Here is a 72,089-nt window from a genome sequence, read left to right as displayed (position 1 = left end):
TTGACGTGATTCTTGCACTGTTGGAAAGCTTTCTGTATGTAGAATATGTAGAAATTCTCACTGTAGATTAAATTGATTATGAAATGTACTAAATCAAAATACTTAATCTACTTCTACTATCAAACTTGCCGAAGCTTAATTGATTTTGAGCAAGATCAAACAAAACACATATAACAGAGAAGAAGATTCATCACACATGAAACACGGAAAAATACTCTGGGGAAAGCCTCAACTAAAAAACTCGCTATCTATATTATCATACAAGTGGAAATATCTTAGGATTACACAAAGCTTTAGCTCTCAAGCTATCCATCTCTCAGTACAATCCCTCACTTCTGCTCATAGACAGAATAGACAACACATATGCGTTCCTTCAGTCCTCCAAGCCTCATGTTTCCTTGCGTAGTTTCTCCTGGGTCCTCCAGCTGCCACCTGTGTGATTCTCACCTCACACATTGCACTGACCTTTGTAGTAGCTGCGCAATCCTCAAGGAATGAATTCCTTTTGCATGAAAGAGATATTCTCATAGGAATATTCTAGCAATTGATAGTACACTATCCCTGCCTTTAATCTGAACTGGGTCTTTGTCTGAACTGACATGCATGAGTTATTTATGAGAGAATATTCAGTTATCTCGAGAACACTAGTTGCATGCATGCATGCATTAACTGACTGAACTCACAATTAGTTCCACAAACTGTTTGGAACTAATTTAACTAGGCTTAACTCAGTTAACTGAGCTAACTAATTACAACTCAAATACAACTCATCCTTGTCTCCTTAATTAAGGGATAACTTCCTCAATCAAAGGGATAATTGTTGCATGTCTTCACAAAGACTTCATGTTTGAATTTCACCAACTAATTAACTCAAGATGAATTAATTATTTATTTTTCAAACAGCTGGTGAGACTAAATTCGAATTTTAATTCTCAATTTTAATTCAAGGACAAATTAAATTGGAATATATCTTGAAACTCTATTTTTAGCATTTCTTGTTGCTATTTTCAACACTCCTTCTCAACAAGAAAGGGATTATATGTCACCCTGATCCTGTCTCTATGGAACTCGAATTTACACTTTGACAATGCCTTAGTCAAAATGTCAACATCTTGCTCCTTGGTCGAAATATACTGCAACAACATGATCCTCCTCGCCACACAGTCTCTGAGATGATGATACTGAATTTCGATATGCTTGGACCTGTCATGAAATACTAGATTCTTAGAGAGTTTGATACAACTCTGATTATCACAATAGATCACAGTTGGATCCATCCTCTGATCAAACAAACCAACTATAATTTTCCGCATCTAAATGGCCTCACATGCTGCCTGACTTGCAGCCATGTATTTAGCCTCTATTGAGCTAAGTGCAATTGACCTCTGTTTCCTACTGTACCAAGAAACTATAGCTGAAACAAGGTTGAAAATTCCTCCTGATGTGCTCTTCCGATCTGATGGACTCCCTACCCAATTTACATCTGTGAAGCCCTATAGCTTCACTCCCTTTGACCATTTTTACCACAATCCATATTGAGATGTGCCTCTGAGGTATCTCAAAACATGCTTCACTACCTTCCAAAACAGCTTGGTAGGCTAAACCATAGCTTGACTCAGTTGGTTCACCGCAAAGCACAAATCTGGTCTTGTGTTCACTAAATACATCAATGAACCCACAAGTTTCCGATACACAATAGCTTTTACTACTTCTCCTGAAGTAGCATCCTCCTTCCTCCAGTTACCTGCTAGAGGTGTCTGCATGGGATTTCACTTCTCCATGTGGAATCTCCTGAGTATCTCATTGGCATACTTGCCTTGAGACACAAACACTTCCCCATCCTTCTGCCACACTTCCATGCCTAGAATGTAGTGCATGAGACCCATGTCTTTCATCTCGAACTCTCTTGCAAGGTCCTCCTTGCAAGACATGATCAACTGATCATCACCTGTCAATATTAGATCATCAACATAAAGAACAATGATCAACTGCTTACCTTACACCATGATGTGGTATAAGTTCACATCCGTTTCACTCTTTGTGGAGCCCAACCCGGTGAAGTAGTTGTCGATCCTGGTGTACCAAGCATGAGGTGCTTGCTTTAGCCCTTACAAAGCTCTCTTATGTCGGCACACATGTGACTCACGATCGAAGGTCTCAAATCCTTCCAGCTGCTCTATGTACACCTCTTCCTCAATCTTGCCATTGAGGAATGCAGTCTTCACATCCATTTGATGGACCTTCCAACCCATCTGTGCTGATAGTGCCAACATCGATATGATAGATGAGTACTTTGCTACAGGAGCAAAAGTCTCATCATAGTCGATCCCCTCGACCTGTGAGAAACCACGGGCAACAAACCTTGCCTTATGTTTCTCCACACTACCATCAGCAACATGCTTTACCTTGTAAAGCCAACGAGAACTCACAACTGACTTGTTCTCCGCTCTTGGAACCACATCCCAAACACTGTTCCAAACTATGGAGTCATACTCCTCCACCATAACATCAACCCAAACTGGCTGCTACACTGCTTCCTCAAAGGAAGATGGTTCGGTCTCTACACATTCCCCAACAAAGGCCATGTATCCAGTGTACCTATCAGGTGACCTCCTCCGTCTGTGCTGAGAAGATGGTTCTCCCACATTCTCTCTTGCATCCATCAACAATTTGTCAGCCTCCCTTGTGCGTTTTCGCCCATCTCTGGAAGACTCTGCATGAGTGGATGTCTCCACTCCTAGAACCTCTACATTTAGCTGCTCCTCATCAGTCTGAGGCTCCTCCTCCTTAGGAACCAAAAGTTCCTCCTTTGCCTGCAACTTGAGCTCCCTCTCAAGGGAAACTCGCATGGCCTTCAGCTCATCGAACTTAAGATCTCTACGAACCACTGCCCTTTGACTGGTAAGCAAATACACCCGATAGTTGTGGGGAGTATCAGTGTACCCCACAAGTATCCCAACTCCGTTGTCGACTCTAGCTTCTTCCGAGCATCCTTGGTCACATGGCAATAAACCGATGAGCCAAAGATCCTGAAGTGACCCACATCTGGTTTCTTCCCGGAGAAGGCTTCCTTTGGTGTCTTCATCCCAAGTATGCAATGCGAGCTTCTATTCTACAAGTAAATCGTTGTGTTGCATGCCTCATCCCACAAATGAAGTGGTAGGCCTTGGTCATGCAACATCGCCCGAGCTACTCCCACAATCGTTTTGTTCTTCCTCTCAGCCACCCCATTCTGCTGTGGGTTATGAGGTGTCATCAACTCTCGTTTAATTCCTTCTGCTGCACATAAGTCCTTAAACTCTTGAGAGACATACTCTCCACCATTCTCGCTTTGCAAGGTCCTGATCTTCTTTCTTGATTCTTTCTCAACCAAGGATTTGAACTCACAAAACCTTGAGAAGGTTTGATCCTTCTTCTACATGAAATAGATCCAGCATCTTCGAGAAAAATCATCAATGAAAATCACATAATACCTTTGTTTAGCGGTGGAGGCTATCGAGAATGATCGACACACATCTGTATGAACTCGCTCCAAGATTGCTTCAGCTCGACTCTCTCGATCCTGAAAGGAAGATTTTGCATACTTACCCAAGGTACAACCTTTGCATGTGTCCACTTACTCAAGTTTACCTTTGGGAAGTCCGGTAGAAACCTGTTGCATTATCTTCAAGGCCCCATGATGTAAGTGGCCCAACCTTCTATGCCATAACTCGCCAGTATCTTGGCTTTGCACCAATTCTGCTTTGGAACTCAATGCAGCACCATCATCTACCTCCAGCTTGTAGAGATTATTCACTCGAATCCCAATCCTCTTGGTCTGACCCATGGCTATGTGTCTCAGGAACGCCTTTCCTTTACTGAAGACTACATCATAGCCTTTGTCTTCCAACATTGCGATCGATACCAAGTTTTTCTTCAGTCCAGGCACATACTTTACATCAGCCAGGGTGAGAGGAGCTCCATGCTCCCTCTGAAACACAACCGTACCTTCCCCTGAAACATGGTACTTTCCATCATCGCCCATCTCTATGCGCATCTAGAGGTCTTTCTCCTTAAAGGTACTAAATAAACTCTTATCATCAGTCATGTGGAATGAGGCTCCACTGTCTAGGTACCAAACACAACCCACCATCGATGAAACCATGCATGCGATGAGGGTAAAATCCAATTCAAACTGTGAGGCCAGTGCCTCACCATCTGATCCTTTCGAGGATCCCTTCTTGGATTTCTTCAATGGATAATTAGTTGCATAATGGCCCACCTCATGACAATTAAAGCATCTCACTTTAGATTTTTCAATCTTCTTCCCACCATGGGAAGAACTCGATTTGGAATGGGAAGCCTTCCCTTTCCCTTTCTGCGCCTTACTTGCTAAGGCTAGATTTTCTTCATCATCATGCTTAGATGAAGAACCATCTCTGGTGCTTCTTCTGATCTCCTCCTGCATCAGATTTGACCACAGTCGTTCCCAATCTAGAAGTTTCTCTCTTCCATTCATTGAGTCCTGGTAACTATGCCAGCTCTTAGGAAGACCGAGGAGATCAAGAATCACCATATCATCATCAACGATCGTGATTCCTACACTTCCAAGCTCATCTCTGTAGGTGGTGAGCTTGTTCATATATGTAGAGATCGTGTCACCCTTTTCACACTTGATTTTTCGAAGCTTGTCCTTCAGCGCCAGCTTCCTCTGGTCGTTGTTGTTCTGATATAGATCCTTCAATGTCTTCCACATTGAAAACGGAGTCTCCTTCCCATGGAGACTCGAGACAATATGGTCTCGAACTCCCTTTAGAAGAATCCTCCTCGCTCTCGTCACACATTTCTTTCATTCCGCCAATTCTTGGGCGTTGTTGCTGGATTGGGGACTTCTTGATCAATGAAGTCCTTCAAACCATTGTCCTCTAACACCGCTTCCATACAATCCTTCCATGCTATGTAATTCGAGCTGCCATCTAGGGCATACTTGAGTCTCAAGCCATTGATCGCCATTGGTGAACTTTGAGATGTAATAAGAAATCGATTTTGTACCTACAATCAAGAACTTCAAACTTCGAACTTTTCCCTTCTCAATATGTTGTTCACAACTCTGATCACCTTTGCTCTAATACCATGTAGAAATTCTCACTGTAGATTAAACTGATTATGCAATGTACTAAAGCAAAATACTTAATCTACTTCTACTATTAAACTTGCTGAAGCTTAATCAATTTTGATCAAGATCAAACAGAACACATATAACAGAGAAGAAGATTCAATCACACATGAAACACAGAAGAATACTCTGGGGAAAGACTCAGCTAAAAATCTCGCTATGTATTATCATACAAGTGGAAATGTCTCAGGATTACATAAAGCTTTAGCTCTCAAGATATCCAGCTCTCAGTACAATCCCTCACTGTTGCTCATAGACAGAATAGACAACACATATTCCTTTCTTTAGTCCTCCAAACCTCCTATTTCCTTGCGCAGTTTCTCCTTGGTCCTCCCGCTGCCACCTGTGTGATTCTCACCTCACACACTGCACTGACCTCTATAGTAACTGCGCAATCCTCAAGGAATGAATTCCTTCTGCATGCAAGAGATATTCTCATAGGAATATTCTAGAAACTAATAATACACTGTCCCTGCCTTTAATCTCAACTAGGTCTTTGTCTGAACTGACATGCATGAGTTATTTATGAGAGAATATTCAGTTATCTCAAGAACACTAGTTGCATGCATGCATGCATTAACTGACTGAACTCACAATTAGTTCCAAAAACTGTTTGGAACTAATTTAACTGGACTTAACTCAGTTAACTGAGCTAACTAATTACAACTCAAATACAACTCATCCTTATCTCCTTAATTAAGGGATAACTCCCTCAATCAAAGGGATAACTGTTGCATGTCTTCACAAAGACTTCATGTTTGAATTTCACCAACTAATTAACTCAAGATGAATTAATTAATTATTTTTCAAATAGCTGGTGAGACTAAATTCGAATTTTAATTCAAGGACAAATTAAAATTGGAATATATCCTGAAATGCTATTTATAGCAATGTTATTTTTAACATTTCTTATTGCTATTTTTAACATAATAACATGAAAAGGTGTTGCACTTAAGCAACAAAGTTGTACCCCAAAAAAACATCGTTTGATGCCTCAAAATGCTCTCGGAAGGTTTCAAACCCCGTTTCGCCAAACTGGGTCCCGCCGGTAAAAACAGTCCCTTGAGTTGATTCCTCCACTTTTTCCACTCCAAATGCATCGAGATGGATGACAAACAATATAATGATCCAATTCGGATCACACACACGCACATGCATAAAAAGTGTATCATCTTTGTTTTGCAACCTTTGAAATCATTACAAAGGTCCCCAATGAATTTCCATTCCCTTTTAGTATCTCTTGATCCTAAAATTTATGATGTAATGAATACAATATCAACTAGACTAGTGTTGTCATGAAATACTCTTTGTCTAGATAAAACCTTTCTATCAAGAAACACATATATCACCCCACAAAGTTGAAAAAGTGTGGTTCATTCTAAAAAGCCCTCTTCCTCTCATCTAGGTTGTTGAAGATTGTTGTGGAGAAACTTTTAGACCCTAACTTTAGTACTATGTCACCCTTTGGCTAACAATGCTTTTGTATCCACTATATTAGGGCTTGTTTAGTTGACCAGAGGCCCATAAATTTGTTGAATAATTCATGATCTTGCACATGTTGTATATTCTTTGCTATACTTGTAGAGGTGATTTCATATTAAGGGACTTTTTTCGACTTGGAGATACAAGATACTATCTTCTTTTGTTGTTCCATATCTTTCCTTGGGGATGTAGTGCAGTTGCTTCTACTGATGAAGATGGGTCAAGTTTTCTCTGTAGCAATGGATCACTTGTTTATGCTTTACCATTTTGGATCACGTTGGTGGCTAGACCTGAAACCACTCTAGTAGACTGAAGAGGGGGAGGAAACAACTATCTACATAAGCAGAGAAACTAGGGAGGAAAAAATAAGAAGTAAGAATGTCCTCCTTGCAAAAAGGAAGAAGCAAATAAAAGGAATAGATCCCTGTCAAAGAGAATGCCATAAATGAGCAAGGTCTCATAATAGTGCAAGATTTGACAAGATCATGGCAACATGGATGCATGTGGGAGAAACCACTGAAATTAATAATATCTATAGATCGAGCCTACTAATGAGGGATGGCATGGCACATCCTCACCATTCATTGCTTTATGTAGTGGCAGCTTCACTTCCCTCCCACAAATCACTTCCTTAACCACCTTGTTTGGCGGTTTCCTTTGCATTTATTACTCAATCCTTAGATCCTCAATACCAAATAAATTTTTGAATGCATATATAAATCTAGAACCTTAAAAACCTTGAAACACTTTATATGTATAGATTTAATAACTCAAGTTCACCATTCCAACAATATTTTACTAAAATTCAAATAAAACTCATCAAAATATATACTAAAAAAACAAAAAATTAATAAAAAATCATTTTAAAAAACATACATCCATAAAACAAAACAAAAATTACATCTTAAAATTAATCTTTAGTTTTCATTACATATTTATAAATTAATTTACAATAAAAATAAATATATATATAATGTTTTTTTTCCCTAATCAATATTTTAATCAATATTTTACTCTATATTAATATTTTGAAAATTTCATATCACAATTATATATAATTTTAATTTAAAAACTAAAAACTTTAAATTAAATATAAACTTTTAACATTAATCTGAACCATTTTATACAAAACATACCCCACTTACCCTTCTTTAATTATACTTTAATCCCCACAATATCTAAAGATTTAAAAGAAAAATCTTTAACCAAATCTCAAACTTTACCACTTTAAGTGAAAACACCCTAATTGAAAAATAAAATCATTAACCGAATCTCAAACTTTAGCACTTTAACCGAAAGCATCCTGATTGAAATATATAATCTTTAACAAAAATCTCAAACTTTTGAAAGTGAAAGGAAACCTCCTTGAAAAGTGAAAATCTTTAATCAAACCTAAATTTCAAATAATGCGAGTTAGGTGTTGGGTTGCTTGTTTCACGTTGAAAGTAACGAATATTCTTTTCCATTCTACTAGTCAAAGCTACCATTCTCTTGAGTAACGAATATTCTTTTCCATATTCAATAACTATGGACTTGTCTCATATTTTATACTTCGTTAAAATAAACATAGCGTTTTCCTTAAATTTAAGTTTTATTTATTTTAATAAAAATATCCTTTTGATAATTAATATTTATTAATTTTAAGGTAAATGTCCTTTTCATCATTAAGTTATCAATTGTTTGGTAATTTTTTATTTTTATTTTTTATAATTAAGTTACGAGATATTTGGTTACCTTCAAAAACTATCTCTTAATATTCAGTTGCTTTTGCAAATCTATTTCACTTTTAAAATCATCAATATTAATAGTTGCTTTTGCAAATCTATTTCACTTTTAAAATCATCAATATTATTTTCTTTAATAGGAATTTTTATTTTTATTATTTTTAATGGTTTTTTCAGGCATTTATTAATTTTAATATTATAAAAATTGGATATATGTTTAATGAGAATGTGATTCAATTATTTCGAGATGTGTTTTAATGACAATGGTTTAATCTCTATTAAGTTTTAAGTACAAATTTTATGGGGAAAAGTTAAGGACAAGAGTTACTTTTAAGAAAATTAAATTATCTTAAAAGACATTCAAGCTCGTCTAAACTTTATAGAATCCTAGTAATAACATCCTATTGTGAATAAATCATTCTTCCATTAATAAATGAGCTTATTGGATGATAAAAATCAACCATTGTTTAATTTTTTTTACTTAAACTATTCAATGTTTTAGTTAGGAAACTTATTATTTTAATATTTAAAAAAAAAATTAAGCTTATTTTGGTGAGTGTTAGGATTTTAGTGTTGTATCTCTACTATAAGCATTAGATCTCTGGATCTAGCTCTCCATTTGTGTCTCGATGATGAACCTCAGTAGGGGTTCAAAACTTCTCGAATATAAGCATTGGATCTTTGGATCTAGCTTTCCATTTGTGTCTTGATGATGAACCTCAGTAGGGGTTCAAAACTTGTAGGCTCAAAATTTTCGATGTGATTTATCTAAAAGAGTATCACTTAAATTATGAATCACAAAAGCCTCCAATCTAACATTCATTTTGTTAGGACTACTTTTTTGATACATTGTAAATATATTTCTTCATTTTTTATTTTTATTTTATTTAATGTTATTGATTGTAAATTAATAAACATCCCACTCTTTATCATTTTTTGATAATGACATTGATAAAGATGAATGTATATAATTTAAGATAATTAATTAATTATCTTTTTTAGAATAGAAATTAAATTTAAATTTAGAAATTTTGACAAATTTTATTAATATTTAATATGCAATTTGTAAAATATTCAAAAATGTTTTTGTAAAAATATTCAAAATTTTAATAATTTTTTTTAAATAAAATAATTTCATAAAAATAAAAATTAATAAATTAAAAAAATATAGAAAATTAACCCATATGAAAATATTAACCTTAAAAAATTTCTATATCTTCCTTGTCTATCATAATTACTTGAAATTCAAACTACAAACACTATATTTATTTTTTTATTAATCAAAATTATAACTCCATATTATTATTATTTACACATACTAATATATTAGAATTATTTAATGAAATTATTATTACCAATAAATAACTAAATAATTATAAACAAATTACTCAAACCCTATATAACATATTCATCCTAAACAAGCTTAAAAACGAAATCCTCACTTTCTTCTTCTCATTTTAAAAGGCTAGTTTGGAAATACCTTGCAAATTCAAAACAAAAACCCACCCTACATCATTCTAGAAATTAATATGTAATAATAATTAAAATTAAATCACCTATCTCATTCTTTTTATTATAAAAAATATTCATATATTATTTTGGAGAGACAAATTAAAGATGATGAAACATACATTATTACGATGGAAAATATTATATGGTATATTTAATCTAAATCAATATTATTACTATTATTGTTGTTTTTTAATGTAAGATTAAAGTCACACATTATACATTATTTTATTGAGGTAAATGGACATTATTTTATTGAGGTAAATGGTGAAACATTATATTAGGTACATTTAATTCCATTTAATTTAATTTTTATTATTATATAATTTGGGTTTAGAGTTTTTTTTGTTTTTTTTTTTTTTTTTTTCATTAAAACTAATCTATTATATACCAGAGGCCTGTTGTGGCACTTTGGAACAACTGAGACCAAAAATGAACAACCCTCGCAGGGGCACCAGACCATAGATAAACAACTCTCACAGGGGCGCCAGACCAAAAATAAGCAGCCCTCGCAGGGGCGCCAGACCAAAATTAAATAGCCCTCGTAGGGGCACCAGACCAAAGCATTACATCCCCCGCAGGGGCGCCAACAGAACTTCAGCATAATCCCGTGCGGGGAAGACAGACCCATCCCTGAACCAACATACCATAAATAGACTATGTGCCAACATAACATGAACAATAAGACCAAAACAAAACCTGAGCAGCGAGGGAGGCCGAGAGTCCAAACAGATGAGTAGCATTCGTCCGGCTCCTCCTCGACCACCCGACACCATCCATAATTCTTCACCTCCGCTGCAGTGGGAACAGTGTCCATGTTGACATCGTCCCCTTTGCCGGTCGTCGCCTCCTGAGCCAGAGGGCGATTAGAGACATTCTCTGGAACATTCGCAGGCTTCTTCATGACATTCTCTGAGCCGCCAGCAAGATGCTTCCCCCTACTGTCTTGAGAGTCACCACCATCCGGAGAGTCTTCGAGGAAGAGAACCGACACATGGGCACTGATTCGGGGTCTATTCAGAGAACTGCTAAAATTGAAAATGGCGGAACCGAATGCAGGCGTGGAAGCCGAATCAGAATCAGGAGCGCTTGAGTCCAGAAATTGGCTAGACTGAAGGGGGTTGGCTTCAGAGGTTCGATGGCAATAGCAGTGGCAACAATGGGGATAAGGAGCATCTACTGGAGGGCGCGAAGACCCGCCACGGGAGGAACCTCGATGGCTGAGCATTCGCTGTCGAGGCCTAACCATATTTGCAGGGTCACCAAGAATATAGTGCAGTTCAAAATTGAGTAACCGACCAGGCTTAGGACTACCCAAAACAGTCAGCGAATTGGCCCTGACGGTAAGAACCATAGACTGAAGAACCATAGATTGAGGATGAACCGGCACACTGAGAACCATAGACTGAGCATGAACCAGTGCACAAAGAACCATGGACTTAGCATGAACCGGCGCACAGAGAGCCAACCCACCGCGGCTTTTAACATCCCTGCCGCCACCTCGAAACCCGTCCGCCATTACTGCACTCTCCATTCGAACCAAAGAGCCGGACAGAGCATTGAATTGCCTCTGGAAACCATTAATCCATTTATTCCTTAGCGGCCGAAGACAGGTCTTCTCGCATGCAGAACCCTTGTGACAGCGCATGGCCGGCATGTGGCCTCCATTAAACGCGCGTCCCATCCACATTATCACCCGCATCCGGGGTAATTTGGGTTTAGAGTTATTATAGGACATTAAAAATAAAATTTGTTATTTAAATTAAATGGTTAAGAAATATCTATAAGCATTAAAATATTTATTCTATAATATATCTTATATGGTTAATATTTAAAAATTTCATAAATATGAATTTAATTTTTAAATTATAAAAATAATAAATATATATACATTTAAAAAATATGGAATAAGATTTTTAATCAGACATTTATCTCTATTTTATTATAAAAATTCTTAAATTATAAATAGACTTTGTTATAATACCATTGCTTAATATTACTTTATATTTAAAAAATCAAAACTCATATTCATAAAAGGCAAGATATAACTATTTTTGAGATAAATCTCAATTTTTGAGTTGTAATTACTATTAAGAATATTTTAGAATATTTTGTGAAAGTTAAATCTCTACCATCCTCTTAATAATCATTGAAAATTAAATTAAAATTCTGAAAGCTCTATTTGAAATTAGATATGCTATTGGCATAAAATCCCTACCATCCACCTAGTAATATTGAGAATTAAATTAAAATTATATAAGTCCTATTTCAAAATAGACAAAGTAGCCCATTTATATAAATGAATTGATGTGATCATAAATCTTGTTGGAGACATTGAACTCACTAATAAAATTCTTAATATAATAAGGTGGTTTTTTTATTTTTTATTTTTTGCTAAAATTTAACAATACAATTTTTGATGAGATCATAAAGTTTCATTATTTAAATTGCATTCTTGAATGCAAAAAACATTTTTTTTGTTTAAGGCTTGACTTTATATTATTGATTGAAAGCATTACATGGGATTTGTCTCTATGTTACTAGCCGCCCTATTGGGAAATTGGCCCAATAACATAGATTGAGTTTCTTCAAATTACAAGTGTTTCTTTTGATGAACATATCTGATCGAATAAAAGGGTGGCCAAAGCCCATGCTACTATAGAGCTATTAAAAGGCTAGCTCTGTTCTACAAACCCATTTAGACAATAGCAAAAATGAGAGATATTATCCATGTTTAATTGAGACATTACAAAGAACCATAATATGACATGGGACTAGTGGGAAACCATAGGTCCTAAGCCACGAATCGACGAGGGGCCACGAACCACAAATCCGCGAGGAGCCATGAACCATTGTCTAGTGGGGAGTCACAAACCACAGACTAGCAAGGAGCTACTAACCACCAACCAACTAGGAGCCACAAGTCACAGTCTAGGGAGAAACCAAGAACCGCAGACCATCCAAGAGTTACAAACCACCAACCAATGAGGAGACGCAAACCACAATTTAGATAGGTTCCATGAACCTTAGACCAATAAGATACCCTAAAGATCCACTTAGAAGCAAGGTTGTGAGCCCCCAACCATGAATTGCGCGTGAAAAGAGGTCATGAGCCACCCTTTGCACTTGATCGCCAACTTGTCACCATCGAGAAGCAAGTTGAATTATACCAGAGCCACATGCGTTAAGTTGTGAACCATAACGACCCGTGAGCCTAAGGTTGCTTGAGGTAGGAGCCAAAATCTGTAAACCAGAATCTGCTGACTGTATGAGGGTGGCCACCCTTACAGGATGGAGAATGAGTGTAGCTAGATGCCATGTTGACGACCAACACCATAAATTCACACCATGAATCATAATTGCTGAACATTATGAGTTGAGTGACATTGTGATCCCAAGTCCATCGCCCCTGAGCTTAAGCCTGAGCATGCCGCTAGGAGTTTCACGACTGGCTAAGAATGGAGGAAACTGTGATTTTCTTTAGGAACTCCATGAGTCGCTATCAACAAGAAGAAGAGGTTACTTAACTAGAGAGAGCCCAACCATGTAGCGGATTGAGCTTGCGAATTGTAATGTATCAGATGATCCTCTGAGAGGGCTGCATGATAATGGTGAAGCTGGGGGGGCCATTAGAGATTCCAGAGCCATCTTGCAACCAAGGGAGGTTGAGGGTGGCCAAATGCAAAACCAATGGTAAGGCAGACATTCCAGTGCTGAAAGTGCCAAAATAGGCCAAAAAGCGATCCAATTAAGGATCGCGATGAAAGGATAAGCATCACAAGCATGACTACCCTGCAATAATGAGACACATTTCATCTTTTCCCCTAACGAATGCCTCTTAGGACAAAACATCGGTAACAAAAATAGGCCAGAGGGAGGAAGTTGGCTCACCATGACGCCACTCTTGTCCAACATTACCAGGAGCCACTACAAATCATGATGAATTGCCATACTTTTACTACGAGCCAAACCATATTTGTTGTACGATGACTAATGCCAGACTGGTGTGGGCATAATTTTAAGATTAATACTTGCGTGCTGGTGAATCAAATGTTCGACCAAGTGACTACCTTTCTCATTTAGCCTTTATCACCTACCAACAATCAATTGTGTAAACTCAACAACTTAAAATTGCAATTTTCTCAATTTTAAATCAATACTTAGATTATACAAACTCAACAATTTTCCCAATTTCTAATCACATTTTAAACCAAATCAACTAAAAAATAACTTCAATAAACCAATACCTAATAAACACAAATAATAATAATAATAAAATAATAATTCAAATTAACTCAAACTCTAAATAAATAAATAAAAAATTCCCACAATTCAAAAAAAAGAAGAAGTAGTTAAATTCCCCCAAATATTTATTTATTTTTTTAATCTTTTCAATTAAAAAAAAAAAAACTACTCTTTATCTCATTTTACAAATCCACCCTAACTGTCAACATTAAAGCACTCTTCACGTCATTTTACAAGTCCATTTTTTAAGTTCAACCTCCCACCCGTCCCTTTTAAAACAAAGTCATTACACTAAATTATCTCACCGAAATCGATGCTTGACGCAAAAGCCAACCCATGGCTTTCGCCCAAAATCGAGAACTCCAACGCAAAACTAATTTTTTTCGACACGCACATTCTGACATCATACGTGTCAAGTACAAAGAGAAACAACTAACCAAACCATGGTTAAAGTAATCAAGTGAAGTCACTGCAGTTATGGTTGTTGCAATCTGTTGAAAACTCGGCATTGCTCTCGTGTCTTTGCGTATGCGTGGATTTTGGAGGTAAGATGGACGTTTCCTTGAATTTATTTCCCTTAGCTGCTGCATTTCTTTTCTTGATTTCCGTTTCGAATTAAGTCTCGGCGGAGTCTGAAAATTTTGATCAAGAAATGGCCGTATTTTGTTAAATTCGAACTGTTCTGTCATTCTTCCGGTTTAAAGGCTCCGTCAAGGAATTTGAGGTTTGAGGATGATTTTGATGAAATATTTGCAACAATTTGTTTAAATTTGAGGTTTGAGGATGATTTTAATGAAATATTTGCAACAATTTGTTTTAAACGAGCAATTATTGTGAAGATTAAGCAAATTTTGTTTAAATTTATAAGATATAAGATGGAATGGTAAAAATGTGTGTTAAATGTTAATCCTGCTGTTTAAATGATGATTGATGAATTTTATTTTCGTTCATCTGATGAAGATTTAGGTTTATATTGAGCAAAATAGGTTTTGATGCTTTAAATATGTTTTATTTAGAGCTCAAATAATTATCAATGAGCGTTATTATGGTTCTTTTGATGAAGATCCAGTGTCATTTTGAGCAAAATAAGCTTGGACCCTTTTAATAGAGTTCAAATGATGATTAATGAACCTTTTTTTGGTTAATTTGATGAAGATTTAGTTTCAATCTTTCTGAGGTTTTTTAACATATTCTTTTTAGATTTCTTTCCTTGAATTGCTGTAAAATTCCTTGTTCTGGTGGAGTTTCGTGAATATTTTCGTGGTTCTTGCTTAAACATGCAATTTGAAAGTTCAGCTGGATTTCGTTAATTAGTTTGCTGGGAATTGAAATTTTAGGGCTGGCCAGGGTTTAATAATATTTATGCTGTTGAAATGCTCTGAACAAAGGCTTTCTTTAGCGACTTCTGTAGGAGCATGGGTTGGATTAGAGCTAGGTTTGCCAAATCTTACGTTAATGGCCAAGTTTCTTGTTCGGATGTGTGAATAGCATTTGGCCGATAATTATGTTTTTTGAGAGATTTCATTCGAGCCATACGTTGTAAAATATATATGAGATCTCTGCTCTCTGACCGCAGGAAACTTTGCAACCTGGATCAAATGGCTTTTATCGTTTATATTGGCCTTGCTTTTCTCGTCTTAACATCGGTTTGTGCGGCTAATGACGGCTTAGCAAGAATTGAATTGAAGAAAAAGGGATTGGATCAAAAAACTTTACAGGCTGCAAGGATTGTTGCAAGGGAAGGGGGGCTTTCTAATGAAGCTAATAGAAGGTATGGTCTGAGAGGGGATTTGAGCTACTCCGAATCTGCAAAAGGAGAATATGTTCCTCTGAAGAATTACTTGGATGCTCAGTATTATGGAGAAATTGGTCTTGGTACTCCTCCTCAGAAGTTCACTGTAATTTTCGACACAGGAAGCTCTAATCTTTGGGTGCCTTCATCGAAATGTTACTTGTCGGTATGACTCTTATTTTTTAAGATTTTATTTATTTGAAATCATGACTCTTCTTTTTTAAGATTTTATTTATATGAAATCACCGTTATCTATTGACGTTTCAATAGCGTTTAGTCTGTGCATCAGTAATCAATAACATCACTATGACCCCTGTGAGATTGAGATTAAGAAATGCTATCTCCTAATTTAGGGTGGATTATTAATGTGGAATGAAATCCCACCACTATGGTAAGTAGTAAGATAGCTTTCAAGATCAGATAAGCAACAACTACAAGTCCATAATGGTCCAGAATTCCTGGTAGTCTCTTAGACAGAGTGTCATAAATATCCTTCCATTTATTTACTTGAATTCAATTTGCATGTCTTGTAAGCAAACGGAGATTTCAATCTCTTGTGTGCCTTCAAAATATAACAAACGATATGTCTGTACTCCTGAATTCAGTGTATGTATGGATGTGACTGTTCGAGATACATCTTAATTACTCTCGGATTAGGTGAACTGGTTATCCTTCTTTCCTGATTTGTTAGTTTGCAAAGAAATGGGATTTCCTTTCCTCACTTCTTCTTTTATATGTTTGCCGAGGATTTAATGGTGAGTGGGTTGCATGTTTGGGTTGTGTGCTTCTGCTATTACAGGGCTGATATGTTGGTTAACGATAACATGATTGTATAGAACAATTTTTGATTTTAAGGGATTGATGGAAAGCTTTCAATTGTTCTTGCTTATTTTGTGCAGATTGCTTGCTATTTTCATTCAAAGTACAAGGCAAGCCAATCAAGCTCCTATAGTGTCAATGGTAACATGCTTATTTACCTTTTATATTTGCTAATGGCTTGCCTATCGTTCTTTTAATAAGGGGGATTGTTTGTTTTTATCAACAAATAGATTAGCTTATTTTCATTGTATATCAAAGGTTGTTTGCATGTCTACAATGAATAATTGGTGAAGAGGGTACGTACCATGTAATTGAGTTTTGAAACCAAAAAGATATCATCTTCAGATATTTGATGAGTAAAAGTACAGGAAAATTCAAAATTAACAATATATACAGAAAAAAGGGAAATAAAAGAGAGTTTGATGGCCAACATTCAATTTATAAATTCAAAATTAATCAATTCAATATCAATAATGGTCATGGATATAAGTTGGTTATGTTTGGTTTGCATCGTAGTGAGTCATAGGGAAGAGGCTGCCATGAATCTCCTGGAGCAGAGTGGAGACGTTGTCTGTTGCAACAGTTTGGTTTGAAGGAATACTGTCTAACCCCTGCTTTGTCTCTCAAATCTGCATATATAGAAGGTCACTCAAAGAGAACCAATTTGCTCTTACCTTTAGTGGATGAAAGCACAGAAAATATGCTAAATTCTATCATCCTTTGCATGCTTTCAACTCAGTTTGTCGCTGTTTTAGTAGGATCACTTTTGTGGTTTCAATCCCCTTTTCAGTGTTTATTTTTTCTTTCCATGCAAACATAATTGGTAAAAGCCTTCTATTTAAATTCTCTTAGCTTTTGTGGAGTTTCCCTTTATTCCCATGCTAAATAATTGGATAAAGATGAGCTTTAATCTTTTCTTGACAAAACATGGTAACTTTGGCATGTTTGCCAATAAAAAATGACAAGTGCGAGTTAGGGATTAAAAGTTTAAAACACTTTATTTAACTCTTAAATCAAGGTTGGATAAAATTAGCACATGCTGAATATATCCAAGAGTTCAAGCTAGGTTGTGGAGTGGTCAAATTAAAAATTGACAGGTGCAAGTTAGGGAGTAAAACATTTTTTAAGTCAGAGTTAAATTTAGGCTAGATAAAATTAGCACATACCAAATATATCCAAGAGGTCAAACTAGTTTGTGGAGCAGTCAAATTTAGCATATCGAAAGGTTTGGGAAGTCAAACTTTGGTAAGAATGAGCTTAAATATAGCCTCTCAGTTAGGGTTTTGAGTCTTGACATGAGTCAAACATAGTCTCCTTATTCAAAATGGACATCCTCCACCATGTTGCCACATGTCACAACCCACTTGCACAACATTGATCTTGACATATCACTCTTCACCCACCAAAAATCCTTGAAACTCTCCACAGTTGCATGCTCAGAATGAAGACATTCAACTTGCTACTTGCCATATGTAGCAATTTCTAATTATAGATGGTGGCCAAAAGTAATTTTCCTCTAAAAAAAATTCAAGGCAAAAAGTGAGAAATATTGATGTTGAAAAAGATGGAGTATTAGTCTATCTTCTGAAAAAGAAAAAAGCAGGCAAAATTGATTATCTTGTGTGCATTTAAAAAGTTAAAACGCAGTGTCATTGGATTGGGTTTTTGCAAAGATCAATAATATATAACTATCTTTGAGATGTGGGCCCATGAACTCTGGGTATTGGGAAAAAGTAAATTGCTAAAAATTATAGTTTTTCGAAATTTTGATGAAATTGACTCTAGAAGGAGCCTTGATCCACATTAATGTTTGGATGCATTTAAAATGAGACCAAAGTTGTGGAGTTTTGTTGGATATTAACCCTCTAGTTGCACAAGTACTACTGGCAGTAACATGTTGCAAATATTATTGACAATTACATGTTTCATTGTAGACATTTATACTGTGTAACAAATTTGATGAATTCCATGCATCTTGTTTTGGGACTTTGTTGATAGGGTTATATGCTTACACCTCTTGGAAAATCAGTATGCTTAGTAATACATGCTAGGACTTATGGGAATCATGGGTTGAGGTGGTTTGACGAGATGGTTGGGATGTTGTTCTTGCACTCTCCCCACCCAAGAACAAATTTTCAATGAGACTCGAGTTTATTATGATAAGGCTAGAAGAGTAGGTGCGAGTGGGACTCCCTTGTAGGTGTTTTTTTAGATGTCTCGACCCTTGTTAGGTCACAAGTTGCTAGACGTTGGAAGTGGGCACTAACCTAGGGTTTATAGTAGCAGTCAACTAGATTTGAACTTTGGCCTTGCTTTAGGTAATCCTAACTAGTTATTGATTCTTCTAGATTAAAATAATACATTCTAGGACTTGTAAGGCATGCTCCTTAGAGAATTGAGATACAATTTTTATGAAATTTACTTACTTCGAAATGGTATATAAAGCAAGCTTTGTACCTTTTCAATTGTCTCATTATCATGTTGTATCACCAAAGAGGAATAAAGTCATGTCAATGTTACATTTTATAGCATCTAGAAAGATCGAGAAATTTATTTTTAAATTTTGTATTATACTTGTTAGAACTGTTAAGAGTACAACACAAAGATATATGCGAGTTTTATATGTCACTTGATATGTTAGTGACATGTGATCAATGTTTAAATATTAAGGTTAGTGGATAGGTGGTAAAATGTCATGACCAACTTAGGGTGTTATATAATGATTTACTAAGAGATGATAGACTTGATAGGTGGCATGTTAAAGTTGGGAGGTTACCTTGGGTGTATTTGCTCCAACATTCATATTTTGGATATTTATTAGTTTCTTTGTATTATGTCTCAATTGTGTTTTCCATTCACTTTACAAAGTCCTACATGGTATCAAAGCTTTACAAGTCCTATGATTGAAGATGAAGACCTTAAGAAGCGTGATGGAGGAGTGATAATTTGGTCTCACAAAAGTGAGAGAAAAGGCAGAGCGAAGAAAGATTTTAAAAAGACAAGTGGATTTTCGAACATTAGAAAGTTCTTATTGTGGTGGCTTAAACTTTGAACTTTAGAGATATTAAAAGAATAAAAAATAAAGTTGGAAATATAAAAAATCTAGATGGAGAATAAACGTTTTAGGTTTTTTGAATGTAGAGAGCCTCAATTACATTCTAGTAGACGATATTATTGGTTTCATAAGGATGTGGAAGCTATCATATACCAAGAAATTATAGGTGCTTATTGGATTTGTATGGGTCTCGTTACCACAAAATCTAGTAGGCCTTGGAGAAGGAAACCCTACAAGACAAAAGCTATACAAAGTGCTAACAATGGGGTAAAGGCCCAATGTCACCTCAGCCAAAACCCCCTGCTGTTTATAGATTTACACCAATGGGAGGAGTCTTGGCAAGAGAGAGAGATCAATTCTAAGATAGATAGGTTGTAGATAAGGTATAAGATGATCTCACTAGGGCTCATTTAAGAGAGACACAATATAAGTTTAAAGGATTCTTTAAGGAAGCAATTTGCTCTCAATGAAAATACATAGAAAAGGTAGGTGCAAGACCTAGGGTTTGATGTATTTGACAATAATGGGAGTTCCAAAGGTCAAGACTAAAGAGAAAAGGTTCCTTGTGATGGATTCCAACAATTACAAGGCTCATGAAACCTTCAATAAAGTCTTGGAGGGAGGAGAAACTAGGGTTTCCCTCTTAGGGAAACACCTAGGGCAAGAGATTTTATGCATGAAATTTTAGTGGACGACCACCAAGATGATAAGTCAAGTAGTCAAGATTTGCCTCTTGATATTTAGGCTCTCAAACCACCAAAACGCTTCCTCCCAAAAATTTCACTCCAAGCCCTAGATTCTCCTTCTTAGCCTTAAAAGGACTGAGTTTGAGAAGAGAATTTTATAGAGAAAATTTAAGGTTGATCACCAAGCGATTCGATCAATGCCCTATCCTATGGGTATCTGGAATCTAGAATGCTTAAGATAAGCCAAATTGGTTCCCAAGGAGGCAGAAATTTGATGCCCTAGCTATCAAAATTCTAGCATTTACCCACTCAATGATAAAATGGAGTTTCATGTGAGAGCTGCAAAGAGATTACCACCAGGAACATTCATTACATGTTATGATAAAAATGCATACAACATTCATCTAGATATTCTTCAGTAAATTAGGGAACAATATTTAACCTAGAACTAATAGTTCCATGCATTAGACATTTAGGAAATAGATATTCATTAATAAGATCCACTTACAAGATAACATACAATATATCCATCCATTAGACCAAGAATAGCTCCAAAGAATATCCAAAAATCAACTTCCAAATGTCAAAATGCATCCAAGTATCTTCAATCCACCCACAAGAAGCAAGTGTGAAATTTCTAAGAGGTTCAAAATTCACAAGTTTGATGATGAGAGAGATCAAATGAGGTCTCTCTAATATATATGTGTCCAATGATGTCTAATTTTAGCCTATTAGCCCCTCAACTAATAAAATAATGGGCAAATACTAGGTAAGGTCACAAGCCGACCTTATAGCCAATGTGAAAACATAATAATTAACCTAAGTAGCAGGAAACGCAGGGGAGGGGGCCGTTTCCGTACGGAAATGAAACGGAAACGAGTTTCCCCGTACCGTACGGCGTGGAAACGAGTTTCCGTTCGTACGGGCGCGTTTCCCGAAATGGAAACGCGCCCGTACGGACGGAAACTCGTTTCCACGCCGTACGGGCCCCGTTTCCTGCAAAATAATACTTGTTTTTAAAAAAAAAAAATTCCTAATTAGTTTTTAATTAATTTTAGGGTTTCTAATCACTTCTAGAAAGCATTTCTAAAGTTATAAAAGAGCAGTGCCTCTCATTCTCTCATCACACTATTCAGCAAGGAGTTTCTCTTGGAGATTGGCAGTTGTTTCAGTAGCTGGTGTTTTGAGCATTGAGCAAAGTAGATTTCAGCAGCAAGAGAAGGAGATTTCAGCAAGAGAAGGAGATTTCAGCAGCAAGAGAAGGAGATTTCAGCAAGAGATTTCTGTAGCAGCAGATTTGGCTCAGCTACAGCCATATTTCTCTTCTCTTTTCTGGCATTTCCGGGTAGTTTCAACCACAGAAAATTAATTTGGGTAAGCCACATTCATTTTGTTAGTTTTTTCTTACTATTTCTTCAATTTTGCTAGGGTTTATGCAGCTAAATTGCTGAAAAACGTTTTTTATTTATAGATTTGTTTTTTAAATTTATTTTTGCAGCAGATTTGGCTTAGCTACAGCCATATTTCTCCTCTTTTCTGGCATTTTAGGGTAGATTCAGCCACAGATAATTAATTTGGTTAAGCCACATTTATTTCTTAGTTTTTTTCTTACTATTTCTTTAATTTTTCTAGGGTTTATACAGCCAAAAATATGAAAAACGTTTTTATAAATTTATTATTTACAGATTTGTTTTTTTAATTTATTTTTGCAGCAATGGCTTCCAGCCAAAGTGCAGCTGCAACTTCAAACCCTAGGGCCAACCCAAGGGCTGAATATTATCCTCTTTGGAGGCATGTGATGAAGCTTCAAAAATGTGGAGGTGGTGGCTCATGGGAATGGCGATGCACTCTTTGCAATATTACGTACAAGGGCTCCTACCCAAGAGTGAAGGCGCATCTGTTGCATGGAGGAGGACAGGGGATTCTGGGTTGCACAAAAACAACAGATCCGTTGGTAAGGAGGGCATATCAAAGAGAGCAAGATGAGGCGGATGGTACAAAGAGGAGGCATGATGAGCATACTCAGGCTACATCTAACATTGAGCCAAGGATTGTAGTTGAAGCAAGAAAGAGGAGAGGTGGTCACAGTCAAGAACATGAACAAGCAGCACCCAAACATACCAGAGGCTCAGGGGCATCCCAATCAGTTCAGGATAGCAGAATTGCTAGATTGGTGAATGTGCAAGCAAGAGAAGAAGCTGATTCCAGAGTTGCCAGGTGCATTTATGCATGTGGTATCCCATTCAATGTTGTTCGCTCTCCTTACTGGCAAGATATGATAAGGGCAGTTAACAAAGCTCCTCAAGGGTACAAGGGGCCCAACTATGAGAAAGTCAGAACCCAGCTTCTCAAAAATGAGAAGGAACTTGTGGAGGACGTTTTAGCTCCAATTCGTTCTTCCTGGAGTAGCTCTGGGGTTACCATAGTCTCAGATGGTTGGACAGATATGAGGCGCAGACCATTGATAAATATCATTGCCACTTCCCCCAAAGGAGCAATGTTTATCAAGGCAGAAGACTGCTCAGGAGAGGTGAAAGATGCACAGTTCATTGCTGATATTATTATAAAAGCTATTGAACAAATAGGGGCTAACAGGGTGGTGCAAGTTATCACGGATAATGCACCAGTTTGCAAAGCTGCAGGTTTGATTATTGAGGGGAGGTATGACCACATATTTTGGACACCATGCATTGTCCATAATCTGAATCTGATCTTAGAGGAGATCGACAACAAAGTTTCCTGGATAAAGGAAGTCACAGGGGATGCAAGGGAGATTATCAAATTCATCACCAACCACCACCAGTCTCGGGCCATATTTCGAGAGTACTCCAAATTGGAGTTGTTAAAAGTTGCTGAGACAAGATATGCCTCAAACTTCGTGATGTTGCGCCGCCTTGTTGAGGTTAAGCATGCATTAGTTTCTATGGTGGTGAGTCAACTGTGGATTGAGTGGAGACAAGCAGATTCAGAGCGGGGATCTATGGTGCGTAGATTGTGCCTTGATGAGGATTGGTGGAGCAAGGTAGATTTCTTGCTAAAGTTCACAACCCCTGCATTTGAGCTTCTCCGGAGTGCTGACACTGACCAACCTTTCTTGGGAGAGGTATATGATGGCATGGAATCCATGGTTGAGAAAACTATGGAAATCATTTCGCAGGAGTCTCCACAACTTCTGTTTGTTGATGATCATTTTGCTGGTTTGATCAAGAAAATCATTGTTGACAGGTGGAACAATTTCAATACACCATTGCACACTTTAGCACATGCTTTGAACCCCAAATTTTATGATGAGGAGCTTATTGCTAAAAGCAATGGGAAGAGGAAGGCACCCCATAAGGATAGAGAGGTGGCTACTGGGGTGAAAAAAGCACTAATGAGAATGTTTCCTTCTCACCTACATAGGGAGGTAAAGGAGGAATTTGCCAGTTTCGCTGCAGGAATAGATGATTATGCAGATATATCAGCTTTGGAGGAGAGAAGCACCATGAATCCAGTTAGGTGGTGGATTTGTCATGGAGCAAATGGTGTACATTTGCAAAGCCTTGCCATTCGTATTCTTTCACAAGTGGCAAGCTCTTCATCAGCAGAAAGGAATTGGAGCACTTATGGTTTTATTCATTCTGTGAAGCGCAATAGGTTGGGCTCACAGAAAGCAGAGGATCTTGTTTATGTGCACTCCAACCTTCGCCTTGCATCTCGTAGGGGTCCAGAATACAACAGTGGTCCTTCTAAAGAATGGGATGTGGATGCAGAAAATCCTGATTTGGATCTCTCTCTTGCTGCCCTGAATATTGAGGATGATTCTGGAAGTGGAGTTGGTGCATCATCTTCTTCAGCACCACCATCCACTGTTGAGCATTCTTCTGCTTCTATTTTTGATGAGGATTGTTATGATGAGGATTAGTCTTTTGTGACTTGTCTCTATAGTTCTTGCAGCCTTATAGTCTTTATTGTACTTGCAGCCTCATATACTAATATAAATAAAGGCTGATTTTGGATTTTCCAGTTCCTATATTTTTATTTTCATTATGTGATGACTCATGAGTAAATGTGATCATTGTGATGTAAATTTAATCTTAATGTTAAAATGTTTAAGTAAATGTATCATTAATGCTTTATGATTGCACATATATATATTAATAATTTTTAAATGTTTTTAATATATATATAAAATATTATTATATATATTCGCGTTTCCCCGTTTCCAAAATTTGGGGAGGTCGCATTTCGTTTCACTTCCGCGTTTCCCCGTTTCGTGCAACTTAGTAATTAACCCATAGGAGGACCGAAATGTTGATGTCGTGCATGCCTAAGCCTCCCTTAGGCTAGCGTTGGGCTCCTCTAGTGCCAAAGTGAGTATAAAGGGCTTTAAAAATCAAGATCTAGGGGTTGGCCCCTAGACTTCCATGCAAATCATCTTTTGGGCCTCAGTTTTGGGTTCAGGGCACAAAAGTTGGTCTCATGGGTCTCCTGGTGGTGAAATAGCCTGGTTTTTCTCCAATGTTGAGGGCTTTGACGATGGTGCTAGTCCTCTCATGTCTCAAAGGGTTAGACAAACCTCATTTGGACCTTGGATCAATTGCCAAACCATGTGATCACTGGTAATCTAGTTGGGGGCCGAGGCATGCTAGTCCAAGTGCATCATCTCGAGAATAATATGGGGCAGAGTGCAAGCATGTTGAGGTGTTGAGGGTGCCCATATATATGAATGATGCTTTGCAAGTGATAGGAGTCCCATGGCTCTCGACACTTCACCTGTAGGGACAATATGCTCATCTAGTGGGCTTGGGTCCTAGTTAAGTTGCCCAACCCATGATGAAAACCACCTGCCAATGACACACAATATCCAGTGATGCATCTTCACCATTAGGTACAATAATCATTAGTGCATCTAAGTGGACCAAGCTTGTTAATCAAGGGCAAAATGATACTTCATACTAGGTTTCTCTTCCAAATTTGGGGCTTTGATCTCGTAATAGTGTTACCTCCCTAGGTAGGAGTGGTTAATGGACAACCCTATTAGTTGTTCCCAACTCCTAAGGGGAAAAACACGTTCCTGGTACATCCTTCAATCAATAAGTGTCATGTGAATAGTAATGGAACGAATGGGAAAAGGGGTCTTACGACCAAATGCCATGGTCAAAGGGGTAGCAATTATGAGGAATTCCACATTTTGGGTGTACAGACGTGAGGAGGGAGCAATCATGGATGCATGACTTACCCCAATCTTTGTTTTATCAACCCTCTTATTGCCTTTTGTTTTTTCTGATATTTCTTTGTATTACTACTCAAAGCTCTAGGAAATGAGAGAATGCTTTGAATGATTTGTAGCAGTGGTTACCCCCTTAGTGGTGGGGCAATTCATCGCCTACCAAGGGTTGGGACATGCAAGGGTTCCTTTCTATGATGTGGTAGGGCAACATTGACCTTAAGAACAGTTTGATGGCCACAGTGACAAGGGGTAGAGCTCATGCTTGGCTTTTGTCCATGTGCTAATTTTTATGTCTCGACCATCTTTTGCATTTTACAATTTTTTTTCTTTTGTTTCTTTCTTGTGACCATGACATGCTCTTTCCTTTTCTTTTAGTTGCATCAACTTCCCATGGCAAAATTTTTAGGCCTGACCTAAAGATGCGGAAAAGTGGAGGGGTTGTGCTAAATCCTAGTGGACTTGGAGATGGGAGGTGGAGTATAGGGCTCGTAATGTATAGAGGGAAGTGATAAGTATGGAATGGGGAAAACAGGACCACGCTATCTCAATCAAGGTTTCCCATGTAGTGCCCTTCCTGAAGCCATGGGCGATTATGGGAGGTCCCACTGGACTAGGATTGTTGATTAACCCTCCATTTAAGGTGAGGGAACAAAACCACGGCCAAAACCCTTCCTTCTTCCAAGTCACCCCATAATCCATGCTAAATGCCCTAATGAAAAATAAGCATAAGCACTCTGTTGCATAATATGAATAAAGTACCTTTTGGGTCGGGTTTGACCACCTTCTAACATGTTCTCTTGACAAATGTGTGAGGAAACATACTACTAATGCAAGTGGCGAAGATAAGAATGACACATTATGTCGGCTACTTGGTCGCTGTAAGGGCTGCTGGTTGCTAGCTATAAGAGATGATTGAGAGAAACATTCTCCTATTGGATCACCCATTTTTGGTGGATAATAGGTCTGTGTAATTTTCGTGAAGAAATTTTGGAGTCTGTTAGGGCTTAATTAGAGATATGCCCTAGATATTTGGAGTCCCTTGAGGCATAATCAAAGACATGTATTAGATACCAATAGACACTTGTACAATACTAGAATGAAGCGAATTGGGTAGAACAAAGAAAATTGCACAAAATGAGCTTGTCACATGACACCATTACAACAATAAATTGAGACATCATTGTAGCAGCAAACATAGACATGTTACAAAGCATGTGAAAGTAAATAGAAATCATGGGTAAAAATGAAAAAATAAATGTTTAGTTGGAAATTGCTAGTTAGAGTGTAAAAAAAACCAATGTTCCATGGGACATGTCCCCTAGGGTGGGGGATGTTCCCCCATGTTTCCCATGCTCTTGAAGCGGGGGGAGGGGGGTGGAGGAGGGAGCTTGGGGAATTTTTCCTCATGCCCCCTTTTTGGCAAAATGTGAGGAAATGCATGAGAAATGTTTCCCCAATGTGACTGATGTTTTTCCCCTAAAGGGGGACTTTTGGGTGTCCTCCCCAAAAGGGGGTGCTTCTAGGCATCCCCCTTAGAAAAGCGGTGCTTCTCAGTGCCCGCCCACGAAGGGGTGACTTTTGGGCAGCTCCCTAGAAAAGGGGTGCTTCTAGGTCCCCCCCCCCCACCGGCTCAAAAAGGGGTGCTTTTGGCATCCTCCCACAAAAGGGGGACTTTTAGGCGTTACCCCCAAATTTTCTCCTATAAAGGCTTAAATGAAAAAAGCAAAACAGGATTAGATCAGATCAGATCACTATATATATATATATATATCACTAATAGCGTGGTAGTTAGATCAGATCTCAAAGGCACCCTAGGATTAGATGCCCTTCGCTCTACACACTTGCACACAGTATGGCATTTGGGTGCTAGGAGATGAGTTCCTAACCTCCTTTAAGATCATATAACCTGGACATATAGTATGGTCATTTCACAGTGGTTGATGACATTGAGGAGGAGGATACCCTTCATTGGGGCCCCTCTTGCTCTCAGGCAGTCAGCTCCAGCCCTCCTTGACATACTCCCTTGGCTCATTCACTATGCTCTGATCTTAGTTTTATCACTTTACCAGGTACTTCAGCATATATATATCTTCCTATATTTATAGTTCTTTCTCCTTTTCCCCTAGGAGTTGTTCACATTCCCACATTGAACTTTTCTTTGCTAGATGTAATTTTCAGTCCCCATTGACCTACACTTGTGGTCATTTGTTGGATATTAATAAAATTATTTTATGTCATCTCATATCTAGGTTTTCACACGTGGATATAGTAATATATGCCAATAGTATCTTATCTCAGTTTCTAGCGCGTTACCATGTAGTTGCATTTAGATATCTTCCTATATTTACGGTTCTTTCTCCTTTTTCTCTAGTAGTTGTACACATTCTCACATTGAACTTTGATTTCCAGCATGTAGTTTTCAGTCCCGTTGACCTATTCTTGTCTCATCATTTTGTTATCTCATCTCATATCTAGGTTTTCACACGTGGAAATAGTAATATATGCCAATAATATCTTATCTCAGTTTCTATCACTTTACCATGTACTTCACCATTTAGATATCTTCATATATTTACAGTTCGTTCTCCTTTTTCTGTATGAGTAGTTGTACACATTCTCACATTGAACTTTGATTTCCTGGATGTACTTTTCAGTCCTATTGACCTACTCTTGTCTCATCTCTTGATCTACTTTTGACGTTAACAAATTTATCTCATCTCATCTCATATCTAGGTTTTGACATGTGGAAATAGTAATATATGCCAATAATATCTTATCTGAGTTTCTATGACTTTACCATGTACTTCCGCATTTAGATATCTTCCTGTATTTACAGTTCTTTCTCCTTTTGCTCTAGGAGTAGTTGTTCACATACTCACATTGAACTTTGAACTTATCTGAGTTTCTATGACTTTACCATGTACTTCCGCATTTAGATATCTTCCTGTATTTACAGTTCTTTCTCCTTTTGCTCTAGGAGTAGTTGTTCACATACTCACATTGAACTTTGAACTTTTCTTTGCTGGATGTACTTTTCAGTCCCATTGACCTACTCTTGTGGTCATTTGTTCAGATATTAATAACATTATCTGATTTCATCTTATATGGTTTTCACATGTGGATATATGAGAATAATTCTAGGAAAAGAATGGGTGTTGGAAGAAACATAGAATTTTGATATTTTTTAATATGCATCATAGCTTAAGTCTTAACTGAAGAGATTGTATGGGTGGTACTCATTATATTTCTGTTTTGTGTAGGTAAACCATTTAGTATTCAGTATGGAAGTGGCTCGGTATCTGGATATTTGGGTCAAGATCACGTGACTGCAGGGGAACTTGTAGTTAAAGATCAGGTTGCTGGCATGTTTATCTTGTTTGTCCTTATAATTCGTTAGCAATCTTAATCACTTTCCCTTTCAATGTTCTCAAACTTTAAGTAATCTACATATTAATTGTGGTGCAGGTTTTTGCTGAAGTCACACAAGAGCCAGGCCTTACCTTCCTAGCTGCAAAATTTGATGGTATCCTTGGGCTTGGCTTTCAGAAAATCTCAGTAGGCAATGTTGTGCCAGTCTGGTAAGCTATTTACTATTTATTGTTGTTTTTTGGGTTACACTAGTTGGAATTTAGATAAAATCAAGCAGATATCAGTTCTGCAAGATTAACAGTTTTTATGTCATAATATCTTGTCGTTGTCTTGTAAATAAACATAGAATACAAACGGTTGACCAGGATATTTGATTATCATAATTAATACAAAACAAGAAATGAACCTGAGTGCCTCTCACATAACCTTAGATATCCCAGGGGTTGCCGCAAACATCTTTTCAATTGTAGAAAAATATGTGTTAATTTTAGGTATGTTCTATGCTGAGAGCAAATTTACTTCAATTTTGCATATTAGCTCAATATCAATTCCAGATTAGCAATCACATTTAGCATGATAGTAAAATGCAGATAGAACATAAACATAATTCAAGCCAAAACAAGAGGACACAAGATGTGGTGCCAGCCAGGGACAAACCCCAATGTGGGGAAACCCTTGATCAATTCTTCTTATGTTCTTAATATTTCAGCAGAGAGAGAGATAGTACATATACATCAGAAATCAACATTTTGACTTATCAAAATAAGAGCAGAGATCTTCTCTATGAAGATAGCACATGAGGTAGCTGATCTGAACTCCGGTGAAGACATAATGCTTCAACTGATCCTACAAGGTGACTCCATCACCATGCTGAAACCATCACTGTGCTGCACCTCATCATCATGCTGCACCCGTCAATGTGCTGCACCTAATCACTGAGCTGATCTCATCACTATGCTGCTCCTCACTACCATGCCCATCATGCTGCAGCATTCATCATCATGCTGTACTTCATCGTCTTGGTGCTGCACCCAAATATCACTGAGTTGTTCTCAACATCATTGATGTCACCTACATCATGTTAGTCCTTGATACAGTCAACAACTCAAAGACTGCAGTGATCCAAGAGAGGTTCCAGCACTGCCACTGATTAATGCAACTCTTAAAGTTCTATGTTGCTGGCTATGGCCTGCGGCCTAGCTCAGCAGCAAGAGAGGTCTACAGACAACACCCAAATATCTTGACCCTTGAACAACTTATCCTTGAGGCTGCACCACTGTCAAATCCATGCTGTCTAAGCTCCTTCTATGACTGCACCTAGTCACCGAGATTCTATACCCAAGTCTGTAGTATATACCGAGACTGTAACAACGTGTATGACTTTCCTTAGGACTGCACATAGGTGCCCTTATTCAAGCCTGCATTGAGCCTTCTTACACAGCGTTAGGGCCTGTCTTTTAGGCCTCCATTATACAGTCATAAGCCCTCCTATTCTCTGCGGCTAGGGCATAATATGACCCTCCTAAATCAGCGTCTAGATGTCAGTCATAGACCTGCATTTTTGCCCAATCCTTGCTGTGATTCCATGACCGCATTTAGGGCAGCGTTAGAGTTGTGTTCTTTCCAGTGTATGAGTGGAATAAGGCCAGCAGATAAGGCCTGCGTTTAACCTCCTTCCATGACTGTGTTAGGGACAGTGAAGTCCCTCTTCTTGCTGCGTATAGGACAGCGTATTGGGGTCTACGTTATGCCTTGTGATTAGTTGTGTATAGAGGACTGCGTTTAGGGCTTTTGTGGATCTCCCTTTAGCTGTGTTCATGACTGCGTTAAGTGCCTCTTCTTGCTGTGTATTAGACAGTGTATTAGGGCATCAAGTGGCTTCTCCATACCAGTGTTAAGGCTGGCTTTATGGACTGTAATTTAGGGCAGCGTAGATCTCCTTAGAAAACCCTTTCAGCTCCACGTCTAGGGCTTCTCCTTGACAGCGTATAAGAAGCTGTCTCCTCCATTACAGCATTAGGGTCTAGGGCTTCTTCTAGATTAAGATCTCTCCTCCCACCAAAACTCAAAGACAAGTGGAGAGGAAGAGATCACAAGAGGTGCGTGAAATGACTTGAAAGTCACCTTTATTTAAATTTTATAGTGCTACATTGAGGATGAGAGGGGGCAATTTGGTTGCTGGCTGACCTTGACGAATTGTCCCATAATACAAATAAATTTGTATCTCCATGAATACTTATCAGAATCCGATGATCTTTAGATCAATCCTACACCTCTCGACGAGAGGAATCCAAGAGAAAGAGGTGTGTGAAATGACTTGAAAGTCAACTTTATTTATAGTGCTATGTTGAGGATGAGAGGGGCCAATTTGGTTGCTGGTTGACCTTGACGAATTGTCCCATAACACAAATAAATTCGTATCTCTATGAATACTTATCGAAATCGGATGATCTTTAGATCAATCCTACACCTCTCGATGAGAGGAATCCAAGAAAAATATCAGTTGCCATGAATAAGTAGACCCACATAGAGTTTGGCCCTAGTTGCCAATTTTTACACTCACTCTCAACTAGGGAGAACTCCATCTGTTAATCCATCAGCCAGACTGTACCATCTCTGCCATCAGTGCCATGCACTGTTCTGCTGAACTAAGAAGAAGAAGTGATCGAGAATGTATCATACCATCCTCTACTGACCCGAAGTCAGTCCCATATAAAAGAGAGTGTCTCATACCACTCTTACTGACCCGAAGTCAGTTCCAATAAATAGAATGTATCATACCACTCTTATTGATCCGAAATTAGTTCCAAAAGAGAGTGAGTTATATCACTCTTATTGACCCGAAGTCGGTTCCAATTGATCCCAGATCAATATCATCCTAGCATAGGGAGTACGGTAGTAACACGATGCGTCCATCGATGCTACTATGGTCCCTCTCCTCATTTCCCTACTCATTGGCCAGATGAGAGGTACTTCCCATGAGTCCCAGACTGCATGGGTAGGATGTCTCAGCAAGAGAAGGACGAACCACTCATCCTGCCTACATGTTGCCAGGGGTATCCTAGGGAAGGTTGAACCACTCACTCTGTACACAACAAATCACTAGGGGAAGGCTGAACCACTCACCCTATGATTGTGTCTCAGCAGGAGAAGGATGAACCATTCATCTTGCCTACATAGGTGACAACTAGGTGAAGGCTGAACCACTCACCCTATGGTTGCTCATCGCTCCAAGATGTACCCCCAAGCCCCTCGGAGCTCCCAGAGCTCAATGTCCATATCATACAGGACCCTTAGGAGAGAGTCTCTCCACGACTCTTAGTCGTTCTCAGAAAGTCAAGCATTTGACCTTTCCCAGGGCCTTCGACAGAATATTGGCGACCTGCACATTAGTCCCAATGCGATGGAGTCTTCTTGCTCCTTGATGTACCATATCCCAGATAAAGTGGTACTTGATGTTTATGCTTGGAGCGATCACAGGATTCTTCAACAATCGAATCCCCCTCTGGTTGTCATAGAAGATCACAATGGTATCCAACACGTGTCCAAACAACTCACTGAAGAGCTTCCACAACTAGACAACTTCACACGAGGCCATACTTACAGCTATGTATTTGGCCTCAACGGTGCTTAACACCCTTTCCGGGATAGGTGGCATTGACTCCAAGTACAATCTCCACGATTGTTTCCTTCTCTCCGATGAAGTGCCGTGAAGCACTACTATCAATAAGCCAGATTCACAAAGAGTCCGGAGAAGTAGTAGAGAGGGCCAATATAAGATAATATTCCTTTTGCTTATCATAAACAACATTTGATTCTTCATACCTGGAGTTCCTTGCTTTCTTGAAGAGTCGGCCATTTTCCTGATGACCTGCATTCCTTTTTCCTTTGCCATTGTACCTGTCATTCCTTCAATCATTGAAGATGGCCTTGGAATGATTGTTATCATGATCAAGTGATGTGTCCCTTCTATTCGGACACTCATTCGCATAATGGCCAAACTCATTGCAAGCAAGGTATCTGCCTTTCCTTCCATCCTTAGATCTGGACTTCCCATTGAAGTGACCTTTAGGTAGGCCACCAGATGCTTCCGCTGCGCCACTCTGATAATCTTCTTGATTCGACTTCACCCTTGGTGAATTTGAAGTGGGATGAGGAACCCATTGAGTCTTTTGACCTTGACCAATTGTCTTCGGTGATTGCTCTTTCACTCTTGCTTGGGCTTTGTCTTCACCTCAACTCTAATACCATGTTAATTTTAGGTATGTTCTATGTTGAGAGCAAATTTATTTCAATTTCCCATATTAGCTCAATATCAATTCCAGATTAGCAATCACATTTAGCATGATAGTAAAACGCAGATAGAACATAAACATAAATCACAGAAAACAAGCCAAGACACAAGATGTGGTGCCATCCAGGGACAAACCCCAATGTGGGGAAACCCTTGATCAATTCTTCTTATGTTCTTCAATATTTCCGCAGAGAGAGATAGTACATATACATCAGAAGTGATTGCTCTTTCACTCTTGCTTGGGCTTTGTCTTCACCTCAGCTCTGATACCATGTTAATTTTAGGTATGTTCTATGTTGAGAGCAAATTTATTTCAATTTCCCATATTAGCTCAATATCAATTCCAGATTAGCAATCACATTTAGCATGATAGTAAAACGCAGATAGAACATAAACATAAATCACAGAAAACAAGCCAAGACGAGAGGACACAAGATGTGGTGCCATCCAGGTACAAACCCCAATGTGGGGAAACCCTTGATCAATTCTTCTTATGTTCTTCAATATTTCCGCAGAGAGAGATAGTACATATACATCAGAAGTCAACATTTTGACTTATCAAAATAAGAGCAGAGATCTTCTCTATGAAGATAACACATGAGGTAGCTGATCTGAACTCCGGTGAAGACATACTGCTTCAACTGAGAGAGATAGTACATATACATCAGAAGTCAACATTTTGACTTATCAAAATAAGAGCAGAGATCTTCTCTATGAAGATAACACATGAGGTAGCTGATCTCAACTCCGGTGAAGACATACTACTTCAACTGAGAGAGGTAGTACATATACATCAGAAGTCAACATTTTGACTTATCAAAATAAGAGCAGAGATCTTCTCTATGAAGATAACACATGAGGTAGCTGATCTGAAGTCCGGTGAAGACATACTGCTTCAACTGATCCTACAAGGTGACTCCATCACCATGCTGCGCCCAACACTGTGCTGCACCTCATTATCATGCTGCACCCGTCACTGTGCTGCACCTAATCACTGAGCTGCTGTCATCACTATGCTGCTCCTCACTACCATGCCCATCATGCTGCAGCATTCATCATCATGCTGTACTTCATCGTCTCGGTGCTGCACCCAAATATCACTGAGCTGTTCTCAACATCATTGATGTCACCTACATCATGTTAGTCCTTGATACAGTCAACAACTCAAAGACTGCAGTGATCCAAGAGAGGTTCCAGCACTGCCACTGATTAGTGCAACCCTTAAAGTTCTATGCTGCTGGCTATGGCCTGCAGCCTAGCTCAGCAGCAAGATAGGTCTACACACAGCACCCAAATATCTTGACCCTTGAACAACTTATCCTTGAGGCTGCACCACTGTCAAATTTATGCTGTCTAAGCTCCTTCTATGACTGCACCTAGTCACCGAGATTCTATACCCAAGTCTGTAGTATATACTGAGACTGTAACAGCATTTATGACTTTCCTTAGGACTGCACATAGGTGCCCTTATTCAAGCCTGCATTGAGCTTTTTTACAGAGCGTTAGGGCCTGTCTTTTAGGCCTCCATTATACACTCATAAGCCCTCCTATTCTCTGTGGCTAGGGCATAATATGACTCTCCTAAATCAGCGTCTAGATGTCAGTCATAGACCTGCGTTTTTGTCCAATCCTTGCTGTGATTCCATGACTACATTTAGGGCAGTGTTAGAGCTGTGTTCTTTCCAGCGTATGAGTGGAATAAGGCCAGCAGATAAGGCCTGCGTTTAACCTCCTTCCATGACTGTGTTAGGGACAGCAAAGCTCCTCTTCTTGCTGCTTATAGGACAGCATATTGGGGTCTACGTTATGCCTTGTGATTAGCTGTGTATAGAGGACTACGGTTAGGGCTTTTGTGGATCTCCCTTTAGCTGTGTTCATGACTGTGTTAAGTGCCTCTTCTTGCTGCGTATTAGACAGCATATTAGGGCATCAAGTGGCTTCTCCATACCAGTGTTAAGGCTGGCTTTATGAACTGTAATTTAGGGCAGCGTAGGTCTCCTTAGAAAACCCTTTCAGCCCCACGTCTAGGGCTTCTCCTTGACAGCATATAAGAAGCTGTGTCTCCTCCATGACAGCATTAGGGTCTAGGGCTTCTTCTAGGGCAGCGTATCATCTTAAGATCTCTCCTCCCACCAAACCCCAAAGACAAGTGGAGAGGAAGAGATCACAAGAGGTCTGTGAAATGACTGGAAAGTCACCTTTATTTATAGTGCTTCGTTGAGGATGAGGCAGCAATTTGGTTGCTGGCCGACCTTGATGAATTGCCCCATAACACAAATAAATTCATATTTCCATGAATACTTATAGGAATCGGATGATCTTTAGATCAATCCTACGAATACTTATAGGAATCGGATGATCTTTAGATCAATCCTACACCTTTCGACGAGAGGAATCCAAGAAAAATATCAGCTGCCATGAATAAGTAGACCCACATGGAGTTTGGCTCTAGTTGGCAATTTTAACAATATGTCTTTTTTTTTTGATATCTTCGAGGAGTATCCGTTAAGCAAATTGATATTCTTTCACATGCTATTCTTAACTTTATTATAAGCAGATTCTCAAATAGTATTGGTTTCCTTGTATATTCTCCTTATGGTTTGGTTCTCGCTATCCATATCCCTCTGGTAATAGGGAATGTATCATATAGTTCCTTTGCCATGTTTACTCTGTTGATTCGAATAATGTTGTTGTTTGATAGCAACATCCAATATCTTGCCAGTCCTATGGCTTCTTCAATTCCATCCTGGTACTTGTATATTTTCCCTCATTTTATAAAATGAATTATAGTTGAGGCATCAGCCCAGGCCATGCTGTTTCAACTGTGTTACGTCATTTTCGAAACCTCAAGTAAATAGCCATCACATGATTGGCCAGTGTGATCTTACTGTCCCTGATTCATATTCATTACAATGTGAAGATATACGGTATACCAGTCGCTATAACCTACAATGTATTATAGATTAAGCTACTTTGGCTAGCAGAATAAATTACCTATTCCTGCTTGCAGTTGGCCAGAGTACAAAGTTGGTTGGCCACATTTCTTTTATAGTCTGCAGACTGCCTTGATTTGGTTTTACTAGTGCATTGTTCGAATATTGGAACAGTTTGTGCTGAGTTACATCTTATAAAGGAAGGTTCTGGGCCTTGAATTTGAATGAATTATTGAAAGTGCACTTGGCTGATATATATAGCTTGTGCTTCGGAGCAGGTATAATATGGTTAACCAGGGCCTAATCAAAGAACCTGTTTTCTCTTTCTGGATGAATCGAAAAGTGGATGATGAAGAGGGCGGAGAAATTGTCTTTGGTGGTGTAGATCCCAATCATTTCCAGGGTAAACACACTTATGTTCCAGTCACACGTGAAGGTTACTGGCAGGTAGGTCATAATGATCATGACCTTATATTCAAAGAAGATATTCTCTATACGTTTTTTTGTTTTGGTTAATCTCTTTACCCTTTTTTTTTGGTTTCTTACTCTCTCTCCTTTTACTTTTTTTTTTTTCTTGGTACAGTTTGACATGGGGGACTTCCTCATAGCTGGTCAATCAACAGGTGAGAAAATGCTCAAGGATATTTTTTAAACTTATTTAGCTTCAGAGTTCTGCATGTCCGATAAATGGTAAAGCGTTTCTTGGAGTCTTTTATGAAAGCAGGATTTGTTGTTTACAGGATTTTGCAGTGGAGGTTGTGCTGCCATTGTGGATTCCGGAACCTCTCTGCTTGCTGGTCCCTCGGTATTGTTTAATTTACAGCTTTTTGCATTGATATTGTTTATAGAAGTAGATCCTTTTAAAGGTGTGGGATTGAAAGCATTTGGATATTATTTTAGATGCATATATGAGTTTCAGAGATAAATTTAGTGGACAATGATCATTTGGCCTATTCAGTGAGGATTTGCAAAAAATATTCCGACAGATAAGAGAGATTCAATTTGATATTTGAATGTGTGAAACATGTGGATTACCTTACTCAAAACTTTGTCCCGTGTTATATCTTACATGAACTTTCAAACACTTCAAATGCGTTCTTTACATGCTGAGCTTATAGAAGGAAAGAACAGAGAAATTCCATTTCAAATGTGAAAGGGAAGAGCACTGCAAGACTGAGGGAGTGTAATTATATAGCATTCAATATTTATTATAAGAATGATACTCAATTTTATGCTGGAGTGCAAATGATACTTAATTTTATGCTGAAATAGAGAAATTATCCTTCAACTGTGAAGGAGAAGAGCACTGCAAGACTGAGGGAGTGTTAATGGACAGCATTCATTATTTATAATAAGGATGATGTTCGATATTATGCTGGAAGAGAGAAATTATCTATTCAATTGTGAAGGGGAAGAGCAATGCAAGACTGGGGGTGTGATTAAATAACATTCAATATATATCATAAGAATTATACTTGCATAGTGCAAATGATACTAAATGCAAACCTTTTCTTCATCTTTTTACACTTTAAAAAAGGTTTGCACTTCCAGTTATTTGATATACTTCTTAATGCTCGATATATCTCGGTTTAAGATCGACATAGATTAGTGTATATGATCTTAATACAGTTATTACATATTAACTGCTTAATCATATCTGGGGTTAAGATCGATATAAATTAGTGTATATGATCTTAATACAGTTATTACATGTTAACTTCTTAATCATTTTGAAGAACTCCTAGTGAGAGAACTTCTTGCAAAATTAAAAAGTATATAATGTGGCCTAAACATTTTCTTACTCTTATCTTTAAGGCAACGTGCATGCCCGGTGAAAGGCTAAGAAGAGCTCCTAGTGGTAGGAATTATACAAAATTACAAGTATATAATGTGGCCTCAATATTTTCTTAATTTTATTTCAAGGCAACGTCAAAGCCTGGTGTAAAGGGCCCTTGAGGTGACAGCTTAAGGCCACCACACAGGAGTGCACATGTAGCCTCGTGATGAATTTATCTGTGATGTTTTTGACAAAACTTCTCTCTTCTCTTGGCAACCCATTTCAAGGTTTTATGGCCTCAAAATTTTTGAGAAAAAGCATTTTTAAATTCTCTTTGTAAGCCTGTTTGAGGATTCATTGCTAGTGTTCCAATGAAATTGCCAAACCTTTGAAAGTTTTGTGTCTAAATATTTTTTACTTCATTTATCTTTTCCAACGGAGTCAACTTAAAATTAAGTATTAATTGAATTTTCAGCCATAGAGCTATTATGAAATAGAGAATCCTCCTGGATCCCTGGACCTTCGCGTTGTGAATTTTCAGCCATAGGGCTATTATGAAATAGAGGTTTCCTAGGTCCCTGGATCTTAACCTTGTGAATTTTCAGCCATAGGGCTGTTATGAAATAGAGAATAAAACAGCGATGCAAAGAGAACAATATTTCACTTTCTAATAGCCCATTCTCCTAGGCAATCCAAGGAGAAAAGGTACCAAACTGTCTAGAAAAGTTTCAACCGTCTAGGGCAACTTATCTCACATAAACCAGATTTGAAAATTACTTTTATAGCAGTTATATTGGTAGTAAAATGACAGATATAGCAGCAGAAAAATAGTCCTCAGATTCTTCAATGTCGACCTCAAATCACTCAACAAAATGTCTTTTTAACCCTGCAGGGCAACTTTTTTAACCCTGCAGGGCAACTTGTCTCACATAAACCAGATCTGAAAATTCACTTCTACAGCAGTTATAACAGCAGTAAAACGACAGATATAACAGCAGTAAAATAGTCCTCCGATTCTTCAATGATGATTTCAATCACTCAACAAATTGTCTTTTTACTTGTGCCAAATCATCAAGATGTAATAGTTGTAAATAACATTACATGAATAACATGTATAATTGAAAATCAAATTTGGGAAGTGCACAAGGTTTGGATGACGGAAAACTTCATTAATATTCTCAAAATGAAGTTGGAAATTGTTCTAGTGTTGGATGTCTGAAAACTTCATCAATATTCTCAAAATGAAGCTGGAAATTGCCCAAGTTTTGGATGGCTCAAAACTTCATTAATATTCTCAAGATAAAGTTCACTTAGCTTGCTATGTCACAAGAGGGTTCATGTAATTTGAAGGGTTCGAAATTTGGTTAACCTCAAAAAAATTGGGGAAATTCGGTGAGGTTTGCATGGTTGAAAACCTCATTAATATTTTCAAGATAAAGTTCACATATCTTGTTATATGTCACAAGATGATATGTCGTGAGAGGGTTCACTGAATTTGAAGGGTTCAAAATTTGGTGAAACTCAAAAAAATTGTGGAAATTAGGTTAGGTTTGCATATGTTAAGCCGCCACGTTCACAAAATTTCATTCCTAAAGTTTGAAATTGCACGGATTTACATTGGGGTCATATAAATTCATTAAATTTCAAATTGTATATTCATCAATCGACGTAGTCGCTATTTAATAATTGAGTTTCAATCTCTCCTTTAGTCCTTAGCAAAGGAGATGTTGAGGGACACATAAAAGCGGGTAATATGGTCAACGTACTCCAACTGTATGTTTGGGTAGTCTATGGATCTCCATTTTGATCCAGTTTGTTTCTTTTGTTCAACGTACTCCAACTGTATGTTTGGGTAGTCTATGGATCTCCATTTTGATCCAGTTTGTTTCTTTTGTTGTCAATAAAATGCCCACCATTTGCATATGGTGTATGTGCAGTGCCCTTTGTTTGCATATACAATTGTCAAATGATCCACCGGTGGTATCCTGGTATGTGCCCTCTGTGTGCGTATATTATGGTTTAACTGGTAATAGCCGTCTAGCAGAATGACACAACTGTACATCCACTAAATAATTGATTTAAAAGAAAAGAACTTTTTAGCCCATGCTATTATGGAAATTTAATAGAGCATGTTACTTCATAGAAATAATAAAATATACCAGTGTAGATCCATCTTATCTTTGGATTTACTAAGAATCGAGAGGAATCAAATCTCTTTTCACTTGGTAGATCTGAAGTTAAGGGAGGCCAACAATACAATGTGCTCCGAGGCCTTTACAAGCAACCTACAATAAGCTGATGCAAGGCAACATGAGTGAATTTCTCCACACGAAGTGTACACACATCATGTTTCAAGGTGATTTTATACACATTAAGGCATCCAAGATGATGTAGTGACACAAGGTGTGTCCACACCCCTTCCTAATAAGGCTTCAGACTCCATCACTACTCCTAAGCCACACCCCTTCCTAATAAGGCTTCAAACTCCATCACTACTCCTAAGCCACATAGTCCACTTGATCAATTACCCTTGTAAGAAAAATGTCATAACACAAGCGTCTTTCATTCAACTTCAAGCCTTTAAGTAGGAATCCAAGCCACCTGATGCTATATAGGGCTCAATGCCCTCCTTTTAAGACGCACAATGCTTTTCTTCCTAAGTAGGGCATTCTCCAAGCAAGTGAGCCTCTCCACTTGGCCATCATGAAGGTTGACCCCAAGCTATCAAGAGAACTCCAACGCATTAGGAAACATACCAATCTAACACAACTAAGATCAAGCAATACTTGAGCATGCTATTCGCATTGTGCAAAATCCAGTGCAGACCATCTCCCATGTGTTAAGCCATCTTGAACCATCTAGGGGTTGAACATAACCATGTTCTTGAAAGCTCATGAATCACCCTATACTGCCCTAGGTCAACATTATGCTTGCAAGAATAATGCCATAGTGCGGGCATCCTCTAGTCAACTCTAGTCATCAAATAAGAATCCAAGCCATCCCATGCTATCTAAGGCTCGATTGCCTCCTCCAATATGCACGATGCTCCACCTCCTGTAGGGCATTCTCCAAGCGAGTAAACCTCTCCATGTGGCCATCATGAAGGTCGGCCCCCAAGCTATCAAGAGAACACTTTAGGGAAGAATACGAAGCTAGTGCTTAATTAAGGTCAAGCAATTGCTAAGCAAGCTATCCCCACTGTGCAAAATCCATCACATGCCATCTCCAATATGCCAAGCCATTTTGAACCATCTAGGGGATGAGCGTACACCATATTTCTAAAAGTTTATGAATCTCCCTAATTGGAATAACCCCAAAAGCTAATAGCCATCTCTCAAGGGAGGACTCTTGGACATATTGATATTTCTGTTTCTACCGTGCACTCCCTAAGCCAACGCCCGAAAAGCATAATTGTAGTATATCTTGAAGGGTTGCACTACTTAGTTTGATAGGAGCTAGAATGACTTGGTTTGAGGTTAACTGATCGACTAAAAGAAAGGGGAGGTTATATGTTAACAAAACAACATTGAATTTCCAGCTGTATGAAGTACAAAATAATTGCATTGGAAAGCACCAACAATGTTAGTTGTAGGGTCCGCTTGATAAACAAGGGATGTAACTGGAGTGGAGGGTAGAGGGTATGGAAATAAGCGATCTGGGGTTGATCAAAAGTATGAAAGGTTCTAGCATATTTCCTTTAGAAACTACGCTATTTCATGATTTTGGTTGTCAACTACACATTTCACTTAATTCTTCAAGTTTGATAACTTGTTTCTTTTACTAGAAGTAGTTGTTTCTTCTTTGTGTTTCATTCCTTATTTAATTTGCATTCTTAGTTAGTTTAATTCATTCTGTTCCTCTTAACCTTTTGGAAAATATCTTGTGTTGACATGATTGTGCTCAACACGAAACTCTTCATGCCCTATGTTATCGTTTCCATTTTAGGCTAGAATTTTCATAGACGGCTCGCTTCATGGCAAGTCCTACATCTGAATGTTGTATTTTTATAATTTAGTTGTTGAGTCCACTTCTAGTCACCAATATTTGTACTTTTACTTGGCAAACCTTTACTTTGGTCTACTTTTGGATAGAAAATGGGTGACAAGTAACTTCATGGCAAGTCCTACATTTGAATGTTGTATTTTTATAATTTAGTTGTTCAGTCCACTTGTAGTCACTAATAGTTGTACTTTGCTTGGCAAACCTTTAGTTTGGTCTAATTTAGGATAGAAAATCTCGGACAAGTAAATATGTTGTTATTTTCTATATTCTCATTGTTGCTAATGAATTTGTGATTTTTTCCATAACCTCTTTCTTCCATAAATGTTGGGGGAGATTTGAAAGTCTCACCATACTTGTTATAGGTGTCTGTTTAATACTTGGGCTCCTTTCTTTGGAGTCCTTGAAATAAATGATCGAAGCAATCTTGAGGACATGAGCTTTACCATAACCGATGTTTAGGAACATTGTTGAAGATGCCCAAAAACTGTTGATTGATAAATCTATAGTGTAATTTCCCATATTTCCTAGTAGGAGCTTTGAATTAAATTTAGAGGTGATGTATTCTTTGATTTCTCCAAAAATATTCCTCTCAATGAGGGATCTAATGGAATGGGGCAAAGTGAAAGTTTTCTATTCTTTACCAATATTTCGAAGGAGCAAGGTATTACAAGAGACTTGATGTTTCCACTAATAGTCTCAATCACAAGTATGAGAGTGAATTGGTGGCCACATCTCTCTCCATTCCCCTTAGCATTTTGCTCTCTTTTGTTACTACTTTTAAGTATGCAAGTATTGAGAGGACAAGGGCCTTAGTGTTCCCTTGAAAGGTTGTAGGAATTAGAGATATCGATCTAATGGAATGGGGCAAAGTGAAAGTTTTCTATTCTTTACCAATATTTCGAAGGAGCAAGGTATTACAAGAGACTTGATGTTTCCACTAATAGTCTCAATCACAAGTATGAGAGTGGATTGGTGGCCACATCTCTCTCCATTCCCCTTAGCATTTTGCTCTCTTTTGTTACTACTTTTAAGTATGCAAGTATTGAGAGGACAAGGGCCTTAGTGTTCCCTTGAAAGGTTGTAGGAATTAGAGATATCGATAGTTTTTTTTGTTTGGGCTACAACCTTGTGGATAGCCTCAACATTTTTGGGAGAGGGTGGATGGATTTACTATCTGTGTCTCTTTTCATTCATCACATCACCTTTAGGATATTTGTAGGGCAACGCAAAGATGGTGAAGTATTGCATGAACTTTGAGGGGCCATTTGGCTTGTGGCATTGTGAAACTTGGGGGCATCTAGGCGAGTAGCTACATCTAGGAAGGCTAATGAAGCATGACCTAAACCAATCTTAGTCATTGTGTTTGCCACCATGGCATATTTAGTCTTTAGGAACCTTTTGTCACTGCGATAAACACCCTCCAAAATTTTGCCTACACTTGAATTTTAGAGCTTACCTATGACTTTATGATCTGTCATTTCAAGCTCCTCCACTGTCGCTTCATGATTGGTAGATGTTCTGCTAAGTGTTTAAGTCTTCTGCTGAGATTCTAACTGTCAAAATCACTTGCTTACACATGCTCAGTGTTTGATGTATCCATAAGCACACCCCTTCCTAGCAAGCTTAGTAACCAATGTCTATCCTTGAGAATAGCCATTGGGCAGTTATTGAAAGTAAGGCTTGCACAATCTCTAGGAATAGTGCTTGCACAATGTTTAGTTACAGTGTTTGCACGGTGACTGCACAATCTATGCCAATAGGCAGTGTGCAATATCACTTGACAGTCTCTCTCTCGCTCTTGGTTGCATTGTATCTTCATTTCAATGAGTTTTCTCAACTGTCGCTTTTGCGCACCTTTATTTTTGGAAGTGTCACTTTCACTTTTGTTTCTAATTGTTTTTGCTTGCTTTTACTTTCATAAGTGTCGCTTTTGCTTTCTCTTTGCTTTAGCATGTGTCACTTTCACTTTCTTTAGCTTTTGCAAGTGTTGTTTTCACTTTTTATTACTGTTGCAAGTGTCGCTTTTGATTGTTTTCACTCCTACATGTGTTGCATTTTAGCACACCACTTGAGGCAGCTCTAGCGCACTCTTCTGCATTCGCTGATCATATATATCATAAGAATATGCGCTAGACACTTTCCCACAACTTAGTGCACTGTTTTGTCGCTGTTGTCACTTATGTCGCAAAGTGTATCCTAAGTGTCGTTTTGTTGTCGTTTCAATGGGTATATGTTGACTTTGGGTGTTAAGTGCTTCATTGTCATGTGGTTGATTGTTTCTGAGTGTGTGATCATGTTCAAGTCATGTTCTAGTTTCACCTCTCACCTCATTGATTCCACACTTAGTCAATTTCTGAATTGTTCCTCTCTTTGCAACTTACTTGACCAACCACTCTTCAGCGTGCCCCCTTGAACTGCACATTGCGTAGTCTCTAGCCCCAATCAAATCAACATCCCTTGTCTCCTCTTCAGCATGCCCCCATGAACTGCGCAATCTCAGGCCCCGATCAACATCCCTTGTCTCCTGCAACTGCGCGCTACACAATCACTGCCTCCAAGGACTGGGCATTGCGCAGTCACAATGCCTAGTCTCTTCCTCCTGCCCTTCGAAACTGCGTAATTCTCTCTCCCAAGCAATCTTACACTGCGCACTGCGCAGTTTCAGTCAAAAGTCAGGCCTCACTGCCTCCTTTACCTGCACAATTATGTAATTACTTGGCCCAGTCTTCCCTGAGCTGTGCATTGCGCAATCATAGTGAGCAAGCTTGCTTCACTGCATCATTGTCTCCCTCAACTGCACAGTTATGTCTTCCAGTTTCTGAGCCACTGCGCATTGTGCAGTCACAGTGGCTAGACCTTAATCACTGCCTTTTGGAATTGTGCACTGCGTAATCCCTGAGCCTCCTTCTTAGTCTTGCACTTTGTCCCAACTTGATCAACATGTTGCATAAGGAACAAGATAGACTAGGAGATTTCAGGATTAATGTTGTCTTGTCATGAGTGAATTCCATTTGCAGGTATTGTTATCTTGACATGATAGGATGATGCTCAAGGAGGAAGCCAAGGAGAGGCTACAAGAGAGCACTTGCAGAGAAGAAGCACCAAAGGGACCATCATGAAGAACCTAAAGGAATCTTGGACCAAAACAAAGACATGGCAACTCATGCTAACTTGGAAGGTTTCGACACTCATCTAAACCCTTTGGAGGGTGAAGATGAAGTACAAACAAAGATCCATCATGAAGAAGATACAAAGGTGACAACTAGGAGAAAGGCTTGGCCTGGACACATCATAATGAAGTTCCATGTCATTAATGCCAAGTCATGGCTTGTCCAAGTGTCGTCATAAAGTCATATGTGTCAATGTATTTTTCCATATCATTTGTGGATGTAATTATTGTATTTTAAAAAATGAGAAGATGTAAAATGTGTGGAAGACCAAGGGTCCCACATGGAATGTGAAGAGCCACTAGAAAGCTCTGAAGTCATGTAGAAGCTCAAAGGTCATATAAGAATCGAAAAGTCATAGTAGAAGCTCAAGAGTCATGAGGGAGGTCAACAATCACATGGGAGGTGGAGAGTCACCTCATTTGTTATAAATATACCCTCATAGCTCAAGAGAAGGGACTTTGGACTTTGGATTTTTCACCTTGGTTTCTCTAGTCTAGCATAGGAGTGAGTATCATTCTTTGGAGAAGCAAGTAGTAACTTCATGTTCCACTATTGGGGCTAGTGTCATATCATTGTATTGTATACTTGGAACTTTCACTTAATGATCAGAAGCTCTCAGAGCCAACACACCTTCATGCATGTATCATGGATGTTGTAAGACTATTCTTTAAATGTTTACGATATATGTTATTTCATTCATGCTAATGTCAATGAACTATTTCGTTAACTTTAGTATGTTTCTTGTTGGATGTGTGTTGTATTTGCTTTCATGATCGTTGTTATCTTGTGAACTATTTTGCAGGCTAACTAACGATTTTTTATATGTTTGTGCGTCTCTTTTAGGATAGTACTATTACTTTTCTTTTAGAGGCTCACTCTTTTTTCTTTGCGTGAAATAACTTCTTATGCATTGCAACTGATATTATACAAAATTTGCTTGCTGTCACCAAAGATATCTGTATATCTTCTTATTTGTTAATTACAACAAAGGTACATCCTTAAGATCACAGTTATGGCAACTGACCTTATTTCCAGTTGGGGCTCCTACTCCAAATGGTGTAAGGTCTAATTGAGACTTCATATCGGGGAGATCCCCCCTGGTTGATGGATTTCTAACACCGTCAACAGAACCCTTGAAGACCATTCCTAGAATTATTATATTTTGCTTTTTTCATCTTTGTTTAATTTGTGTTGTTTTATAGATGTTATTCTTATATGTTGGAATTACATCTTTTACCAAATGTTGTAACCATGGCCAATTATGCAAGTTAACATTGAGAGGGAGTTGAATTGCTCATACATTGGTAAAAGTGATCTCTACTTATGAACAAGGACATCCTTAATGACTAGATGTGTTTAATTTACACAAAACTTTTTTAAATATTTGATCGAAAGCTTCTAATAAACACTAGCAAGTGGCCTTTACTTTGTTCTAGATTCAACGTTGGGCTGAAAACATCTTTCCACATCAAAAAGTCCTCCTTCATCTAAGAGAGAAGAGACTATTAATGGGGTGACTTGCACTTGGGCCCCACTCGTTCGCAAAAGAGCCTCCTTCATCTAAGAGACTATGAGTGGGGTGTCTATTTTGTTTAATTCACTCAGGACTTGCACTTGGCTGTGCTCATTTTTGCAAGTATAAGCTCACATAGGCAAGAACACATGCGCAACTATGTCATTGGGAGACTTGAATTGTAGTGGGGTTCATAACACCATTTTGCTTTCACTAACCTAGTTAACCACCTATTATCTGTTGCTTTTATTAACTTTATTAATCTTAAACAAAAGACTACAAAAGCAGGTCTGTGGTACTAAAAAGTACGTCCAAGAACTCAATGTGGAAGTGCAAGAGCAACTCTTAGATCGACTCAAAAGAGAAGATTTTAAGCTCAAAATTGACCATTAAATGACATGCTAATAGAGCTAACATAGTGTGTAACAAGGAATGTATGGGTACAAAAAGATGTGGAGGAGCTAAAGTGATAGAAGCATGAGGCACTAAATCCTCATCAAGAGGAGATGATATTGGTGTTGGAGTGGTCTGTAGTGGATTACCTTGGGGACCGAGTCTCTCCATCAAAATCATTGACTATGAAATGATTAGTGAATTAGTGGATGATGTTCTTTGTGGCATTTTTGGGGTTGGGGTTGAGGGAGCTTGGTTGTATGATCTTTTGTGGGTGGGAAGGTGGGTGAGGGAGCCTTATGCTCCTAACCAATGTTGCGAACATCAGGATAAATCGGCAAGGGTTTGGAAAACCAAAAAATCGGGAAAATATCGGTAAAAATCAACAAACATTGGCAAAATTAAGATACCATCAAAATATTGGTAAAAATCGGCAAACATTGGCTAGGCCAAAAATCTTGATGTTGAGATAAAATTAGGATGTTATCGAGATGTTTGCAACACTGCTCCTAACATCCAAGGTTGTGGAGAAGAAAGTGTAGATGGAAGCTCGGCTACACTGAATAAGGGATGCCTTGCCTTAGGGTTGGCTTGAGATGAGTTGTTTGCTAGTCTCGTGGTGTGTAACAAGTTCCTTGTTTCTTGGAATGACAATTTTGTAAGGGTGTTGTGGCCTAGAGGTGTGGGGGTGTTTTGACTAGAGAGTGATGCTCCATCGATTTGGTATTTGGAATGTCTATCTTGAGGGACTAGTGGAGGGGAAGGAGCAATTGATGAAGGGGGGAGTGTAGATATTTACACTCTTAGTCAAAGTGGATAATATCAAGGAGGGTGCCTATTTGTGGGGGGTAGATGCTAAATAATGAAGAATGTAAGTGAGGAGCTCCTACTTGGTTAGGATGTAATCAACTACACTGTCTCCTTTGTCATGGGGGACACATGACACAACTAGAGAAGAAACCATAGATCATGAGATTATCCAAGCTATATAAGGTGTGTCTTATAAGCTATGACCTTTACAATGTAAAGGTCCTTGGTGTTAGACTGATTTTTTCGGCACAAAGTGCATCCTTGGCCTATCATAGATATTGTGAATCAATATATGCAAGGAATTGGCACAAACATAATAAATTGACTATTGCTAAATGAATTTAGGCGATAGGCTGATCCCATAAAAATCTTGGCGAAGCGCCAATTGCAAGGGGCTTGGAAGAAAGTACTAGACCACAATGAAAAGTTCTCGAGGGGCAACGATGAATATGGACCCACATGGACTTGGGTTGCTCATCTAAGGTGATCGTAGAAACTAGAAGTTACAAATAAGACATGTAATCACATAGGAACCTTGAACATTATCATATAAGTAAGTCTCATCTCTACTCTACCAGTTAGAGACCAATGATAGCCTTTGATGCTAGTGTGTGTTCAGTTAGCACATATTTTTTGTAATGAAGGGAAGTCCCAAATACCAACAACATCACGAAGTGTACTCGTAGCGTTGTAGAAAGCCTCATTATAGTGTCCACAACAATGTTCCACGAAGTGGGGATGAAGTAGGTGCATTCTTTTGGAAGCGAAGCGTTCAAGTGTCATTTTCCAAAAATCCTCGGAAGTGAAGTGTCCTAGAATTGTGTGTGTGTATCATTGTATTTATATTAAAAAACATCTAGAATGCCAAATTAGTTACATAATATATTTACATAAATCAAGATAGAAATGGCATCCATAGTACATTAATGATTAATTGAGCATCAATCATCTAGAATTTAGATTCTTCACCTCTTTTCTAGCCTTTGCCTCTAACTCAATTCTACTAGGACATTAGTCAACATTGCCCGATTTTTATCAAACTGCCTAATCTAGCCTTAAAATACATTTTTGCTTAGGCCATGACAAAGGAGTTCAACAATCAACACCACCAACACTGGTGTACATATAGGGCTTGGTGCTCTTGATTAAATTCCAATCACATATCCACATACATGATATAATCTAATGAAATGCCACAATCCCATTGATCTTGAAATCCTGAAAAATGTCGAGTTTGCTAAATTTTGAATGGGATATGAAATTCTATTTTCTCATGAGGTTAGGAACACTCTCAAACATCTCGATTCATTTCACTTTTACTTTAAGAAGTTATCATTATCATTAGGAAGCATCTAGGAAGTGTCTAGGGAGCATCAAGGGAGCACCTTGGGAGTGTTAAGGAAACATGGTTCCTCACATAGTGGTACCAAAATTCCATGAATCGTGTGTAGGGGGCGTGGGGGATGGTTCCTACAACACTGGTCCACTTGCTAGGAGATACTAGACGACCCACCACCACCTAGGCAATGGAGAGAGTAGCATGTTGCATAATTCAAAATACGTATAATCTTTTATTAATCACATTTATTAACAACATTTATTAACAGATGATTACATCACTTTATTATGAATATTTTAACTAAACCTATACTACATGTCTTAAGCATGACCAAGTCCTAATTTGGAAGGACCATTATAGATAATACTCTCTCATTATGGTCCATATTACAACAATTTGCTTGTTCTGTAACAAAAATATGTTTGCAAGCCACACCAAAATAAAGCCTTCAGTGAACAACCATAAGTGATTATATATCTGGCAAGATCGATGCAAGTCCGTGACCATCCTTTTTGATCATTGACCCACCAATGGGATGTAGAAATTGCTAACTTCATCCAAAGCACATCCACGCTTTGGTGGCTCAACATGTTAAAGTTTTTCTTTTTCCTTCTTGGAGGAAGCATCATTCTGCGTCACTTCATTTTCAATGTCCTTGAGGTAATGTCGAATGAACATGCTGTTTACGTTCTTGTCTTTATAGGTGCTCTCTTGTAACCACCGATTTTTCCTTGTGATCCGCTGGTGGAAACAAATCGTGTTCGTCCACACCCATAACAGTTGTCTTCTTTATTTTATTTTCTTTCAGTCAATAATGAAATAGAACATGTTAGTGCAGTCAACGTCTAATAGCAGTCTAAAGTAGACTTTTGGCTTGAACTTTGTATTCTTCTCTGCCACTGAAGACAACAAAATCTAAGTTGGATTTGTCTTCCGCAAAATCAATACACCAATCTTTCTGATTAGTAAAATGATGTAATACACTTAAATTAACTCATTCCACAACCCAGTGTGATGGCGATGTTTAAGTATGTCTGTTCGTCTTAAAATAAAAATAAAATATTCTCTAAACAGAAAAACAACGTCGGCTGTAATAAAAAAGAATAAAAATATGCTGTACATATACAATTTTAATTAGTTGTCCATATGACTTAATATAATTTCATTTAAAGTAATTAGAAGTAAAAAAAAAATATGTATGATATTTAAACCTTATACTTTTCAAAAATATTTCAACACCTAATATCCATGTCATATATATTTATATATAAAAAAAAATATTAAAAGAAAATAATTTAATGTTGTATAGAATAAAATATTTTAATATGAATTAATATTTTCGTATACTTAAAAATGTATTAATAACAAAAAAAGCAGTTTAATGTGCCGATGAAATGGCTCAATGCACATGTTATGTAATCTCTATAACATTCAAAAATGCAATTTAAACAATAAAAAATTACACATTGTTTTTTGCACTTAAAAAATAAGAAGAAATTTGATCCCTCTCAGCTCATCTTAGATCCATGGTTAAGATGGATCTACGTTTGACGCCAGTTGCAAAAAAAGAGATGGTGATAATTATATTAAAAAAGCTAACAACTTTGAATGAATTTTTTGTTGATATGACATTTGAGAACTTGAGTAATTATGTAGAAGGGTAGGTTGAAGAGGCAATTTTGGAGTAGCAACATGATTGGAGATTCAAAAGTAGCCTTAAAAACACAATGCAAGACGATGGCAGGAAGAGTGTTTATTTTGTTAACTGGAAATGCATTGAAATGTATGTATGAAGGTTTTTATTGTGACAAGCTACGACAAGGACAAGTTTTGTAGCAAATGGTTATGGGACGAAAAACACCACAAAATTTGAGAAAAAAACAAGCCAATGTAGTGTAATGTATACAAAAAGTAGAATATATGTGTTTACGGCTAGGAAGCATCTAGGAAGCATCAAGGGAGCACCTTGGGAGTGTTCAGGAAACATGGTTCTTCACATAGTGGTACCAAATTCCATGAACCGTGCAGATTTGGCCTGAAGCGCGGTTTTGAGCGCGCTTTGCTCACGGTTTTGGTGTGTAGGGGGCATGAGGGACGGTCCTTGCAACACTGGTCCACTTGCTAGGTGATACTAGATGACCCACCACCACCTAGGCAATGGAGATAGTAGCATGTTGCATAATTCAAAATATGTATAATCTTGTATTAATCACATTTATTAACTGATGATTACACACTTTAACTGATGATTACATCACTTTATTATGAAGATTTTAACTAAGCCTATACCATATGTCTTGAGCACGACCAAGTCCTAATTTGGAAGGACCATTATAGATAATACTCTCTTTCATTATAGTCATATTACAAAAATTTGCTTGTTTTGTAAAATCTTCAATGGGCTTTTTAGTAGCACTAGGACCACCCATACATGGTTCATCTATTGGCAATATGTAAAAAAAGAATAACGAATTGATTTTGTAAAATTTTCAATGAATCTTTTCCTCTCCAAAGGAAAGGAATTCTCATGTCCGGTGGTTCACGTATGGTATTTGAAATGCCTTCACAGTTATATTGCGAATCTATTAGCTAAAACTCGGAAAGAATTAGAAGGTCCACGAACCCGTCGATCTATTTCTTGTTGGAAGTATCCCTGATCCCACTGGTAATGAGTGGGACCGAATAATTCGACTGGAGTAGTTGCGGAGCCATACCACATGGTCCCAACAACAATGAAAGCTGCAAAAAACACAGCAGCAATAGCCCTTTCCATTGTTCAAGCACGATTAGTTGGATTAGCTCACTTTTCCGTAGGTTATATATTCACTTATATGTTTGCAAGCCGCACCAAAATAAAGCCTTCAATCAACAACGGAAGTGATTATATATCTGGCAAGGTCGATGCAAGTCTGTCACCATCTTTTTTGATCATTGACTCGCCACAGGGATGTAGAACTTGGCTACTTCATCCAAAGCACCTCCACGTCTTGGTGGCTCAACATGTTAAAGTTTTTATTTTTCCTTCTTGGAGGAAGCATCATTCTGCTTCACTTCATTTTCAATGTCCTTGAGGTAATGTCGAATGAACATGTTGTTTACCTTTTTGTCTTTATAGGTGCTCTCTTGTAACTGCCGATTCCTCCTTGTGATTCACTGGTGGAAACAAATCGTGTTCTTCCACACCCATAACAATTGTCTTCTTTATTTTATTTTCTTTTAGTCAATAATGAAATAGCAAATGTTAGTGAAGTCAACATCTAATCGTAGTCTAAAGTAGATTTTTAGTAAATCAGGGCAACCTACCTTTCATTTGAACTTTCGCACTGAGTTTGGCTTGAACTTTGTATTCTTCTCTGCCACTCAAGACAACAAAATCTGATTTGGATTTGTCTTCCGCAGAATTAATACAACAATCTTTCCGATTAGTAAAATGACGCGATACACCTAAATTAATGAACCAATCTGTTATGGTCCCAATTACTTCTTTATCACTGGCCGTAAATTCCACTTTCTGTTTACATTACACTACATCGGCTTGTTTTTTCTCAATTTTTGTAGTGTTTTTCGTCCCATAACCATTTGCTACAAAACTTGTCCTTGTTGTAGCTTGTCACAATAAAACCTTTCATACATACATTTCCCTGGTTTTCAAGTTAACCAAATAAACACTCTCCCGCCATCTTTATGCTTGGATTTTCCCTTGCATTGTGTTTTTAAGGCTACCTTTGAATCTCCAGTCATGTTGTTGTTCCCACACTGCCTCTTCAACCTACCTTTCTACACAATTACTTTGTTAGTTTTTGTAGCATCGGATGTGTTTTAGCCACAAAATTTGGTGGAGAGGCTAGAATACATGAGATCTCCAAACCCCGTAAATCATTTCTTGAAATTGCACCTAGAGATGGTTTAAATAGATCATTAGCCAATTTTTAAATATTTCCTAAGTCTAAACTTAGGGAATATAGCTAATTAATCAAAATTAATTAAGTAAATGTGAGAATTCTCTAGAAACTCTCACGGATCAATCTAGAAATAATCTGAGCCATCGATTAAGATTTAATCTCGGCCATTGGAGTCCCAACAAGAAGATATAAGAAGAGATCGATCTGGAGATGGAGAATGCACTAGAGTCATTTGGAGAATTCGATTTTCCAGAGTAGCAGTAGTCAGTTGCGGAAAGCCTTTATTGAGGCAACAAAGATAGTGAGGGGCAGGGACAATGATCCGGAGGAAGTTTTCCAAATTCGGAGAGGCAGCAGCAAGAGGGCCGAGTTATTCCCAGTGAGGCAGCACAGAGGACTGTGCAGTTGCTTTAGAGACGCAGTTTGATTTGTTGGAGAGAAATTCGTTCTTAGTTCCAGAGGCTAGGCAGAGGGTCCAAAGTGGTGCCGGAGATGTGATTTTTCCTCAGCAAAGACAAGCATAATGACTTCATCAGAGGTAGGTTGGAGGCTTTACGTCATAGGGTCTAGAAGGCTGAGTTTTCTGAAGGACGCTGTGCTGGGATTGCTTGTAGAAGAAGGGTAATTCCCTTAAAATAATTTTGCCAATTTTTTTTTGCTGTTTGGATTGCCAGTTGGGCATCCGTAGATTGTACTTAAAATTCATTGTTGCATAATAATAAAAACTCTCACTGCTGCACCGGTTTTCCCAATTTGAGTTTTTTCAGGGACAGTGGTCCAAAAATAACAGTGTCATTTTTATGTGTGTGCTAGTATTTTCTCAGTTCCAGCTCTATTTATTTCCGTAGTTTTATTTGTGAAGGTTGCAGTGTATTTATTTTGATGTTGCCATAGCAATAAACTGAATAATTAATTTATTAGTTAGAAGAAATAATACCCGTTGCTACAATAAGATTTCAGTTTTAATAATTTTCACATGGTATTAGAGCGTAAGTGATTAGTCGAGAAGCTCAAAAGCGAAGGGAGGAAAATTTTGTTGCTCAGAAGGGAGCAGCAGGCCGAAATTCTCAAAGGCAGTGCAATATCCAGATAGGCAAGCCAAATTGCTGGGGCAATTGCAACTCAAATTTCCGCTGAGCAGATTCTTGGTTGGACGCAATGGGTTTTGCAACAACAGAACCAACGTCGGGTGGAAGAGAAAAGCACACACAGCGGAGGGAAATTTCTCTCAGAGGGTTTCTAGCCAAGAAATATGATTTTCCTAGTTGCAGATTGGCAGTAGTAGCTAGCAAGACTGCACATTCTAGAAGGGAGTGCGAGTAGTAAAGCAGCAACCAAGCAGGAGGAGAGGAGATTCCTATTTTTTTGTTGTTGTTGGTATTGTTGTTTTTTGTTCTCTTTCTTTTTTATTTATTTTGTTTATAGTTTTTGAGTTTCGCAAATTTTATAGCTTTGCAGTGATGGCTGTACAAGACCTCGAGAGGAGGTCGTGCGAGTTATTCGGAATGCAAATCTGGACAACAAATCGACTTCTAGTTGCTGGAGACAGGTGTCAAAGGAAGTGTGAGTTGTTTAGTGTGAGCTGTAAAGCAATGAAAGGTCCCAATAAAGGACAAGGCTCGAAAGGAGGTAGTGAGGCACCCGATCCAGGTGGAGTATGAGGCTCCAGTGTGTCAGATGGGTAGGGTCTAGCGTAGTTGCAACAAGGAGATGAGTCATATCAGTTCCAGATTGTTGTAGGAGGACCATCACCCTTGCTACAGGGGCCCACAATATCATAGTAGCAGGTTCAGTGTTGGTAGACGCAATCTGTTATTAGACAGTGGCAAAGCTAGTTGTATTTAGTACCTGAGAGACAGTTGCAGAACTAGTTGAAGTGACACAGGTAATGTGAATCGCCTAGTTGCAGGATGCAGGTGCAGTTCCAGCCAGAAGATTCCTAATGCAGAACTATGCAGTCAAGTTTCTAGTGCAGGAGAATAGTATGAGTTACTAGGAGGGAGAAGAGAGATTTCCCATAGGGAGATTGAGACTTGGAGGGAGTGTAGCTTCAGAGGGAGCAACCCTATGGAAGCTAGCGCTTCAAGATCTGGGGAGATCAAACTCATTATTGCAGTAGTTGCAGCAGTAGTGTTGAAGCATCAACAAAGCAGTAGCAACAATAGCATGAGTAGACTAGATTTCACGATGTTCGCAAATATACCTCCAAGAGTGAGGGTGATTTGGTGTCGTAGCCCTAGAGAGTTACAAATTGGGCAGGGTCCTTGAGGAGTCCACCTCATGGGTCATTACTTGGATATCCCTGGGGCCCACAGTATTCAGTAGCAGGATGGACCATATTGAACACAGTTGATTCAATATTTTGGATGCTTTCTAGTTGTAGATGTTGCAATTGCAGCAACAACAGAGTTGTAGTGCAGATGCAGTGTTGGAAGCAGTACAATAAGGTCAACAATAGCACAAATACAACATCAAAGTTGCGCAGAGGTTAGTGGGCAATGACAAGTAGTCACATTAGCTAGACATCAGCAGCATGACAAAAGGTGATACAAAGACAAAGTGTTGTGACAGGGTGTGCAACACTAGAACACATTCTTCTCTGAGCGTGAGTGTTAGTTTTTGTAGCATCGGATGTGTTCTAGCCACGAAATATGGTTTTAGAATACATGAGGTCTCCAAAACCCATAAATTGTTTTTGGAAATTCCACTTAGAGATGGATTAATTAGATTATTGGCCAATTTTTAAATATTTCGTAAGTCTAAACTTGGGGAATATGGCTAATTAATTAGAATTAATTAAATCAAGGTGATAGTTCTCTAGAAACTCACACGGACTAATCCAGAAATAATCTGAGCCATCAATTAAAATTTAATCTTGGCCGTTGGAGTCCCAACAGGAAGATATAAGAAGGGATCGATGTGGTGATGGAGAATGCACCAGAGTCACTTGGAGAATTCGATTTTCTAGAGTAGTAGCAGTCAGTTGCCAGAAAGTTCGAGCTTCAGTGAGGCAACACATATAGTGAGGGCCAAGGACAATGATCCGGAGGAAGTTTTCTAGATCGGAGAGGCAGTAGCAAGACGGCCGAGTTATTCCAAGTGAGGTAGCGCATAGGACTACGCAGTTGCTTCAGAGAAGCAGTTCGATTTGTTGGAGAGAAATTTGTTCTTAGTTCCAGAGGCTGGGAAGAGGGTCCAGAGTGTTGGAGAGACGATTTCTTTAGCAGAAACAGGCATAATGACTTCATCAGAGATAGGTTGGAGGCTTGACGTCATAGGGTTTGCGCAGAGTAGCGCAAAGGTTAACACAGAGGGTCTAGAAGATTGAGTTTTCTGAAGGAATTTGTGCCAGGATTGCTTGTGGAAGAACGATAATTCCCTTAAAATAATTTTTCCCAGATTTTCTTGCTGTTTGGATTGCCAGTTGGCATCCATAGATTGTACTCAGAATTCATTGCTGCATAATAATAAAAACCCTAACTACTACACTGGTTTTCCCAAGTTGGGTTTTTTCGGGGACAATTGTCCAAAAATAAAGGTGTCATTTTTATGTGTGTGTGCTAGTATTTTCTCAGTTCCAACGCTATTTATTTTCCACAGTTTTATTTGTGAAGGTTGTAGTGTGTTTATTTCGATGTTGTCATAGCAATAAATTGAATAATTAATTTAGTAATTACAAGAAATAATACCTGTTGCTGCAATAGGATTTCAATTTTAGGAATTTTCACATGCTCAAGTTCTCAAATGTCATATCAACAAAAAATTCATACAACGGTGTTAGGTTTTTTAATATAATTATCACCATCTCTTCTTTTTCAACTGGGGTCGAATTTATATACACCAACATAGATCTATCTTAAGCACGGATCTAAGATGCGTTGAGAGGGATCAAATTTCTTCATGTGCAAACTTAGTTTTACAGTGTAAAAACAATGTGTAATTCTTTATTGTTAAAATTGTATTTTTGGATGTTATAGAGATTACATAGCATGTGCATTGAGCCATTTTATCATCATCCGATGTAATGAGAGCTAAGTGAACTATTCATGTAAAAATCATGAGAAATTAGTCTACCTCTCATGGAAATGGTCATTGATGAATGAATTAACACAGTTGAATCCCAAAATGATATCTAATATTAATTCATAACCCACATTGGATATTTTATTCTATATAAAATAAAAACATTTTCTTTTAATATATTTTTGTTTGTTTGTTTGTTTGTTCTATATATAGATATATATGAAGTGGATATCCTGTGTTAAAATATTTTTGAAAAGTATAAGGGTTTAATATCATATATATATATATATATATTTCTTTAACTTCTAATTACTTTACATGAAATTATATTAGGTCACATTATTTTTTACTTCTAATTACTTTACATGAAATTATATTAGGTCATATGGACAACTAATTAAATATGTATAGCATTTTTTTTTTTAATTATATAACCGACATTGCTTTTCTATTTAGAGAATATTTTATTTTAATTTTAAAACAGACGGACATACTTATTACACAGTCTTTCACACTCTGTATAATGAGCCTCTCGCCTCAACAAGTTTTTAGATAGGAATATACAAAAGAATTAGAGAGAATAAAATAAATTGGTTGATTAATACAATTTCTCATTACATAGTTGGAGAGAGAGAGGATTACATTGTGTATCCATGGAATAACTAATATTTTAATTACCACATTTACTAACTTATGATTTACGTCCATTATAATAAAGTGACTTGAATATAACCATTTCAGTAATAATGGTTATCTTACTGAAATTTGCTCCCATGAGCTCCTATGAATACCTATAATAGGAAGAAACCTCTGTAGTAAGAAGATGTTTGCAATTTACTCAAAAATAAAGTATTCAATCAGCAACCAGAAGTGATTTGTATCTGTCAAGGTGGATGATCAAGTCATGTTATCGTCCTTCTGTCTGACCATTGACTCACCAGCTGGATGAGAGCTAATGTTGGCTGAATAGTTGGCCTTTTCACCATCCATATAGAACTTGGCTTGTTTCGAACATCTCATTATATCGAAGATGTTCTCTTTACTTCCTGGAGTAAACATTAGCCCACTTAACTGCATTGTCTTTTCACCCTCCCTGAGGGTCTTTTTCTCTTCATAAAAATCAAGAGAAAGCATAATAAATATACTGCTTACCTTCTCGCCATCTTCACCCTCCCCGAGGGATTTTTTCTCTTCATAAAAATCAATAGAAAGCATAATAAATATGCTTCTTACCTTCTCGTCCTTGCTGGTTTTCTCCTCTAACCAGTAATTTTTCCTCACCACCATAGAAGGTTGTCTCTCTGCTCTTTTTGTCAACGATAAAAATAGTATTTTTCTACAAAATGAAGGACATTCTCTTACTTTCATTTCAACTTGCACACTTCCCTTGCCTTTGATTCTGAATTCTTCTCCGTTACTGAAGACAACAGAATCAGAGTTGGATATGTCCTATATAGAATCAGAGTTGGACATGTCCTATATAAAATCAATATACCAGTCTTTCTGATTAACAAAATACCGTGACACTCTTGAACCAATGTAGCACTCTGTTTTGGTCCCGATGACTTTTATCACTAGCACAAATATAAAAATTCTTCATCCTCTCTACATTCAGCAACATAGTCTAGTTTTTTGCTGGACTTTACATTCAGCTACATGGGATTTTTTCTCCTCAGATGAATCTTTGGAATGTCCCTGGTTTGTTTTTCATTCCACATCTGTTTCCTACAAAATTTGGCCTTGTGTCCTAGCATGCCACAATAAAACACTTTATACCTTTTCCATCTTTTTGAGGATCCTATTCAACACTCTTGCTGCCATCTTTTGCTGAGTCTCCATTCACACTGTTGCTCTTGAACTGCTTTCATCTATCCTTCTGCATAAGTTTATTATTTAATTACTCAAATGTTAAGAGGAACATAATTTTTCTGCATCAACCGATGCCGGATTTAGAAATACAAGATTGTAGAGAGGAATACACAAAAGAATAAGATAGAAAACAGGTTGCTTCATTATCGAGTGATACGATGTCGTGTTGCGTAGTTGGAGAGAGAGGGTTACATTACATAACTAATACCTAATATAGCAGTGACGACATTTATAACTCGTATCATTTTATTATAAAGATTCTAGCCAAGTCTTTCATGTCTAGTTATGACCATTATCATTACCACATTTATAACTCATGATTACACCACTTTATTACAAAGAGTCTAGTTAAGACTTTTGGACCCTTAGGAAACGTCCCCAAATTGTTGGTGACTCCATTGGGGACTTGCTAGTCGCCCCAAGACGTTCCGGACAGATTTCAGGGATGTTTTTGGTAGATTACAAGGGTTTTCTAGGCAGATTTCAGGGATGTTTTAGGAAGGTTTTAGGGATAATCCAAGCACAGATCTTCAGTTTTGACAATCATGGACATTGATGATTGAATAATATGATCATTTTTCCCATTCACTTTTTTTTTGAATGCATTGAATCAATTTTTTTTTTTTTTGTTATTGTTTCGTACAAGTTGCAGCTCAAAAAATGGGTTTTGTATGATGGGTTTCATTTTGGATTTAGATATTGGATTTTCAATGGTAAAATTACAAAAAACACCCTCCATGTCAAGAAAACAGAAAATATATTGTTTTAAAAGGATGATCCGTGTGGTTATTTTTCTTGTTCTTTCTTAGGATCATCTCAGCTTCTACATATTGTATGTGGGTTTCGAGGACTCATTCAAGTTCAGTGCTTCCATCATCCCAACCCCAAGCATTGTGAAAATAATCAGATAGTTGTGAAATGGATTGAGTACTAAATGTTTAAATAAATTCCTATTCAGTTCCCTTTTTAATCTGAAATATGAATCTAATATCATTAGAAAACCAAATTATTTTATTGTTGTTTTCAATACAGCTATAAAAGTTTGCAAAACCTATTGAAAAGGGAACGCCTTTCGTGTTTAACATAGTCATCATTAACAAGAAATATGAGGAAAAAAAACTAATATAAGGACAGTTCTCCTCGATAGATTGTTCATGGACCTTATTACAAATTTAAAGTAGTTACACATAGCTTTCCTTGAGCTAAAGCTCATGTGGCCAATAATAGAATGTCACTCAACCTCTTTTCAAATTGTTTGAGATTTTAACTGGTCGAGTGTAAGGGTTGTGCATAATACTAACTTGAAACAACAAATGTTAATATTGAATTCTGCATATATATATATATATATATATATTTGCCCCCAACACCCTGTCCCCTGAAAATCTGGGGTGCGCTCTAGCCGTTTCGGGGACTCCTCCCCCGTCCCTGCTGTTTCCCGTCCCCAAAACCAGTGCAACATAGGTAAATTATGACCATCATATCTAATAAGATGATGATTTTTAAAAGAAATATGCCCAACATATTCCATCTAGTTCATATCTGTTTTTCCGAGTATTTATGCTTGTGATTATTACCATTTTGAATTTCCAATCTGAAGTAAACATCTTGCTACAGTCATACGTTTTTGTGGTTTTTACTAATTTTATTCTCAAATACAGGGGATTGTGGCGCAAATCAATGAAGCTATTGGTGCCTCGGGGCTTGCTAGCCAGGAATGTAAAAGTGTAGTCTCGCAATATGGAGATTTAATAATGGAGCTTTTGATGGCACAGGTCCGGTTTCCTTTCAATTTGGAAATTTGTTTAAATAATCTGTGGCTTGTCACATTAATATTGTTAGCAGCGTCATATAGAATACATTAGTTGGCTATTTTTATTACACTGACGATTTTAAGGACCGTCAAAAAAGATAATATTTTTCTAGAAACAAGTGCGATGATGTTTTGGTTAGTCAAGTCTCCACACTAAAATTATGTGTTTGTTTTGCAGACAAGTCCTAAAAAGGTCTGTTCCAAAATAGGCTTATGCTCATTTGATGGTAGCAGGGATGTCAGGTGAGATGCTTTTTCTAATCCAGCCTAATTAATGGGATTGTATTTTTCAAATTGCATTTGATATCATGATCCGATCTTAAAGCAATAAGTGTTGCATATGTGCAGTATGCAAATTGCTAGTGTTCTTGAGAGAGATAACGAGGCAACATCAGCCAGTAGCAGTGGCATGTGTGCTGCTTGTGAGATGGCAGTGGTATGGGCAAAGAATCAGCTAGACAGCAATGCATCCAAGGACCAAATTATGACATATCTGAATCAGGTAAGCCAGATTCTCATCATATGTTTATCTACTATAAAAATTAGAAATTTGCAGCAATTGCATTTTTTATCTAACTGATGGTTATAATGTTATATATACTAAAATGTCCAGCTTTGTGAGCGGTTGCCAAACCCTAATGGACAAGCGGCTGTGGACTGCAATAACCTATCAAGCATGCCCACTGTGTCATTTACAATTGGTGAAAGAACTTTTGATCTCACTCCTGAGCAGGTAGGATTACTTGTAAACTCACTAGATTGTGGTATACTAATTTTTTAATTTAGCTTAATGCAGGATGAGGCATTTGTTCTTATTCTACTCTTTGGCGATACTTTGAAAATTATGTGCATACAGTCATTTAGAAGTGCCGATGCCAGTTTGACTATTAGTTCTTATTTTCAATTGATAGATATAAAAAATTAAGTTCCATTTGGGAATGGTAAAAGTTGAATAGGGCGGGTAGTTTTAGCGTGTTGGGTGAAATTGCTGAAAACACTTCTTTTTGGAGGATAGAATTTTAGGAAAAGCTAAGTTTACCGCAACTCATATAAATAATATACCTGGGGAAAACTACCATGGATAATCTTTTTTAAAGAGAAAAAAACAAGTGGGATTAGGAAGTAAGGATTACCTTACAAGAAAATTGGAACTCCAAACGTATATTATTTCGTCGACCAGCTCTTTGTCAGAATTGTGTTAGGTGCTTTGAGAATCAATCAGAATTATCTACATGATCCTGTGCTTCAATACTCTGATATTTCAGTGCTTCAAAACTTGTAGAGTGAGATTTTCTCTGATTCCTGTAATTACAGTTTTAGAAGCTCAAATAGATTACTATCCAAGCGTGGACATTGCTTTTGAATGGTGTCCGCCGTTAGCATGAATAGAGTATAATAAGCACTGTAGACATCCTTTCACCTTTTAAATTTGACAGGGGTACCGGGATGCTTATCAACTCCTTGAATATACACTCTGGGTGAATTCCCGCATTCTTAAATTTCAGCAATTTTTTCAGTGATCTTTAAAAGATGATATTAGAATTCCAAAAAAGTCGACCAAAGTATTGACACCAAAATATTGGCGCTTTCCCCTTGTCAGATATGATGACAAATCCGTCCCTACAGGTCGGGTTTATACACTTTGTATGTAACCAACACAAGGTTTCTGATACTAGTTAAGCCCATTTCTGATAAGTGGGTTTGTAAAGGCTGGTTACTGGTATCAGTGGTCGGATGTCTATATCCTAGGGGTGTATTTCGGTTTTACAAGCAGTCTGCTAGAACACCCAAGAAACCCACCTGTCACTTCAGTTTGAAATATTCATCGATGAACCTATATAGTCTAAAATTGTTTTGTCAGAGTTTGATCTTTGGTTTCTGTTAATCCTCTCTACTAACTCTGCTAATTCTTTACTTCTGTGGGTTCTTGAGTTGATCGCTTGACTCAATCAGCAACGAATACGAGATTATTTAACCACATTCCTTTCCTGTGTTGTTTAAACTTTAAGCCTTGCTTTGAGCATTCAACGCGAAAGCCATTTAAAGTAGGATTTACTTCAGGAAAATTTGTCTATGCTCATGGCGTGCGTGTTCATGTCACAATTGAGACTTGGCTCTGAAATACTGTAGTGCGAGTTTGCGAAACATAATTGAAAACAAAGCCATAGATAAAAGAATCGCCCTTTTGAATTAATATAAGAGAGACGAAAGATTCTATCATTTTCTTGACATTCAAGAGATGTATAGGATTCCTGAAATAGATGGTGTTTTTTCAAAATAGGATTTATTTTAAACATATACATGATGGGGTTTGCACTTCTGCATGGTGGAAATATCTTGGCATAAGCTTTTAGATGTTTGTTGATTCTCCTATCATTCAAAGACGTCATCATTCTCAAAATGCATTTGTACAAGGCTGAGCACATCAGTTCTCATAAATAATTGGTTGTTACCGGTAACCATAATAAAACATATTTCATGCATGACCATTTGACTGTTTGAAGATCAGAAATGCTCTAGCTAGTCTTAATTTCTGTGTAGTCCGACAGCATGGGACTTCAACATACGTAGGCCCAAGTGTTATAAGAAACAGAGTGGGTTAATATAAACCCAACCTAAAACTCTCTGCAATTTTGACTACTTGCTAATGTAATTAACAATTTAATTGCTTCCTTGTTGACAGTATATTCTTAAAGTTGGCGAGGGTTCTGCAGCTCAATGTATTAGTGGTTTCATGGGATTAGATGTTCCCCCTCCAATGGGACCTATCTGGTATGGGCTCCGTAATTGTAAAATTGCTGTGTTAGTGCAATTGTGGTTTTGTTGTTTTGTTCAAATCACACTTTCTTTCATATTCTGAGTAGTACCTAATACTCTCTTGTCAATTATTTACAGGATTCTTGGAGATGTATTCATGGGTGTCTATCATACCGTGTTTGATTTTGGTAACATGAGAGTGGGCTTTGCAGAAGCAGCTTGAATCATTGAATTCAAGAACCTTTATAAAACTTCATGGTTCTGATAGAAGTCACCAAAATATAAATCTTATTGCATTGCATTGGACTGCTGATATTGCATGTGCAAATGTATAGTATGCTAAGGAATCGTGCCTAAGATTTAAAACTAGCTATTTAACATTTCATAGCTGTTTGTATGATTCTCTGTTCGTGTGTAATTATGGACTTGTTTTTTTTTCAAGATTTCAAGCTCAAATTCCGAAAAAAGGACTATCGAATTTGTAATTGCTTCGCTGGCAATTTGATATACATAATGCTCTGAAACATTTTCTGCTGTCGTGCATCTTGTTTATATCATTGACTGGTGTAAAGATTTTTTTTTAATAGTTTCTTTAATCCATATTCGTAAATTGTTCTTCTGCCTAGGATTTAGAAGATGATGGAAGTGTTATATAGGATAACCATTGAGCCCTTGGAATGAAGTGTGTTCTTTTATTTTGTATAGCACTAGCCTTGGTATTGGAACGGTAGTTTAAGTGATGCTGCCTTTTTTTTTCTCTATAGAGTTGCTGCAACAAATCTCTCCTCTCATAGTTTGAAGGTATAAGCCTCTTATAAGTCTCTAAAAACTTTTATAAACATTCAATTTGATTTGTAAATATCAATTGAGCATTCATTCTACAATCTGTAAAAACGTTTATAAACATCCAATTTGATTAATAAATATCAATTTACCATTCATTCTACACTATTGTAGAGCTACTTCTATTTGTGGGAACATTTCAAGCGGAGGCTAGAGATTCATCTTTCCAAAATTTGAAAGACAGGTTAACCCAACCCACATTGGAGAGTTTCCTTGAAAAATATATTAAAAAATATAAAACTTAAGAAGAGGAGATCTTAAGAGAAACCACAAAAACCTTTAATAGTACAAAAATCTGCAAACCTGCCTGTAGGGTAAAGAATCATCACATGATTACACATAATTTACATTACAAATAGGTTTGAAATGTGTATTTACATTACAATGAGGTTTGAAATTTGAAATGTGTAATACACCAGATGGTATTCAAGTAAGACATCTTTCCGAAAGATACACAAGATGATATTACAAGGACAAGATGATATTACAAGGAGGCTTGAAATGTGTATTAGAACTTTGGGTTATTGCAAGCGTTGAAAAGTGTATTTACATTACAATGAGGTTTGAAATTTGAAATGTGTATTTATACACAAGATGATATTCAAGTAAGACATCTTTCCAAAAGATACACAAGATAATATTACAATGAGGCTTGAAATGTGTATTAGAACTTTGGCTTATTGCAAGCGTTGAAAAGTGTATTTACATTACAATGAGGTTTGAAAAATGTGAGCTGGTTTGGTTTTCATAATGACGTGTAATTATGATTTTTATGTATTTGATGTAAAGAAGAAAAGTCAAATTACTTTTGTAATGCGTGTTTCATGGGTTTCATGAGCAAGGAATTTTATTTGTAGTTATGGATCCTATTGTGAGCCTTTAGGATTAGTCATAAAAGTTTATAGAGTCAATGTCAAAAATGAAAGACCCATTTGGATATGTTACACATTGTAAAAGAGAATTTATTTGTGTCATAAGCCCTCCAAGACCTTATCACAAACATCCCTTGGAAGTGGGCTTTCAAAAATGTTACACATTTTAGAAGAGAATTTATTTGTCATAAGCCTACCAAGACATTATCACAAATATCTCTTGGAAGTAGGCTTTCAAAAATGTTACACATTTTAAAAGAGAATTTATTTGTGTCATAAGCCCTCCAAGACCTTATCACAAACATCCCTTTGAAGTCGACTTTCAAAAAGAGGAAAATTTCTGACGGGCATGTTGGTCTAGTTTCTAATTCAAGTCGACTTATTTACATGGGTAAACCACTATTAATAGGCAGTTCGGCCTTCATCCTAGACAGAGATTTCCGGTCAAGCAAGGCTGCAACAAGAAGGGCTCATAAAGTCAAGGAGATCAACCTCATACCCAGCTAAAGGAAGGGAAGGATGAAGGATTTGAAGGATGAAGGAAAATTTCTGACGGGCATGTTGGTCTAGTTTCTAATTCAAGTCGACTTATTTACATGGGCAAACCACTATTAATAGGCAGCGCGGCCTTCATCCTAGACAGAGATTCCCGGTCAAGCAAGTTTGCAACAAGAAGGGGCTCATAAAGTCAAGGAGATCAACCTCATACCCAGCTAAAGGAAGGATGAAGGATTTTTGGTGCTATTTTTTTGTTGAATCTCCTTGCACATGTGGCATAAACTAGCGTTTTTGTAGGTTGAAATTAGTTCATATAAGAGTCAAGTAAAAGGTCTCTCTACTATCAGTTTTGCTAGCCGAAGTTACAAGTCAAAGATCTCAAGACAAGCGAAGGAGGAATACACCATAGAAGTCCATAATTTTGCTCACATGTGTGATCTTTGCAGTTACAAGTCAAAGCTCTCAAGACAAGCGAAGGAGGAATACACCATAGAAGTCCATAATTCTGCTCACACGTGTGATCTTTGCAGTTACAAGTCAAAGCTCTCAAGACAATTGAAGGAGAAATACACCATAGAAGTCCATAACTCTGTTCACATGTGTGATCTTATAGATATCTTTGGCAACCAAATATTGCAGTTCTATTGAAGAAGGCCGAAATTTTAAGGGTAGCCAAAATACAAAGGAAGGCAAACAATTTGGCCAAGTGTTGATTTGGGCAAGAAGAAGAAGCAATAAAGAAGGGATTTATGACTTGGTCTTGGAGAGGTTGTTGTGTCTAGGGTCATGGTATTCGTCAATTGAAGTCTATATAAGAAGAACAAAAAGAAAAATTAGTTTGGGTTTTTTTCTCAAGTGGAAGAGGTTTTGGCCCTGGCTGATCACTTACATTTTGTCTCTCGTCTCTTTATTGTTTATGCAGTGGTAGTTTGATGAAAAATAACACATTAATAATCTAAGTAAAAAGAAAATCCTAATCTAAAGAAGTAAACAACATCCACAAGCAGTTATCATTACTAGAGAAATCGTTTAATATTGATGCCCTAGATTTCTCAACATGGTATCAGAGCTAAGGTGACAAAGTCAAGGAAGGGCATCTTATCTTGGGACACTCGAGGATCAAAATCTCGAGAAGACATCAAAGCAAATCTAAGAAGATCATCTTGGAGTCAAGATCTACAAAGAAGTATCAAAACCCTAGATTGAAGAAGAAATCTACATTAGCAGAAGTCTTGGCATCCTCAAGTCATCAAAAGGACCACAAAGACCCTACTCAAGATGAAGGGACTTATTTATCAAGTTTCTTACTAGAGAAGCAAGATCAAAGACGTTGTCATCATCTTCAAAAATTCTAAGGCAATTTCCTCTCGTTGAAGCAAGGACTTTACCATTGTAGAAGATCACACAAGAAACATCAAGAAGCCATCATTGATGATCATCAAGGGCATCTCCTTCAAAGGATCAACAATGATCTCCCTCTTTGTAGGGTCAAGGATCATTCTTGAAGAGAACTATCTTCATCAAGGAGAACCTCTCTATTAACTATATCATCATCAAAATTCAAGAAGGCAACAAGTGGAAGAAGCATCTTCACAATTAAGTATATTTATATATGAATCTGTCAAAATGTCTTTTTGCAAGGAAAACAACAAATTGGTTGGGGCTTCAAATTATCTTGCATGGAAGAATAACCGAATCTTATTGAAAATGAGGTGATGGATCATGTAAAAGGCTCACCAAACAATCGAAGGAAGATGCTCAATCACTTACAAAGTTTATGAAAGGGGAAGTGAGGGCTCAAAGGATTCTCATAGAATCCATCAAGGATCCCCTCATTCCATATGCATCTAAACTCGACACCTCAAAAGAAGTGTATGACAAATTGGTAGAGTTGTTTTTCTGTAAGCACTGCAGGAGAAGTTATCTCTCTAAGACAAGAACTCTACAAGCTAAGGATATCAAAAGAAGAAGGGATAGCCTCATGCTAGGATATCTGAAATAAGGGATCAACTTCAAGATTTGGGAGAAATAATGTCCGACAAGGAGATGACCACTGTAGTATTAAATGCGCTACCAAAGGAATGGGGTAACTTCACTTCTAACATTTATGGGAAGAAAGAAGCTACTCCATTCCAAGATCTATGGTCACTATGCAAGATTGAAGAACCTAAGCTGAAGGCTAAAACTGATGTGAGATCAAGTGAGTGAAATCAAGCATATGTTGCTATGACAAAGAGAAGAGGAAAGTCTAAAAAATTTCGTCCTTAGAGAAGGAAGAACCCGACTAAGGTTCAATAGTATGGATGTCAAGAATATGGGCATTACAAAAGAGATTGTCCTAAGCTCAAGAAGGGCAATAACAAAAGAGGTAGAGAAGAAGCCCATATCATCGAAGAAGTGGAGGACGCTGAAAAAAAGAAGTCCAAGAAAGAGGAAGTAAAAGATCTCTACTATGATTGAGATAGGCTTCCTTATCTAGTTTTTTTCAAGTTCCTGTTTTCAAGTTTTTTTTTGTTATAAGATATGGCTATCATGAGTCACTAAGGAAAAATAATAAGATGCATCACGACATCATAAAGGCATTAAAAGCAAGAGTTCGTGACATCATCATAGAGAAGCATGAAAGATCACTGAAGTCTATGGCAATCACCCATGGAAGGATATAGCTCTTGGAAACCTCATTAGAAACATAAGTGGTACTTATGGGAAAAGGAAGAAAATGTCATCTAGTACAAAGCTCATCATACATTAGTCAAAAGGAAATATTTGTTGGATGAGGATACTCAAGATCCTCTATTGGAATCTTCGAAATCTTTGTCGGAAGGTTCACCAATCAAAAGGAAGTAGGGGTTTCATCTAGAATTCCATCTTGTGGGAATTCATGGGATGATGATATGATGACAAAATAGGTGAAGCAGATCAAGGGATTGAAGTTCTTTCAATCAAGGAAGTTGTGAAAGGAAGTCTAAGATGATCAAAAGGAAAATGAAGTATGTATGCTTATATTCAATATTGTAGAGTCATGTAATATGGTTGCAGTTAACATGGATAGATGCCTTATCTTGAGAGCATAATCAAAAGAAAGGATCATCTCCTTTGAAATGATGCATTAAGGCATGGATCACACATTGTCCAAATGAAATCAACATAATACGTCCTCATATGATATATGAGGTGGTTGACAAAATTGAAGAAACTATAACTGGAAGTTCCTAGAAGGAAATGTGTGAAGAAAGATAGATAAAGATCATGAAATATGCTACTATGGAAAAAACAATCAACATCCGAAAGCTGAGAGATTTAATTAGGATATCTTCGTGACAGATATGAAGACTTTGATGAAGTCGGAAAAAGAAAAAGACCTTTGACAATGTATATCTTTTGGAGATGTGCCAATGTGTATGAAGGATGCTGACATGGATGAAAGTCATATGAAAATGATATGACTGACTCATGGATGAAAGTGATGGATGGCTTGTGCCCTACGAAGAAGTCTCAAAACATGAAGACTCCTGAATACAGAGCATGATTTCATGACATCGTGAGGAGGAGTTCTTCAAGCAGCTGGTTGTTCCATCATCAACACCTAAAGCGCTGTTGTAGGTCCCTAATTAAGAGGGAGTCTGGAAACAAGTTTCTAACCTGGTAGAAACTTGGAAGCAAATTCCTAAGCCAAGAGGGAGCTTAGGTACATTCCTTCCATAAGAATGAGTACATTCTTTCATTGGAATAGGTATATCCTTCTTAATTAAGAGGGAGAGATAGACACATCATTCTTGTCTTCACTTGGGAAGACATAATGGAGGATTGGGTAAACCTCTGCATCCGATGTTCTTTGAGGATGAGTTAGGGCATCCAAGATAAGAGTAGTCATAAAGGACCGATATTCTTTGAGCATTGGGAATTCAAGATAAGAATAGTCATGGTGGAACATACTCTAAGAGAAGCCGGGTGGGGTATGTTATGAGAGAGATAATGATGATGGTGTCTATACATCACTAGTCTCACCAACATTGTGCTCTGATCTTGTGGAGAGATAGAGTTGTTAGTCAAGGCCTTGCTATATGACAACGCTAGATGATATGATGCTATATAGATTTGTTACCAATTCGATTCTTCTTATGAGAATTCTTCAGATTGAGAATGTCTAAGTACCTTGTATGGATTATGAATACCTCCTTAGTTAAGTGGGAGTGTCGAAAAGTGTAACTAGGTTCAGTCTTCGTAATGACGTGTAATTATGATTTTTATGTAATTGATGTAAAGAAGAAAAATAAAATTACTTTTGTAATGCTTGTCTCATGGGTTTCATACGTAAGGGATTTTATTTTTAGTTAAGGCTCCCATTGTGAGCCTTTAGGATTAGTCATCATGTCATAAAAGTCTATAGAGTCAATGTCAAAGATGAAAGACCCAATTGGATATGTTACACATTGTAAAAGAAAATTTATTAGTGTCATAAGCCCTCAAAGACTTTGTCACAAACATCCCTTGAAGTTGGCTTTCAATAAGAGGAGGAGAATTTCCAAAAGGCATGTCGGCCTAGTCTCCAATTCAAGTCGGCTTATTTACATGGGAAAACCACTATTAATAGGCAACTCAACCTTCATCTTAGACAAATATTTTCGGTCAAGCAAGTCTGCAATAAGAAGAGGTGCGAAAAGTTAAGGAGAGCAGCGTATAACCAACAAGAAGAAGGAAGGGAAGGATGATAGATTTTTGGTGCTATTTTTGGGTGAATCTCCTCACACGTGGCAGAAACTAGGGTTTTTGCAAGTTGACATCAGTTCATATAAAAGACAAGTAAAAGGTCTCTCTACCATCAATTTTGCTAGCCAAAGTTACAAGTAAAAGTTCTCAAGACAAGCGAAGGAGGAATACACCATAGAAGTCCATAATTTTGCTCACACATGTGATCTTGCAGAGATCTTAGGCAGCGAAATATTGCAGGTCTGTTGAAGAAGGCCAAAATCTTAAGGGTAGCCAAAATACAAAGGAAGGCAAGCAGTTTGACCAAGTGTTGATTTTGGCAAGAAGAAGAAACAATAAAGAAGGGATTTGTGACTTTGTTTTGGAGAGGTTGTTGTGTCAAGGGTCTTGGTCATGGTCTTGGTATTCGTCAATTGAAGTCTATATAAGAAGGAAACTTCGTTTGATTTACCTCTCAAGTGGAAGAGATTTTGGCCATCGCTGATTGCCTACATTCCGTGTCTCTTGTTTCTTTATTGTTTATGCATTGGTAGTTGTTTAATGAAGAAGAACATAATAATAATCTAAGTAAAAATAAGATCCTAATCTAAAAAAGTAAAACACATCCACAAACAATAGAGAAATCACTTAATCTTGATGCCCTAGATTTCTCAACAACAAAAAAAATTATAACTTTTGGTTATGCACATTCTCTTGAAATATATATCTATACACCATCTTACACAATTCAAGTAAGGCATATTGTAATAACTATATTGTGGAATTATAACTTTTGGTTATGCACATTCTCTTGAAATGTGTATCTATACACCATTCAAATACAATTCAAGTAAGGCATATTGTAATAACTATATTGTGGAATAATAACTTATAGTTCACAAAAATAAGGCACATTCTTTTACATTCTTCCCAAAATGGGTATTATAACTTTGGGTTATCACAAGAGAGTTATAACTTTGTGGGTGTGCACATTCTATTGAAATGTGCATCTACAAGGCATATTGTAATAATTTACCGTGGAATAATAACAATAACTTATGGTTCCACAAAAATAGTGCACCTTTTTGGACATACTTTAAGAGGGTTGTAATGTGTATATTTTGTGCACATTTTTCAAGGGGCTTGAAATGCGTATCTCCACACAATTTGAGTAAGCGATGTAGAGGATATAGGTATACACAATTGGAGCATAAGCGATACACAAAGATGATGTAGAGGATATTGGTATACACAATTGGAGTATAAGCGATACACAAAGATGGGCACAATCCCTTAAATGCGCACATTCATTAATAGGTTTGAAATGTGTATTTTCTTTTTAAATATTCTTTCGAAGCTACACATTTCAAGTAAGGCATGTTATAATGATACATGAAATATGCATTTATATACCATTAAGGTAAGCCATATTACAATGAGACTTGAAATGTGTATTTATACGCATAGTGCAAGTAAAGCATATTTCCAAAAGAGAGATGAATCCACATATTCTTCGAGAAGTTTGGAAGGTCTCAAGTAAGGTA

At 37.5% G+C, this 72,089-nt stretch overlaps 1 protein-coding gene across 1 annotated transcript; it reads left to right on the top strand.

The window, feature by feature from the left end:
- Positions 1–14,514: 14,514 nt before the first annotated feature.
- Positions 14,515–64,181, top strand: LOC149140218 (cyprosin-like). Its single transcript, XM_089446525.1, has 14 exons — positions 14,515–14,660; positions 15,692–16,073; positions 16,807–16,867; positions 28,940–29,034; positions 29,145–29,257; positions 36,554–36,722; positions 36,859–36,898; positions 37,016–37,080; positions 60,735–60,848; positions 61,065–61,129; positions 61,235–61,388; positions 61,500–61,619; positions 63,570–63,658; positions 63,782–64,181. Exons 1-14 carry the CDS (start codon positions 14,644–14,646, stop codon positions 63,864–63,866), a joined length of 1,569 nt encoding a protein of 522 aa, XP_089302651.1. The 5' UTR covers positions 14,515–14,643; the 3' UTR covers positions 63,867–64,181.
- The last annotated feature ends 7,908 nt before the right edge of the window (positions 64,182–72,089 follow it).

This window comes from Pinus tabuliformis, chromosome X (genome assembly GCF_031772625.1).
Source record: "Pinus tabuliformis cultivar Carrire ecotype Pingquan chromosome X, CPIR1, whole genome shotgun sequence".
Classification (NCBI taxonomy): Eukaryota; Viridiplantae; Streptophyta; class Pinopsida; order Pinales; family Pinaceae; genus Pinus; species Pinus tabuliformis.
The sequence above is the reverse complement of the archived record's forward strand: the minus strand, read 5'-3'. Positions and strand labels throughout refer to the sequence as shown.

What these genes read in the sequence shown, in the direction of transcription:
- LOC149140218 (XM_089446525.1), top strand. An exon ending in CTCTGCTTGCTGGTCCCTCG is followed by an intron (nt 37,081 to 60,734) that starts GTATTGTTTAAT and finishes TCTCAAATACAG; the next exon opens with GGGATTGTGGCGCAAATCAA. An exon ending in CCTCCAATGGGACCTATCTG is followed by an intron (nt 63,659 to 63,781) that starts GTATGGGCTCCG and finishes AATTATTTACAG; the next exon opens with GATTCTTGGAGATGTATTCA.